Source organism: Triticum urartu, chromosome 5, assembly GCF_003073215.2.
Source record: "Triticum urartu cultivar G1812 chromosome 5, Tu2.1, whole genome shotgun sequence".
Lineage (NCBI taxonomy): Eukaryota > Viridiplantae > Streptophyta > Magnoliopsida > Poales > Poaceae > Triticum > Triticum urartu.
Window position 1 is genome coordinate 639,792,141 of NC_053026.1, and position 72,089 is coordinate 639,864,229.

At 47.1% G+C, this 72,089-nt stretch overlaps 2 protein-coding genes and 2 pseudogenes across 2 annotated transcripts in view; 2 read left to right on the forward strand and 2 right to left on the reverse strand.

Annotated features, from left to right (window-relative positions):
- Positions 1 to 16,326: 16,326 nt before the first annotated feature.
- Positions 16,327 to 18,938, forward strand: LOC125506423 (CASP-like protein 5B3). Its single transcript, XM_048671239.1, has 3 exons — positions 16,327 to 16,730; positions 17,905 to 18,037; positions 18,377 to 18,938. The coding sequence occupies exons 1-3, from the start codon at positions 16,600 to 16,602 to the stop codon at positions 18,578 to 18,580; spliced, it is 468 nt and encodes a 155-aa protein (XP_048527196.1). The 5' UTR covers positions 16,327 to 16,599; the 3' UTR covers positions 18,581 to 18,938.
- Positions 18,939 to 19,902: 964 nt separating this feature from the next.
- LOC125507595 lies at positions 19,903 to 42,221 on the reverse strand (annotated as a pseudogene).
- Positions 42,222 to 64,500: 22,279 nt separating this feature from the next.
- LOC125506424 lies at positions 64,501 to 67,958 on the forward strand (annotated as a pseudogene).
- A 2,613-nt stretch (positions 67,959 to 70,571) lies between these two features.
- LOC125511486 (pyridoxine/pyridoxamine 5'-phosphate oxidase 2-like) overlaps positions 70,572 to 72,089 on the reverse strand; it is a 2,011-nt gene continuing 493 nt past the window's right edge. Inside the window, exons 4-7 of the mRNA XM_048676870.1 lie at positions 71,972 to 72,004; positions 71,792 to 71,887; positions 71,241 to 71,408; positions 70,572 to 71,082 (exon numbers count right to left, since the gene is read on the reverse strand). Coding sequence (XP_048532827.1) covers positions 70,981 to 71,082; positions 71,241 to 71,408; positions 71,792 to 71,887; positions 71,972 to 72,004 — 399 coding nt within the window. The 3' untranslated portion in view covers positions 70,572 to 70,980. The remainder of the gene's footprint in view (positions 71,083 to 71,240; positions 71,409 to 71,791; positions 71,888 to 71,971; positions 72,005 to 72,089) is intronic.

Below are 72,089 nucleotides of genomic sequence, written 5' to 3' on the forward strand. Positions count from 1 at the left end.
TGTGGCACTGCCGTTTAGGTCATATCGGTGTAAAGCGCATGAAGAAACTCCATACTGATGGACTTTTGGAACCACTTGATTATGAATCACTTGGTACTTGTGAACCGTGCCTCATGGGCAAGATGACTAAAACGCCATTCTCCGGTACTATGGAGAGAACAACAGATTTGTTGGAAATCATACATACAGATGTATGTGGTCCAATGAATGTTGAAGCTCGTGGCGGATATCGTTATTTTCTCACCTTCACAGATGATTTAAGCAGGTATGGGTATATCTACTTAATGAAACATAAGTCTGAAACATTTGAAAAGTTCAAAGAATTTCAGAGTGAAGTTGAAAATCATCATAACAAGAAAATAAAGTTTCTACGATCTGATCGTGGAGGAGAATATTTGAGTTACGAGTTTGGTTTACATTTGAAACAATGCGGAATAGTTTCGCAACTCACGCCACCCGGAACACCACAGCGTAATGGTGTGTCCGAACGTCGTAATCGTACATTACTTGATATGGTGCGATCTATGATGTCTCTTACAGATTTACCGATATCGTTTTGGGGTTATGCTTTAGAGACTGTCGCATTCACGTTAAATAGGGCACCATCAAAATCTGTTGAGACGACGCCTTATGAACTATGGTTTAGCAAGAAACCAATGTTGTCGTTTCTGAAAGTTTGGGGCTGCGATGCTTATGTGAAAAAGCTTCAACCTGATAAGCTCGAACCCAAATAGGAGAAATGTGTCTTCATAGGATACCCGAAGGAGACTGTTGGGTACACCTTCTATCACAGATCCGAAGGCAAGGCATTTGTTGCTAAGAATGGATCCTTTTTAGAGAAGGAGTTTCTCTCGAAAGAAGTGAGTGGGAGGAAAGTAGAACTTGATGAGGTAACTGTACCTGCTCCCTTATTGGAAAGTAGTACATCACAGAAACCGGTTTCTGTGACACCTACACCAATTAGTGAGGAAGCTAATGATGATGATCATGAAACTTCAGAACAAGTTACTACTAAACCTCGTAGATCAACCAGAGTAAGATCCACATCAGAGTGGTACGGTAATCCTATTCTGGAAGTCATGCTACTAGATCATGATGAACCTACGAACTATGAAGAAGCAATGGTGACCCAGATTCCGCAAAATGGCTTGAAGCCATGAAATGTGAGATGGGATCCATGTATGAGAACAAAGTGTGGACTTTGGTTGACTTGCCCAATGATCGGCAAGCAATTGAAAATAAATGGATCTTCAAGAAGAAGACTGATGCTGACGGTAATTTTACTGTCTACAAAGCTCGACTTGTCGCAAAAGGTTTTTGACAAGTTCAAGGGATTGACTACGATGAGACCTTCTCACCCATAGCGATGCTTAAGTCTGTCCGAATCATGTTAGCAATTGCCGCATTTTATGATTATGAAATTTGGCAGATGGATGTCAAAACTGCATTCCTGAATGGATTTCTGGAAGAAGAGTTGTATATGATGCAGCCGGAAGGTTTTGTCGATCCAAAGGGAGCTAACAAAGTGTGCAAGCTCCAGCGATCCATTTATGGACTGGTGCAAGCATCTCGGAGTTGGAATAAACGCTTTGATAGTGTGATCAAAGCATTTGGTTTTGTACAGACTTTTGGAGAAGCCTGTATTTACAAGAAAGTGAGTGGGGGCTCTGTAGCATTTCTGATATTATATGTGGATGACATATTGCTAATCAGAAATGATATAGAATTTCTGGATAGCATAAAGGGATACTTGAATAAGAGTTTTTCAATGAAAGACCTCGGTGAAGTTGCTTGCATATTGGGCATTAAGATCTATAGAGATAGATCAAGACGCTTAATTGGACTTTCACAAAGCACATACCTTGACAAAGTTTTGAATAAGTTCAAAATGGATCAAGCAAAGAAAGGATTCTTGCCTGTGTTACAAGGTGTGAAGTTGAGTAAGACTCAATGCCTGACCACTGCAGAAGATAGAGAGAAAATGAAAGATGTTCCCTATGCTTCAGCCATAGGCTCTATCATGTATGCAATGCTGTGTACAAGACCTGATGTGTGCCTTGCTATAAGTCTAGCAGGGAGGTACCAAAGTAATCCAGGAGTGGATCACTGCATAGCGGTCAAGAACATCCTGAAATACCTGAAAAGGACTAAGGATATGTTTCTCGTATATGGAGGTGACAAAGAGCTCATCGTAAATGGTTACGTTGATGCAAGATTTGACACTGATCTGGACGATTCTAAATCACAAACCGGATATGTATTTACATTAAACGGTGGAGCTGTCAGTTGGTGCAGTTCTAAACAAAGTGTCATGGCGGGATCTACATGTGAAGCGGAATACATAGCTACTTTGGAAGCAGCAAACGAAGGAGTCTGGATGAAGGAGTTCATATCCGATCTAGGTGTCATACCTAGTGCATCGGGTCCAATGAAAATCTTTTGTGACAATACTGGTGCAATTGCCTTGGCAAAGGAATCCAGATTTCACAAGAGAACCAAGAACATTAAGAGACGCTTCAATTCCATCCGGGATCTAGTCCAGGTGGGAGACATAGAGATTTGCAAGATACATACGGATCTGAATGTAGCAGACCCATTGACTAAGCCTCTTCCACGAGCAAAACATGATCAGCACCAAGGCTCCATGGGTGTTAGAATCATTACTGTGTAATCTAGATTATTGACTCTAGTGCAAGTGGGAGACTAAAGGAAATATGCCCTAGAGGCAATAATAAAGTTATTATTTATTTCCTTATATCATGATAAATGTTTATTATTCATGCTAGAATTGTATTAACCGGAAACGTAATACTTGTGTGAATACATAGACAAAAAAAGTGTCACTAGTATGCCTCTACTTGACTAGCTCGTTAATCGAAGATGGTTATGTTTCCTAACCATAGACCTGAGTTGTCATTTGATTAACGGGATCACATCATTAGGAGAATGATGTGACTGACATGACCCATTCCATTAGCTTAGCACCTGATCGTTTAGTATGTTGCTATCGCTTTCTTCATGACTTATACATGTTCCTATGACTATGAGATTATGCAACTCCCGTTTACCGGAGGAACACTTTGTGTGCTACCAAACGTCACAATGTAACTGGGTGATTATAAAGGTGCTCTATAGGTGTCTCCAAAGGTACATGTTGGGTTGGCGTATTTCGAGATTAGGATTTGTCACTCCGATTGTCGGAGAGGTATCTCTAGGCCCTCTCGGTAATGAACATCACTTAAGCCTTGCAAGAAATGCAACTAATAAGTTAGTTGCAACATGATGTATTACGGAACAAGTAAAGAGACTTGCCGGTAACGATATTGAACTAGGTATTGAGATACCGACGATCGAATCTCGGGCAAGTAACATACCGATGACAAAGGGAACAACGTATGTTGTTGTTGGGGAACGTAGCAGAAATACAAAAAATTTCTACGCATCACCAAGATCAATCTATGGAGTAATCTAGCAACGAGGGAAGGAGAGTGCATCTACATACCCTTGTAGATCGCTAAGCGGAAGCGTTCAAGTGAACGGGGTTGATGGAGTCGTACTCGTCGTGATCCAAATCACCGATGATCCTAGTGCCGAACGGACGGCACCTCCGCGTTCAACACACGTACAGCCCGGTGACGTCTCCTACGCCTTGATCCAGCAAGGGGAGAAGGAGAGATTGGGGAAGACTCCATCCAGCAGCAGCACGACGGCGTGGTGGTGGTGGAGGAGGGCGGGACTCCAGCAGGGCTTCGCCAAGCACTACGAGAGACGAGGAGGAAGAGGGGTAGGGTTGCGCCAACGGGGAGAGCAAATCACACGTGTTGGGCAGCCCCATACCTCACGTATATATAGGGAGAGGGGAGGGGCTGCGCCCCCACCTAGGGTTCCCTCCCTAGGGGTGGCGGCAGCCCCCAGATCCCATCTGGGAGGCGGCCAAGGGGGAGAGAGAGGGGGCGCACCTAGGGTGGGCCTTAGGGCCCATCTGCGCCTAGGGTTTGCCCCCTCTCCTCTTGAGGACTCCTTGGGCCTTGGTGGGAGGCGCCCCAGCCCACATAGGGGCTGGTCCCTTCCCACTTATGGCCCACGCAAGCCTCTGGGGCTGCTGGCCCCTCCCGGTGGACCCCCGGACCCCTCCGGTGGTCCCGGTACACTATCGGTGATGCCCGGAACACTTCCGGTGGCCAAAACCATACTTCCTATATATCAATCTTTACCTCCGGACCATTCCGGAACTCCTTGTGACGTCCGGGATCTCATCCGGGACTCCGAACAACATTCGGTAACCGCGTACATACTTTCCCTATAACCCTAGCGTCATCGAACCTTAAGTGTGTAGACCCTACGGGTTCGGGAACCATGCAGACATGACCGAGACAACTCTCCGGCCAATAACCAACAGCGGGATCTGGATACCCATGTTGGCTCCCACATGTTCCACGATGATCTCATCGGATGAACCACGATGTCAAGGATTCAATCAATCCCGTATACAGTTCCCTTTGTCTATCGGTACGATACTTGCCCGAGATTCGATCGTCGGTATCCCGATACCTTGTTCAATCTCTTTACCGGAAAGTCTCTTTACTCGTTCCGTAACACATCATCCCTTGATCAACTCCTTGATCACATTGTGCACATTATGATGATGTCCTACCGAGTAGGCCCAGAGACACCTCTCTGTTTACACGGAGTGACAAATCCCAGTATCGATTCGTGCCAGCCCAACAGACACTTTCGGAGATACCTGTAGTGTACCTTTATAGCCACCCAGTTACGTTGTGACGTTTGGCACACCCAAAGCACTCCTACGGTATCCGGGAGTTGCACAATCTCATGGTCTAAGGAAATGACACTTGACATTAGAAAAGCTTTAGCATACGAACTACACGATCTTTGTGCTAGGCTTAGGATTGGGTCTTGTCCATCACATCATTCTCCTAATGATGTGATCCCGTTATCAACAACATCCAATGTCCATGGTCAGGAAACCGTAACCATCTATTGATCAATGAGCTAGTCAACTAGAGGCTTACTAGGGACATGGTGTTGTCTATGTATCCGCACATGTATCTGAGTTTCCTATCAATACATTTCTAGCATGGATAATAAACGATTATCATGAACAATGAAATATAATAATAATAACTAATTTATTATAGCCTCTAGGGCATATTTCCAACAGTCTCCCACTTGCACTAGAGTCAATAATCTAGTTCACATCGCCATGTGATTAACACTCACAGGTCACATCGCCATGTGACCAACATCCAAGAGTCTACTAGACTCAATGATCTAGTTCACATCACTATGTGATAAACACTCAAAGAGTTCTGGGTTTGATCATGTTATGCTTGTGAGAGAGGTTGTAGTCAACGGGTCTTGCCATATTCAGATCCCTATGTATTTCACAAAACTTTATGTCATATCATAGATGCTGCTACCACGTCCCAGTTGGAGCTATTCCAAATTATTGCTCCATTATACGTATCCGGTATCTCTACTCAGAGCTATCCAGATAGGTGTTAAGCTTGCATCGACATAACTCTTTACGTCGTACTCTTTATCACCTCCATAACCGAGACACATTTCCTTATACCTCTAAGGATAATTTTGACCGCTTTCTGGTGATCTACTCCTAGATCACCTTTGTACCCTCTTGCCAGACATGTGGCAAGGCACACATTAGGTGCGGTACTCAGCATGGCATACCGTATAGAGCCTATGACAAGAGCATAGGGGACGACCTCCGTCCTTCCTCTTTCTTCTGCCGTGGCCAAGCTTTGAGTCTTACTCAACTTCACACCTTACAACTCAGGTAAGAACCCCTTCTTTGACTGATCTATTTTGAACTCCTTCAAAAACATGTCAAGGTGTGCATTCTTTGAAAGTATCATCAGGTGTCTTGATCTATCTCTATAGGTCTTGATGCCCAATATGTAAGCAGCTTTATCCAGGTCTTCCTTTGAAAAACACTCTTCAAACAACCATTTATGCTTTCCAGAAATTCTACATTATTTCGGATCTACAATATGTCATCCACATATACTTATCAGAAATGTTGTAGTGCTCCCACTCACTTTCTTGTAAATACAAGTTTCTAGCAAACATTGTATAAACCTAAAAGCTTTGATCACTCCATCAAAACATATATTCCGATTCCGAGATGCTTGCTCTAGTCCATAGAAGGATTGCTAGAGCCAGCATACCTTTTAGCATCCTTAGGATCGACAAAACTTTGATTGTATCACATACAACTCTTTCTTACGAAAACTGGTAAGAAAACTTGCTTTGACATCCATCTGTTAGATTTCATAATCGAAAAATACAGCTAATGCTAACATGATTCCGACGGACTTAAGAATCGCTACGGGTGAGAAATTCTCATCGTAGTCAACTCCTTGAACTTGTGAAAAGACTCTTTCCCACAAGTCGAGCTTCATAGACGGTAACATTACCGCCCATGTCCGTCTTCTTCTTAAAGATCCATTTATCTCAATGGCTTGCCGATCATTGGGCAACTCCACCAAAGTCCATACTTTGTTCTGATATATGGATCCTATCTCGGATTTCATGGCTTCTAACCATTTGTCGGAATACGGGCCCACCATCGCTTCTCCATAGATCGTAGGTTCATTGTTGTCTAAGACAGGATTACCGTACCACTTAGGAGTAGTACATATCCTTGTCGACCTACGAGGTTCGATAGCAACTTGATCCGAAGCTTCATGATAACTATCATTAACTTCATATGCAACAGACGTAGGTGCCATAGAAAACATCTTTTTGTGTTGCATCATTCTCTGGTTGAAATAAAGGTTCGACAACCTCATCAAGTTCTATCTTCCTCCCACTCAATTCTTTCGAGAGAAACTCCTTCTCGAGAAAGGACCCGTTCTTAGCGACAAACAATTTGCCCTCGGATCTGAGATATAAGGTATACCCAACTGTCACCTTTGGGTATCCTATGAAGATGTGTTTTTCCGCTTTGGGTTCGAGCTTCTTCGGCTGAAGCCTTAAGTATCGCAGCCCCAAACATTAAGAAACGACAACTTTGGTTTCTTGCCAAACCAATGTTCATACGACGTCGTCTCAACGGACTTAGATGGTGTCCTATCTAAAGTGAATGCAGTTGTCTCTAACGCATAACCTCAAAATGAAAACGGTAGATTGGTATGAGACATCATAGATCGCACCATATCTCATAGGGTTCGATTATGACGTCCGAACACACCATTACCCTGTGTTGTTCCAGGTGTCTTCAACTGTGAAACAATTCCATAATGTCTTAAGTGATTGCCAAACTCATAACTCAGAAAATCCCCTTTTTATCAGATCGTAGGAACATGATCTTATTGTTATGATGATTCTTAACTTCACTCTGAAATCGCTTGAACTTTTCAAACGTTTCAGACTTGTGCTTCATTAAGTAGATATACCTATATCTACTCAAATCGTCAGTGAAGATGAGAAAATAGCGATATCCACTGCACGCTTCAATTCTCATTGGATCACACGCATCAGCATGCATGATCTCCAACAAGTCACTTGCCCGTTTCATTGTACCTAAAAACGGGGTCTTAGTCATCCTGCCCATGAGGCATGGCTCGCATGTGTCAAGCGATTCAAAATCAAGTGACTCCAAACATCCATCGACATGGAGTTTCTTCATGCATATTACGCCAATATGACTTAAGCAGCAGTGCCACGAGAAAGTGGTACTATCATTATTAACTCTACATCTTTTGGCGTGAACATGTGTATTACCACGACCGAGATTCAATGAACCATTCACATATGGTGCATGACCATGAAAGGTATCATTCATGTAAAATAGAATAACCATTATTCTCTAACTTAAATGAATGACCATATTGCAATGAACATGATCTAATCATATTCATGCTCAACGTAGACACCTGATAACATGTATCTAGGTTCAATACTAATCCCGAAGGCAGATGGAGCGTGCGATGGTGATCTCATCAACTTTGGAAATACACACATCGTCACCTCGCCCTTAGCCAGTCTCCGTTTAATCCGTAGCTTTTGCTTCAAGTCACCAGTAATAGCAACTGAACCGGTATCCAATACCCAGGTGCTACCAGGAGTACTAGCGAGGTACACATTAATAACACGTATATACTTTGTTGAAGTTGCCAGCCTTCTTATCTACCATGCATTTGGGGTAATTCCGCTACCAGTGACCGTTCCCCTTACAATAGAAGCACTTAGTCTCGGGATTGGGTTCAACCTTGGGTTCCTTCACTGGAGCGGCAACTGATTTGCCATCCATGAAGTTTCCCTTCTAGCCCTTGCCCTTCTTGAAACCAGTGGTCTTGTTAAACCATCAACACTTGATGCTCCTTCTTGATTTCTACCTTTTGCGGTCTTAAGCACCGCGAACAGCTCCGGGATCAACTCCATCCCTTGCATGTCATAGTTCATCACGAAGATCTAGTAGCTTAGTGATAGTGGCTAGAGAACTCTATCGATCACTATCTTATCTGGAAGTTTAACTCCCACTTGATTTAAGTGATTGTAGCACCCAGACATTCTGAGCACATGCTCACTAGCTGAGCTATTCTCCTCCATCTTGTTGGCAAAAGAACTTGTCAGAGGTCTCACACCTCTCAACACGGGCATGAGCCTGAAATCCCAATTTCAGCTCTTGGAACATCTCATATGTTCTATGGCATTCAAGACGTCATTGGAATCCCGATTCTAAGCCGTAAAGTATGGTGCACTAAACTATCAAGTAGTCATCAGGATGTGTCTGTTAGGTGTTCACAACATCCATAGACGACGTTGTAGGGGTTTGCATATCAAGCGGTGCATCAAAGACGTAAGCCTTCTGTGTAGCAGTGAGGACACTCCTCGGACTACGGACCTAGTCCGCATCATTTCTTACAATATCTTTCAGCTTAATCTTTCTCTAGGAACGTATTGAAACAGGGAGCTACAACGTGAGCTATTTATCTACAACATATTTGCGAAGACAATTCAGACTATGTTCATGATAATTGATTTCATCTAATGAACTCCCACTCAGATAGACATCCCTCTAGTCATCTAAGTGAAACATGATCCGAGTCAACTAGGCCGTGTCTGATCATCACGTGAGACGGACTAGTCAACATCGGTGAACATCTTCATGTTGATCGTATCTTCTATACGACTCATGCTCGACCTTTCGGTCTTCCGTGTTCCGAGGCCATGTCTGTACATGCTAGGCTCGTCAAGTCAACCTAAGTGTTTTTGCTGTGTAAATCTGGCTTACACCCGTTGTATTCGAACATTAGAATCTATCACACCCAATCATCACGTGGTGCTTCGAAACGACGAACCTTCGCAACGGTGCACAGTTAGGGGGAACACTTTTCTTGAAATTTTAGTGAGGGATCATCTTATTTAAGCTACCGTCGTTCTAAGCAAATAAGATGTAAAACATGATAAACATCACATGCAATCAAATAGTGACATGATATGGCCAATATCATTTTGCTCCTTTTGATCTCCATCTTCGGGGCTCAATGATCATCGTTGTCACCGGCATGACACCATGATCTCCATCATCATGATCTCCATCATCGTGTCTCCATGAAGTTGTCACGTCATATATTACTTCTACTACTACAGCTAACGGTTCGCAATAAAGTAAAGTAATTACATGACGTTTATGTTGACACGCAGGTCATAAATAAATTAAGACAACTCCTATGGCTCCTGCCGGTTGTCATACTCATCGACATGCAAGTCATGATTTCTGTTACAAGAACATGATCAATCTCATACATCACATATATCATTCATCACATCCTTTTGGCCATATCACATCACAAAACACTTGCTGCAAAAACAAGTTAAGCGTCCTCTAATTGTTGTTGCAAGTTTTTACGTGGCTGCTATAGGTTTCTAGCAAGAACGTTTCTTACCTACGCCAAAACCACAACATGAATTGCCAATTTCTATTTACCCTTCATAAGGACCCTGTTCATCGAATCCGATCCGACTAAAGTGGGAGAGACAGACACCCGCCAGCCACCTTATGCAACTAGTGCATGTCAGTCGGTGGAACCGGTCTCAAAGCGTATGTGTAAGGTTGGTCCGGGCCGCTTCATCCCACGATGCCGCCGAATCAAGATAAGACTAGTAACGGCATGCAATTGACAATGTCGACGCCCACAACTACTTTGTGTTCTACTCGTGCATAGTAACTACGCATAGACCTAGCTCATGATGCCACTATTGGGGAATGTAGCAGAAATTCAAAAAAAATTCTACGCATCACCAAGATCAATCTATGGAGTAATCTAGCAACGAGGGAAGGAGAGTGCATCTACATACCCTTGTAGATCGCTAAGCGGAAGCGTTCAAGTGAACGGGGTTGATGGAGTCGTACTCGTCGTGATCCAAATCACCGATGATCCTAGTGCCGAACGGACGGCACCTCCGTGTTCAACACACGTACAGCCCGGTGACGTCTCCTACGCCTTGATCCAGCAAGGGGAGAAGGAGAGGTTGGGGAAGACTCCATCCAGCAGCAGCACGACGGCGTGGTGGTGGTGGAGGAGCGCGGGACTCCAGCAGGGCTTCGCCAAGCACTACGAGAGACGAGGAGGAAGAGGGGTAGGGCTGCGCCAACGGGGAGAGCAAATCACACGTGTTGGGCAGCCCCATACCTCACGTATATATAGGGGGAGGGGAGGGGCTGCGCCCCCACCTAGGGTTCCCTCCCTAGGGATGGAGGCAGCCCCCAGATCCCATCTGGGAGGCGGCCAAGGGGGAGAGAGAGGGGGGCGCACCTAGGGTGGGCCTTAGGGCCCATCTGCGCCTAGGGTTTGCCCCCTCTCCTCTTGAGGACGCCTTGGGCCTTGGTGGGAGGAGCCCCAGCCCACATAGGGGCTGGTCCCTTCCCACTTATGGCCCACGCAAGCCTCCGGGGCTGGTGGCCCCTCCCGGTGGACCCCCAGACCCCTCTGGTGGTCCCGGTACACTATCGGTGATGCCCGGAACACTTCCGGTGGCCAAAACCATACTTCCTATATATCAATCTTTACCTCCGGACCATTCCGGAACTCCTCGTGACATCCGGAATCTCATCCGGGACTCCAAACAACATTCGGTAACTGCGTACATACTTTCCCTATAACCCTAGCGTCATCGAACCTTAAGTGTGTAGACCCTACGGGTTCGGGAACCATGCAGACATGACCGAGACAACTCTCCGGCCAATAACCAACAGCGGAATCTGGATACCCATGTTGGCTCCCACATGTTCCACGATGATCTCATCGGATGAACCACGATGTCAAGGATTCAATCAATCCCATATACAATTCCCTTTGTCTATCGGTACGATACTTGCCCGAGATTCGATTGTCGGTATCCCGATACCTTGTTCAATCTCGTTACCGGCAAGTCTCTTTACTCGTTCCGTAACACATCATCCCTTGATCAACTCATTGATCACATTGTGCACATTATGATGATGTCCTACCGAGTGGGCCCAGAGACACCTCTCCGTTTACACGGAGTGACATATCCCAGTATCGATTCGTGCCAACCCAACAGACACTTTCGGAGATACCTGTAGTGTACCTTTATAGCCACCCAGTTACGTTGTGACGTTTGGCACACCCAAAGCACTCCTACGGTATCCGGGAGTTGCACAATCTCATGGTCTAAGGAAATGACACTTGAAATTAGAAAAGCTTTAGCATTCGAACTACACGATCTTTGTGCTAGGCTTAGGATTGGGTCTTGTCCATCATATCATTCTCCTAATGATGTGATCCCGTTATCAACGACATCCAATGTCCATGGTCAGGAAACCGTAACCATCTATTGATCAACGAGCTAGTCAACTAGAGGCTTACTAGGGACATGGTGTTGTCTATGTATCCACACATGTATCTGAGTTTCCTATCAATACATGTCTAGCATGGATAATAAACGATTATCATGAACAATGAAATATAATAATAATAACTAATTTATTATTCCCTCTAGGGCATATTTCCAACAGTTTTTATGCGGTCTGACCGATAAAGATCTTCGTAGAATATGTAGGAGCCAATATGAGCATCCAGGTTCCGCTATTGGTTATTGACCGGAGACGTGTCTCGGTCATGTCTACATTGTTCTCGAACCCGTAGGGTCCGCACGCTTAACGTTACGATGACAGTTTCATTATGAGTTTATATATTTTGATGTACCGAAGGTTGTTCGGAGTCCTGGATGTGATCACGGACTTGACGAGGAGTCTCGAAATGGTCGAGACATAAAGATCGATATATTGGACGACTATATTTGGACACGGGAAAGGTTTCGAGTGAGATTGGGACAATACCGGATCACCGGGAGGTTATCGGAACCCCCCGGTAGGTATATGGGCCTTATTGGGCCTTAGTGGAAAGGAGGGGAAAGGAGCAAGGGAGGGGGCACCCCCCCCAAGCCCAATCCGAATTGGGAAGGGGGTCGCCCCCCCCCCCTTTCCTTCCTCCCTCCTTCCTCTTCCATCCCTCTCCTACTCCTAATAGGAAAAAGGGGAGTCCTACTCCCGGTGGGAGTTGGACTCCCCCCCCCCTTGGGTGCGCCATCCTCCTTGGCTGGCTCCCTCCTCCACTCCTTTATATACGGGGGCAGGAGGCACCCCAGAGACACAACAATTGATCATTGATCTCTTAGCCGTGTGAGGTGCCCCCCTCCACCATAATCCTCGATAATATTGTAGCGGTGCTGAGGCGAAGCCCTGCGACGGTAGAACATCAAGATCGTCACCATGCCGTTGTGCTGACGGAACTCATCCCCGACACTTTGCTAGATCGGAGTCCAGGGATCGTCATCGAGCTGAACGTGTGCAATAACTCAGAGGTGCCGTAGTTTCGGTGCCTGATCAGTCGGGCCGTGAAGATGTATGACTACATCAACCGCGTTGTTATAATGCTTCCGCTTCTGGTCTACGAGGGTACGTAGAAAACACTCTCCCCTCCCGTTGATGTTCATCACCATGATCTTGCGTGTGCGTAGGAATTTTTTTGAAATTACTATGTTCCCCAACAGTAACATAGCCAAACAACGTTTTGCTAGGACAAGGTGGGTTAGAGGTTTGGCTTAGCAATATGGGAGGCATGATAAGCAAGTGGTAGGTATCGCAGCATAGGCATAGCAAAAGAGCAAGCATCTAGCAAGCAAAGATAGAAGTGATTTCGAGGGTATGGTCATCTTGCCTGCGATCCCGCAAGGAAGAAGAACGAGTCCATGAAGAAGACAAACGGATGAAGTCGAACGGATCCTCACAAACGTGACGTTATCGGAACTAACCCGAAGAGGAAACACCGGAAAGAAGCAAACAACATAGTAAACAACCATCACATAAGCATGGCATAATGCGCAAACAAGTATGATGCATGTCCGGTTTAAATATGCATGGCATGGCAAAGTGCAACAAACAACACTACAAATTAAGTGGAGCTCAATATACAACGAGTTGCATATTGACGGAACACCACATCAATTATTTAGTTCACTCCCGGTTATGTACCCAACCAAATTAAATGTTCTTAACATGTCAAGGGGTGAGGCAAAAGAAAACTACCTATCTAGGCAAGTTTAAATGAGGCCGGAACAACAAACAACAAGTCCGGAAAATCCTCATGTGTGTATTTATGGATTTGGTACTATTCTGCCCTAAACACAATTTTAGAGTTATTAAACATGCAAATTGAGGCCACCATGTTAAACTAGGCATTTTTCCACCCCATTACATATAAAGTTTATTAAAAACCGAGCTACGGTTATTAAGTTATGAATTAAAGCATTTTAACATGGCATAGGAGCAAAATTAACCAAACAGCATTTTAAGCATTTTAAACATGGATGAAAGTGGCATATTATTAAACTAGACAAAATTTTAAGCAACTTTCATATATAAAACATTTCAATCCGATGCACGGTTGTGGAATTATTAAATGCATGATCAACAAGGGCTTTTCTGTAAAACTGGACGGCTCTGGATAAAAAGATAAATCGCTGATCTGAAAAAAAAATACACTGGGCCGAATCTAGTGCACTGCTGGGCTGAACAGAGAGGAGGGGCTGAGGGAGCTGCTCCTAGCGGGCCTTGGGCCGGGGAAGCAGGCCAGCAGGAGCGGCCCGACGGGGGATGGAGCTGGGCCTCTCCAGATTGAGGCGAGGCGCTGGCGGATCGGGGCTGGACGAGGCCGCTGCAGAGGGTCAATGAAGAGAGCAGAGGCGTTATCCTCCTCTTCTCGACAGGAAGACGAGCAGCGGCGGCATGGGACTTGGCGGCCAGGAACGGGACAAGGCAGCACGGCACGCCGGCGCTGAGGACTCCGGCGAGTGGCAGGATGGGGAGGGGTCAACGCGGGAGCTCGGTGCCGTTCGGATCCAAGAACGAGAGGTCTTCGGGTCCTGTTTCCTGCCGGATCGAAGCGGAGGCAGCGGGGTGGCGGTCATGGCGCCTACGCGGGCGATGGCGAGGAGCTTCGAAACGACGAAGAGGCTGCGGGGCACCATGAGGATGGGCGCGGGGACCTTGGGACCCAGCGTCCGTGGCAGAGGAGTTCCAAGGGCGGCGGCGGCATTCGGTTCCTGTGAGAGAGAGAGAGAGAGAGAGAGAGGTGAGAGGATGGAGTAGAGGCAGGGAAGGAGAAGGAAAAGAGCAGGGGAGGAGCGGCGACGGGGTCGGCCTGCGGGTCATTGGTGGCGCGCTCGGGCTCAAATGCGACGAGGAGGAGGCAGGGAGCAGGGGGCTTTGGTTGGTGTGGTGGTGAAAGCGAGGAGGGGCTTTTGAATCGGGGAGGAACCCGAGGAGGAAGAGACAGGATGAGTGGCGGCGGCTCAATGGGACAAAGCTCCTAAATTTTAGGGTTTGGTCTAGGGGTTGGACTATATATAGCAATTAGATTTTTGGGTAGCGGCTAATCCGTCCCTCCGATCATAATCGCACGATCGCGAATAAAATAGTTAGGGAGTCCAAATAAGAAAACGGAGACGTTTTGTATATGTTTGGGGATGATCCGAACACAACGGTGGCGACAGTCCGGGTCGGGTTCGGGACAACTTTCGGACGCGCGCGAGGAGGGCCGCGGGCTGACGAGAGAGGTTAGGTTGGGTCTGGAGGATTGTGAAGAGCGGGTTGGTCTGAGAGAAGAGGGGAGAGATGCAGCCCGGTACGGTTTCCGGAGACCGAAAACGTCCGACGTTAGACCGGCTATACTGCCGCTATAGTTATCCGTTGGGGCATCAAACGATCTCCGAATGCGATGAAACTTGACAGGCGGTCTATCTACACTATAATAAGACCACACGTCAACTCTCATCCCATTCTGAGAATATTTTCCGGCCACTTATAAAATATTATTTCGGACATGCCGCGGGCGCGTGCAAGTGTGGTTGGGCTCAGAACGGACAACGGAGAGAACTCGGAGAACCTGGACGAATGCAAGTTTTAAAACATGATGATGCAATGCACATGATGACATGATAAGATGCAACACGCAAGCAAATGACATGACAACGTCAGCGAATAACTGGAAGACACCTGGCACATCGGTCTCGGGGCGTTACAGAGAGGGGAAAAGAGAAATAAGGGAGAAAGGAAGGAGATGGAGGGCGCATCGGTGCTGGTCACCGGTGGCGAGGTGCTCCGTCACGGTGGCATGGAGGCGAGGGGGAAGACGGGCGAGCTCCTGGACGCCAGCGACGCGAGGAGGCGGACTCGTTGGGCGCCATGGAGGAGGAGATGTGCTTGGGCAGGAGCACCATGGGAGATCCTATGAAGAAAGGGGGGGGGGGGGGGGGGGATGGGAGACTGAGGGAGAGAGGAGGGATCCGGCCGAGGATATGAGGACTTCACCTACCTCGTACTTAGGAATAGCGAGGGGTAAAAACCCACGCTACTAGTAAGTAGCAGTAGTAAGGGGTAAGGTTGCCCGTGACGACACTATTAGGGAAAAGCTCGACCAGTGCGGCCGCGGAGGTGGCGTAGGCTGACAGCACGACTGGGGCAGGGGGCGATGGCGGGGAGCTCATGGAAGGCCCGACAACTGAGCGCAGGAGTAGCAGGGGGAGGCGAGAGGTGTGTGAGATTTTTACTTCGTGCCAGAGTGGTTGAGTAAAACTAAGGAAGGGATAAGAGTCAGAGTATAAATTTTACTTTTTTACGGCGGATTATGGATCTGTTAGGTGCGCGTTAGAGGAGTAAAACCAATTTTTTACTCCTTTAGCGCTGGATAGGGATTCCGTTAGAAATGCCGTTGGGTTAATGTATCGATGCAGGGCTCACATGGCTCTACTCCACCGTAGCCAAAACCGGCAAAGCACGATATTTCTTCAACATAGGTTCACCTCTCCCATCTCATCTCACACAAGCCAGTTGCAGGTAAGAGATCCTGCCCGGTTCCTGCTGATAGCCATCACCTTTCCCATCCCACGCGACACTTAGCAAGTGCTACAGCTACAGATTCTGCCCGGCCGGCTAGCCAGGACTCCTCTCCATCGATCGGTTTCTTCACCTCACACCTCTCCGCAGAGCAGAGCAGAGCAGAGCCGAGCCCAGGAAGAGGCAGGGGTTCGATGAAGCGCATAGTGGGGAGCCCAGGGACATGGAGCGGCATGGCGCTGCGTCTGTCGCAGTGCTTCTTCGCCGCCGCATCTTCCCTCGCCATGTGTTCCGCTTTCGGCTTCTCCAACTACAGCGCCTACTTGTAATTTCATTCTCCCGCAGATGCTTCCTCTGTTCTTTCTTCCCCCTTTGTGTGTTTTCTTGCAAATTCATTTTGGGTCTTTCAAGGTTTTGGTTAAGTTGCGTGAGTTCTTCTCTTTCTTTCAAGAGTAATTTTGGGGAGTTTCATACACAAAAGGCTAGATGGCATCCCCGTCGAATACTATACATTTTCCTTTAGCGTCATGACATGGATTGACTTCTTAACTATATCTGCTAATCAGTCCATCATGTATACACAAGTAGGAGGCCTCGTTTTGGTAAACGTATTTATCCAGTCGGCCACCCACTTCATTAGGTGATTAGGTGATTTCCTAGTTCAAGTTCTAAGTACTAAATATATGGCCTCACCGGTACAAACGAAATGACACTTCATTAGGTGATTTCCTAATTCAAGTTCGAAGAGTGTTTATGTAGTAGTAGAGTTCGTTCCATTACAAATTTCATACCTGTTTGCAGCACTAGAAACTCGACATTGTACATATTTATATTCAGTCGTCGATAGTCTGGAGAGTTTACATGAACTTAAGTATTCTTTTCCCTAACAAGAGTATCCTCTACTAATGTTTTCTGTGAATGACTAGATACAGTACTTGTCTAATATGTGCGCTGCAGCATTTTAGTTTTCCAGTGAATCCTGATTGTCAGTGTCAAATCTCTTGTTGCCGTCCAATATTCAAGTTGAATATTCCCAAAGATTATATGTCACACAGCCCAACTTCTAGGCATGTGCACTTGTTGAGAACTTACACAAGTTAGGAAATATGCAGGTTAGGCTATCCTACCAATTGACCTGTCCCTAGAATCTTTCCGAGTTAACATTCACTTGGCACGATCTAGTCAGGGACCAGTCTGTATCATCCAAAACTCACAACGAAGCCTCGTGTTTCATTCAATACCTACTCCCATGGTAAAAGAATTTATGAGGATTGTGCAAGTTAGGTTCTGTGTCAGCATGTGACATGTCTTGACTGTTGTACGAGTGTGCCGGTGTGCGCCAATGATGTATCTTTTTCATATCAAGTTCATATCATTGTGATTATGAACTGCATAAAGTCTTAAATGTCTTGATTACTCCCACAATTGCTTGGGCAGGAGGTTAAGTTTGTTTTGTTGATATCAACTAACGAGTATATTATGGTCTCTCTTTATTTCAGCTACATGAATCTAGTGTTGATCCTGCAGCTTTTGTGGAGTTTGTACTTGGCTTGTCAGGATATATTTTCTCTGAGGAATAACAGGGATCTTCATGCCCCGGATTTTCTATTGTTCTTTGTTATCATTGATTGGGTAAGTCATGCACTTTATCACTTCTATTGTCCATGCAGCTATGCCTGAATTATCTGAAGGCATGCACTGAAACAACTGAACCCAGTTTTTTTATCAATGCCAATTAGTTCTTACGAAAAATGAAATTCAGGAAAACCGCACCCAGATGTTTTTCGTTTTGCCTTCCTTTATGAGAATATAAGACAGCCTTAAAGAGACTCTTTATCACAGGTGCTCGATCAAACTTTGCCAAAAAATTGTCCATTTGAGCAAGACATTTTAACAACTGTTATGCTTTGCATTACCTTTTGGTTGACCAGCGGTATGTCAGTGATCACATCAATTGTGAACGCATTGCAGGTCCTGGCGATTCTCATGTTCTCGGGATTCTGTGCCTCTGCCAGCGTGACGATTTTCTTCATGAAGGATATGAACTTCTGCGCGGAATACTCGCGGCTGGACTGCATTCAGTTCACGCTTTCGGTCACCCTGGCGTTCTTTACATGGTTGTTGCAAGCTGCGTCTTCTTTCTCCGGGTTCTGGCTGCTGGTTTCGTTCTTCTAGTCATCTCTCTCACATGCGCGCTCATAAGCACCATCACATTGTGCTAACTGTCGGTCAGGAGGGTAAATCAGTTGCAATGTGCTCGGGCACGCAACATTCGTCACTTGTTAGTACATAGATTGTCTGTTTGATAGCTTATATGTAGTTCAGGTGAGGTGGAACAGTTACTATTTAGATGATGCGGGACCATGCATTAATAGGAAGAGTAATATATGGGGATAAGTCGCGATCGACTGTACCTGGAAAATTGCTCTGGTTACTGATCCTGTGACTTGTGACGGGACTGCGCCATGGATTTTATATCTCCTCAACTACAACAAAATGTGTTAAACACATTTTCAGAAGGAATTTCAGTTTAGTCCTTGCTCTGCTCTGTTGTTTCAACCTGGATAGGCTAACAGCAAGCCACACATAACAAGACAGCGGCAATGCATTCATATCGAAGTTCATGATTCAGGATTTTCTTGAGATTCTCAAGAAAAGTATTATGCGTGAGCCGAACCTTGGCTCGACCGCTGTGTCATCTTACGGCACATATTTCCGCTACGTAGAAAATGTGCCAAGTGCAAAATATTAATGTCGGTCAGGCAAAAATTCATTCCCGTGGACAAAAAAGATGCGCCCACACATCCAGAAACAACCGTCGGGCCACGACGATACATAGAATCACCTCAGAAGCAAGCTGATCTTCTTCAATCTTCACGAATCTTCACCTGGAAAGGCATCCACTTCGGCCGGCTTGCACATCTTGGGATCTCCAAGACAAAAGTGTATGACTCTGCAGTTACTATCTGATGTAGTGGTTTAAACCTCTGTTTTTTTTTCCTTTTGCTGTGTCTACCTGCATGATTTGTTGCTCTAGCCCTGTGTGGCATTCATGGCGGCAGTTCTTTGCATCCTTAGTCTGTAATCACTTTATTTTGTTCTGCTGTCATGTCGGAAAAATGGTGGTTTCTTTAACATAAAGAGGAAGCTCATTGTTTCAGAAACAGAACACATCCAGACACATAGCGTCAGCAAAAGCTGGGAGATTGGATCCTAAAGAAAAACGGTATCTTCATAAGAAAATGCTCGGAGAAATGAAAAACTGTCGTGATATTTCCCATCATGAAAATCAAATCTGCTCAATTAAGTCCATAGAAAGAGTAAATATGTTATAACTGTTAACTGAGCACATGAATAAAATAAACAGGTATGGCAAAACCATTATCCATCATCGAGCAACAATATTTTTGGCCAAGTATCTTAATCTTAAGACAAACATAACCATTTGTTTTCCACTCAGCAACCATAGAATAAGTCATTCATCAGGCAATGGAGACTTATGAGCTCTTCCGTGATGCCTTACCCATGAATGCAAGCTCTGCTCAAAATTTTCATGAGAAGTGTTAACTAACGAAAGTAATAGCAAATGTCTTGCCAAATAATTTGCTAAAGCACGATAAGTACACATACCTGGGGCCATGTAACCAACTGTCCTTCGCATACTCACTGAGACCATGGAGTTTTCATCGCCTAGAAGTAACTTTGCAATGCCAAAGTCGGCAACATGCACTGTCATGTCCTCATCGAAGAGCACATTGCTAGGCTTCAGGTCACAGTGTAGAACAACTTCACAGTGATGGTGGTGCAGGTATTCCATCGCTCAGACACGCCAAGCATAATGTATAATCTCTTGATGAACCCTAGTGGCTCCTTATTTTTAGTGTGCAGGTGTGCCTCCAAGCTACCATTGGGCATGTACTGAAGCAGCAATGCTCTGAAATCCAAGTTGGAACAAGTATTCAATATCCGTATCAAGTTACCGAAAAAGGCTTTCGCCCCGCTTTATAAATAAAGCAAACCACCAATCACAAAGTTAACAAAGTCTCACGAACACACCACACACACGCACCCAAGGCCATCGCTGGCACGGTCCAACACAACGATCAACACACAGACAAAAAGACCCAAGTTCCGCTGTGGGCACAGCACAACAAGCCCAGCAAAGCACAAAGCTAGACAACAAAATAATGGCGATGGCGGAGTAGACGACAATCTAGTCTGGCTCGGGGGGGGGGGGGGGGGGGGGGGGGGGGGGAAGCGGAGGAGCCATGCGGAGAGCCATCACGCAAAGCTAGGTGATGATGGAGGTGATGGCGTCTCTCTCCCTGGGGCGGCTAAGCGGCCGCCAAAGCTGCAAGTAACCAGACCATTTGAACAAAGCGTCAGTAGCACGACGAAGAGGGATGCGCTGAATCACAACCTTATTCCTAACAGTCCACAGCGTCCAGGCTAGTACCCCAATGGTCAACCACCTAATGCGGCGCACCGCGGGTGGAATTGCCTAGAGTTCGGCGAAGAGGGTGGGGAAGTTGTTGTGATCCCAGCTACCACCCACTAACTCGCGGAAACAGCTCCATAAGAACTGCGCGAACACGCAGGTGAAGAATATATGATTTGAATCATCTTCCGTCCCACAGAGCGGGCAACGTCCATCACCCGGACCATTACACTTCAGGACCTCGACGCCAGACGGGAGGCGGCCGCGGATCCATTGCCACAGGAAAATCCTAATTTTCAGGGGAAGGCGAATCTCCCAGATGAGGGTGAGTGCTTCATGGCCAGGCGAAGGGGCAATGGCCTGGTACAGGGACTTGGTGGAGAATTGTCCAGACGGCTCTAGACGCCATCTGGAAGTATCATCCTCTGAGGTAAGATCAGGTGCGTGCAATGCAATGCAGTCAAGCATCTCCTCCCAATCGGCCGTTTCAGCCAGACCAAAGGGCCGCCGGAACGCGGGCTGCCCTAAGCCAATAAGGGCTGCCGCGACCGATATGTGAGGGGCCACCGCAATGTTGAATAGGCCTGGAAAGCGGGCCGCAAGGGGAAGGTCGCCAGACCATCTATCGAACCAGAACAAGGTCGCGGTGCCTGATCCGACCTCAATCGAGGTCCCGATTCGGAGGACAGGGAGGAGCTAGATGACGGATTGCTAGAACTGGGACCCCCTAGATCGCTGGCAGAATGCAAGAGGCTGGCCTCCGAGGTATTTCTGCTGAATGATGCGAAGCCACAGGCCACCATCACCGTTGGCAATCCGCCAAAGCCACCGAGTCAGGAGGGCGATGTTCATGCGCTTGGAAGACATGATCCCGAGGCCACCCTGGTCGTGAGGCTTGCAGATTTCAGACCACCTAACCATGTGGTACTTCTGCTTGTCTCCCTCACCGGCCCAAAAGAAACGGCCCTGAACAGTGGCGATCTCGTGATGAAGCGTCTCCGGAAGGCTATAGAAGCTCATGATGAACAAGAGCAGGCTAGCGAGGGATGAGTTGATTAGCACCATATGGGCAACTTTGGATAGCCACCGGCCTTGCCAAGGCTCGATCCGGTGTTGAAGCTTCCCCACCGTGGGGCGCAGGTCAGCCACTGTGAGCCTAGAATCACTAATGGGTATCCCCAGATAGGTCGTGGGAAAGCTCCCAAGCTGGCAGTTAAGCCGATCCGCTATACTCTGGCGTTCGTCTTGGGAGTATCCTAAGACCATCACCTCGCTCTTGTCGAAGTTGATCTTGAGGCCGGACATCTGTTGGAAGCACAGCAGAAGGAACTTGAGGTTTGAGATATCACTCTCCGAGCCTTCCACCATGATGATGGTGTCATCCGCATACTGGAGAAGGGAGATCCCGTGCTCCCCAACCAAATGCGGGACTATCCCCTTAATGTGGCCAGCCGCCTTGGCCTTATCCAAGATGGTGGCCAAGGCGTCAACCACCATGTTGAACAGGAACGGGGAGAAAGGGTCGCCCTGTCGCACCCCACAAAAGGTGGGGAATAAGGGGCCGATTTCCCCATTAATGTTCATCGCAGTCCGGCCTAAGGAAACCATCTGCATCACCCTAGTCACCCACCGATCATCGAAGCCCTTTCGAAGAAGACATTCCCGAAGGAAAGCCCAACTCACCGTGTCATATGCCTTGTGGAAGTCAAGTTTCAGGAAGACAACCTTGAGGTGTTTGGAGTGAACCTCATGGAGTGCTTCATGAAACACCAGGACTCCGTCAAGGATATAACGGCCCTGGATGAAGGCTGACTGATTGGGTGAGTGATCCGGTCGGCAAAAGGGGCCGCCCTAATGGCGTACCCCTTTGCGAGGATGCGAAAGATGACGTTAATCACCGTAATTGGACGGAATTGGCGGATCTCCGATGCCCCCGCTACTTTGGGGATGAGGGTGATTACCCCAAAGTTGAGTCGGGTGAGGTCGATGGACCCGACGAAGAACTCGTCAAAGAGTGCCATTACCTCCGGTTTGATCACCTCCCAGAAGGTCTGGAAGAACTTCACAGGGAGACCATCGGGGCCCGACGCCGAGGATGGGTTCATGCCCTTAATAGCCGCCCAGACTTCCGCCTCGGAAAATGAAGCCGTGAGGGCCTCGTTGTCCGCAGGCGAAACGCACCTGTCGGTCGGCCAAATGTCTTGCGCCAGGGCAAGACCTCCCCGAGGGGAAGCAGAGAATAGGTCTCTGTAAAAGCCATCTACATGGGCCCGGATGTCCTCGGGACTCTAGAGGAGGTGTTCCCCATCCCACAAAAGGGGGATGGAGTTCCGGCGACGGCGGCCGTTCGCAATGGCCTGGAAGTAGGCGGTATTGGCGTCCCCTTTAAGGACCCAATTCTGAGTACCTCTCAGACGCCAGTATGCCTCCTCGTCTGAGTAGATGACCGTGAGCTGGTCTTCCAAGTCATATCTAAGCATCCATTCATCAGCCGAGAGGCCAGCAGAGTCACAGCCCGAAGGTCTAGAGCCTGGATTTCCTGAAGGAGAGCTTTTTTACGCTCCCGGATGTCGCGGCCAACGTTTGCACCCCAACCCTTCATGAATTGTCGTGACCGCTTGGCGCAGAAGTGCCAGTTGTCCACGGCCGAAAGGGATCGATGGGGGGCCTCACGTGCCTCGTGTTGGGGAACGTAGTAATTTCAAAAAAATTCCTACGCACACGCAAGATCATGGTGATGCACAGCAACGAGAGGGGAGAGTGTGATCTACGTACCCTTGTAGACCAACAGCGGAAGCGTTAGCACAACGCGGTTGATGTAGTCGTACGTCTTCACGGCCCGACCGATCAAGCACCGAAACTACGGCACCTCCGAGTTTTAGCACACGTTCAACTCGATGACGATCCCCGGACTCCGATCCAGCAAAGTGTCGGGGAAGAGTTCCGTCAGCACGACGGCGTGGTAACGATCTTGATGTTCTACCATCGCAGGGCTTCGCCTAAGCACCGCCACAATATTATCGAGGATTATGGTGGAAGGGGGCACCGCACACGGCTAAGAAAACGATCACGTGGATCAACTTGTGTGTCTAGGGGTGCCCCTTGCCCCCGTATATAAAGGAGCAAGGGGAGGAGGCCGGCCTGCCCTATAGGCGCGCCAAGGAGGAGTCCTCCTCCTAGTAGGAGTAGGACTCCTACTAGGAGGGGGAAGGAAGTGGGGAAGGAGAAGGAAAGGGGGGCGCCGCCCCCCCCCCCTCTCCTAGTCCAATTCGGACCAGGGGGAGGAGGCGCGCGGCCCACCCAGGCTGCCCTTCTCTTTCTCCACTAAGGCCCATATGGCCCATTACTTCTCCCGGGGGGTTCCGGTAACCCTCCGGTACTCTGGTTTTCTCCGAAATCACCCGGAACACTTCCGGTGTCCGAATATAGCCTTCCAATATATCAATCTTTATGTCTCGACCATTTCGAGACTCCTCGTTATGTCCGTGATCATATTCGGGACTCCGAACTAACTTCGGTACATCAAAACTCATAAACTCATAATATAACTGTCATCGAAACCTTAAGCGTGTGGACCCTACGGGTTCGAGAACAATGTAGACATGACCGAGACATGTCTCCGGTCAATAACCAATAGCAGAACCTGGATGCTCATATTGGCTCCTACATATTCTACGAAGATATTATCGGTCAGACCGCATAACAACATACGTTGTTCCCTTTGTCATCGGTATGTTACTTGCCCGAGATTCGATCGTCGGTATCTCAATACCTAGTTCAATCTCGTTACCGGCAAGTCTCTTTACTCGTTTTGTAATACATCATCTCGCAACTAACTCATTAGTTGCAATGCTTGCAAGGCTTATGTGATGTGCATTACCGAGAGGGCCCAGAGATACCTCTCCGACAATCAGAGTGACAAATCCTAATCTCGAAATACGCCAACCCAACATTTACCTTTGGAGACACCTGTAGAGCTCCTTTATAATCACCCAGTTACGTTGTGACGTTTGGTAGCACACAAAGTGTTCCTCCGGCAGACGGGAGTTGCATAATCTCATAGTCATAGGAACATGTATAAGTTATGAAGAAAGCAATAGCAACATACTAAACGATCGGGTGCTAAGCTAATGGAATGGGTCATGTCAATCACATCATTCTCCTAATAATGTGATCCCGTTAATCAAATGACAACACATGTCTATGGTTAGGAAACATAACCATCTTTGATTAATGAGCTAGTCAAGTAGAGGCATACTAGTGACGTTTGGTTTGTCTATGTATTCACACAAGTATTATGTTCCCGGATAATACAATTATAGCATGAATAATAAACATTTATCATGATATAAGGAAATAAAATAATAACATTATTATTGCCTCTAGGGCATATTTCCTTCAGTCTCCCACTTGCACTAGAGTCAATAATCTAGATTACACAGTAATGATTCTAACACCCATGGAGCTTTGGTGCTGATCATGTTTTGCTCGTGGAAGAGACTTAGTCAACGGGTCTGCAACATTCAGATCCGTATGTCTCTTGCAAATCTCTATGTCTCCCACCTGGACTAGATCCCGGATGGAATTGAAGCGTCTCTTGATGTGCTTGGTTCTCTTGTGAAATCTGGATTCCTTTGCCAGGGCAATTGCATCAGTATTGTCACAAAAGATTTTCATTGGACCCGATGCACTAGGTATGACACCTAGATCGGATATGAACTCCTTGATCCAGACTCCTTCGTTTGCTGCTTCCGAAGCAGCTATGTACTCCGCTTCACATGTAGATCCCACCACAACGCTTTGTTTAGAACTGCACTAACTGACAGCTCCACCGTTTAATGTAAACACGTATCCGGTTTGCGATTTAGAATCTCCGGATCAGTGTCAAAGCTTGCATCAACGTAACCATTTACTATGAGCTCTTTGTCACCTCCATATATGAGAAACGTATCCTTAGTCCTTTTCAGGTATTTCAGGATGTTCTTGACCGCTGTCCAGTGATCCACTCCTGGATTACTTTGGTACCTCCCTGCTAGACTTATAGCAAGACACACATCAGGTCTGGTACACAGCATTGCATACATGATAGAGCCTATGGCTGAAGCATAGGGAACATCTTTCATTTTCTCTCTATCATCTCAATTGGTCGGGCATTGAGTCTTACTCAATTTCACACCTTGTAACACAGGCAAGAATCCTTTCTTTGCTTGATCCATTTTAAACTTCTTCAAAATTTTGTCAAGGTATGTGCTTTGTGAAAGTCCAATTAAGCGTCTTGATCTATCTTATAGATCTTAATGCCCAATATGTAAGCAGCTTCACCGAGGTCTTTCATTGAAAAACTCTTATTCAAGTATCCCTTTATGCTATTCAGAAATTCTATATCATTTCCGATTAGTAATATGTCATCTACATATAATATTAGAAATGCTACAGAGCTCCCACTCACTTTCTTGTAAATACAGGCTTCTCCAAAAGTCTGTACAAAACCAAATGCTTTGATCACACTATCAAAGCGTTTATTCCAACTCCGAGAAGCTTGCACCAGTCCATAAATGGATCGTTGGAGCTTGCATACTTTGTTAGCTCCCTTTGGATCGACAAAACCTTCCAGTTGTATCATATACAACTCTTCTTCCAGAAATCCATTCAGGAATGCAGTTTTGACATCCATCTGCCAAATTTCATAATTATAAAATGCGGCAATTGCTAACATGATTCGGACAGACTTAAGCATCGCTACGGGTGAGAAGGTCTCATCGTAGTCAATCCCTTGAACTTGTCAAAAACCTTTTGCGACAAGTTGAGCTTTGTAGACAGTAATAGTATCGTCAGCATCAGCCTTCTTCTTGAAGATTCATTTATTCTCAATTGCTTGCCGATCATTGGGCAAGTCAACCAAAGTCCATACTTTGTTCTCATACATGGATCCCATCTTAGATTTCATGGCTTCAAGCCATTTTGCGGAATCTGGGCTCACCATCGCTTCTTCATAGTTCGTAGGTTCATCATGATCTAGTAGCATGACTTCCAGAACAGGATTACCGTACCACTCTGGTGCGGATCTTACTCTGGTTGATCTACGAGGTTCAGTAGTATCTTGTTCTGAAGTTTCATGATCATCATCATTAGCTTCCTCACTAATTGGTGTAGGTGTCACAGAAACTGGTTTCTGTGATGTACTACTTTCCAATAAGGGAGCAGGTACAGTTACCTCGTCAAGTTCTACTTTCCTCCCACTCACTTCTTTCGAGAGAAACTCCTTCTCTAGAAAGTTTCCGAATTTAGCAACAAAAGTCTTGCCTTAGGATCTGTCATAGAAGGTGTATCCAATAGTTTCCTTTGGATATCCTATGAAGACACATTTCTCCGATTTGGGTTCGAGCTTATCAGGTTGAAGCTTTTTCACATAAGCATCGCAGCCCCAAACTTTCAGAAATGACAACTTTGGTTTCATGCTAAACCACAGTTCATAAGGCGTCGTCTCAACGGATTTTGATGGTGCCCTATTTAACGTGAATGCGGCTGTCTCTAGAGCATATCCCCAAAACGATAGCGGTAAATCAGTAAGAGACATCATAGATCGCACCATATCTAGTAAAGTACGATTACGACGTTCGGACACACCATTACGCTGTGGTGTTCCGGGTGGCGTGAGTTGCGAAACTATTCCGCATTGTTTCAAATGTACACCAAACTCGTAACTCAAATATTCTCCTCCACGATCAGATCGTAGGAATTTTATTTTCTCGTTACGATGATTTTCAACTTCACTCTGAAATTCTTTGAACTTTTCAAATGTTTCAGACTTATGTTTCATTAAGTATATATACCCATATCTGCTTAAGTCATCTGTGAAGGTGAGAAAATAACGATATCCGCCACGAGCCTCAACATTCATCAGACCACATACATCTGTATGTATGATTTCCAACAAATCTGTTGCTCTCTCCATAGTACCGGAGAACGGTGTTTTTGTCATCTTACCCATAAGGCACGATTCGCAAGTACCAAGTGATTCATAATCAAGTGGTTCCAAAAGTCCATCAGTATGGAGTTTCTTCATGCACTTTACACCGATATGACCCAAACGGCAGTGCCACAAATAAGTTGCACTATCATTATCAACTCTGCATCTTTTGGCTTCAACATTATGAATATGTGTGTCACTACTATCGAGATTTAATAAGAATAGACCACTCTATAAGGGTGCATGACCATAAAAGATATTACTCATAAAAATAGAACAACCATTATTCTCGGATTTAAATGAATAACCGTCTCGCATCAAACAAGATCCAGATATAATGTTCATGCTTAACGCTGGCACCAAATAACAATTATTCAGGTCTAATACTAATCCCGAAGGTAGATGTAGAGGTAGCGTGCCGACCGCGATCACATCGACTTTGCAACCATTTCCCACGCGCATCGTCACCTCGTCCTTAGCCAATCTTCGCTTAATCCGTAGTCCCTGTTTCGAGTTGCAAATGTTAGCAACAGAACTAGTATCAAATACCCAGGTGCTACTGCGAGCATTAGTAAGGTACACATCAATAACATGTATATCACATATACCTTTGTTCACCTTGCCATCCTTCTTATCCGCCAAATACTTGGGGCAGTTCCGCTTCCAGTGACCAGTCTGCTTGCAGTAGAAGCACTCAGTTTCAGGCTTAGGTCCAGGTTTGGGTTTCTTCTCTTGAGTAGCAACTTGCTTGCTGTTCTTTTTAAAGTTCCCCTTCTTTCCTCTGCCCTTTTTCTTGAAACTAGTGGTCTTATTGACCATCAACACTTGATGCTCCTTCTTGATTTCTACCTCCGCAGCTTTCAGCATTGCGAAGAGCTCGGGAATAGTCTTATTCATCCCTTGCATATTATAGTTCATCACGAAGCTCTTGTAGCTTGGTGGCAGTGATTGGAGAATTCTGTCAATGATGCAATCATCTGGAAGATTAACTCCCAATTGAATCAAGTGATTATTATACCCAGACATTTTGAGTATATGCTCACTGACAGAACTGTTCTCCTCCATCTTGCAGTTATAGAACTTATTAGAGACTTCATATCTCTCAATCCGGGCATTTGCTTGAAATATTAACTTCAACTCCTGGAACATCTCATATGCTCCATGACGTTCAAAACGTCGCTGAAGTCTCGATTCTAAGCCGTAAAGCATGGCACACTGAACTATCGAGTAGTCATCAGCTTTGCTCTGCCAGACGTTCATAACATCTGGTGTTGCTCTAGCAGCAGGCCTGGCACCCAACGGTGCTTCCAGGACGTAATTCTTCTGTGCAGCAATGAGGATAATACTCAAGTTACGGACCCAGTCCGTGTAATTGCTACCATCATCTTTCAACTTTGCTTTCTCAAGGAACGCATTAAAATTCAACGGAACAACAGCACGGGCCATCTATCTACAATCAAACATAAACAAGCAAGATACTATCAGGTACTAAGTTCATGATAAATTTAGGTTCAATTAATCATATTACTAAAGAACTCCCACTTAGATAGACATCCCTCTAATCCTCTAAGTGATTACGTGATCCAAATCAACTAAACCATGTCCGATCATCACGTGAGATGGAGTAGTTTCATTGGTGAACATCACTATGTTGATCATATCTACTATATGATTCATGCTCGACCTTTCAGTCTCCATGTTCCGAGGCCATATCTGTATATGCTTGGCTCGTCAAGTATAACCTGAGTATTCCGCGTGTGCAACTGTTTTGCACCCGTTGTATTTGAACGTAGAGCCTATCACACCCGATCATCACGTGGTGTCTCAGCACGAAGAACTTTCTCATCGGTGCATACTCAGGGAGAACACTTCTTGATAATTAGTGAGGGATCATCTTAAAATGCTACCGTCAATCAAAGCAAGATAAGATGCATAAAAGATAAACATCACATGCAATCAATATAAGTGATATGATATGGCCATCATCATCTTGTGCTTGTGATCTTCATCTTCGAAGCACCGTCGTGATCACCATCGTCACCGGCGCGACACCTTGATCACCATCGTAGCATCGTTGTCGTCTCGCCAATCTTATGCTTCCACGACTATTGCTACCGCTTAGTGATAAAGTAAAGCATTACAGCGCAATTGCATTGCATACAATAAAGCGACAACCATATGGCTCCTGCCAGTTGCCGATAACTTGGTTACAAAACATGATCATCTCATATAATAAAATTTAGCATCATGTCTTGACCATATCACATCACAACATGCCTTGCAAAAACAAGTTAGACGTCATCTACTTTGTTGTTGCAAGTTTTACGTGGCTGCTACGGGCTTAAGCAAGAACCAATCTTACCTACGCATCAAAACCACAATGATAGTTTGTCAAGTTGGTGCTATTTTAACCTTCGCAAGGACCGGGCGTAGCCACACTCGGTTCAACTAAAGTTGGAGAAACTGACACCCTCTAGCCACCTTTGTGCAAAACACTCGGTTCAACTAACTTCGGTACATCAAAACTCATAAACTCATAATATAACTGTCATCGAAACCTTAAGCGTGCGGACCCTACGGGTTCGAGAACAATGTAGACATGACCGAGACATGTCTCCGGTCAATAACCAATAGCGGAACCTGGATGCTCATATTGGCTCCTACATATTCTACGAAGATCTTTATCGGTCAAACCGCATAACAACATACGTTGTCCCTTTGTCATCGGTATGTTACTTGCCCGAGATTCGATCGTCGGTATCTCAATACCTAGTTCAATCTCGTTACCGGCAAGTCTCTTTACTCGTTTGTAATACATCATCTCGCAACTAACTCATTAATTGCAATGCTTGCAAGGCTTATGTGATGTGCATTACCGAGAGGGCCCAGAGATACCTCTCCGACAATCGGAGTGACAAATCCTAATCTCGAAATACTCCAACCCAACATTTACCTTTGGAGACACCTGTAGAGCTCCTTTATAATCACCCAGTTACGTTGTGACGTTTGGTAGCACACAAAGTGTTCCTCCGGCAAACGGGAGTTGCATAATCTCATAGTCATAGGAACATGTATAAGTTATGAAGAAAGCAATAGCAACATACTAAACGATCGGGTGCTAAGCTAATGGAATGGGTCATGTCAATCACATCATTCTCCTAATAATGTGATCCCGTTAATCAAATAACAACACATGTCTATGGTTAGGAAACATAACCATCTTTGATTAATGAGCTAGTCAAGTAGAGGCATACTAGTAACGTTTGGTTTGTCTATGTATTCACACAAGTATTATGTTTCCGGATAATACAATTCTATCATGAATAATAAACATTTATCATTATATAAGGAAATAAAATAATAACATTATTATTGCCTCTAGGGCATATTTCCTTCACCTCGAGCCATCTCGTGCCCACGGCGGCAGAAAACCCAGGTTGGCGTAACTAGAAGGTCTCGAAGCGGAATCGGGGTGGGAGAGGAGGACGCTCATTCTCCAAAGAGAGGAGAAGGGGGACGTGGTCTGAGCCAATGCGCGTAATCGCCCAGAGCAATGCTAGGGGGAAACGAATGTCCCACTCAGGGGAAGAGATGACCCTGTCGAGGACTGATCGATTCGGCTCAACCTGACGGTTAGTCCAAGTGAACCTAGCCCCGACACGATCAAGCTCACGAAGCCCCATGTCCGCGATGTAGTCATTGAACATCTACATCCGCAGGAGGTTCACCAAGTTATTGCTCTTGTCTTCTTCTGACCTGATGAGGTTGAAATCACCTCCCACCACAACCGGAAGTTGCGCAGCCGCGACCTTCCTACTGAGCTCACCGAGGAAAGCCTCAGACCGGCGGTGGTCGGCCGGCCCATATACCGCAATAATTTCCCATTTGAAGTTCAGAGCCCGCTCAAAAATCTCCATGCTCACAGAAAACTCGCCCCGATCCATGCTGCCTACCTCAAAGGTGGCATCCTTCACCCCTACGAGGATGCCACCCGAGTGGCCCGCACTCCCACTAGAAGGGAGCCAGTGCCAAGCAAATAGGTCGGAGCTCAAGGGCTCAAGCTCCGACAGGGAAAATTCAGTACGCATGGTTTCTTGAATGGCCACAATGTCGATTCGCTCAGATCGCATGTATTCGATTAGTTGGCGGCGTCGGCCATCTTGGCCGAAACCGCGGATGTTCCAGAAGAGGGTCCGCATCACTCATCCATCGGGGGGCTGCTTGACTCCAAGACACGAGAAGCGCTCTGTGCGCGGAGGGTAGCGGTACGAGAGCGAGTGCGGCCGCGGATCTCAACTGGGGCGGCCGGCAGGCGAGGCGGAGGGTTCGGAGCCGTCCCCAAGGGGGCGTCCGAAGACGAGGAAGCGTGTGCACGGGCCTCGGCGAGGCGACCATCTAGGATTTCCCGTGCACGGATAGTCTCAATTTGAACTAGCGGGGGGCAACCTCCCCCCGAAACACAATCGCCGAGTTCACTGCCACCTTCGTGAGGTGGCCAAGCGGAGTCGACTCCAAGGCCAAAAAGGAACGAGTAGCTGAAGTGGCAGGGATGATCGGGGTACCTGGCTCGAGGTTCCGAGCAACGGCCCTGAGCTCTGCCTTCTCGGGAATAGGCAGAGCAGGGCTGCCAACCAGCCTGGCCGCCTCGATCCGAGCACTGGGGCGGGAGGAGGTCACTGGCGACGAGGTCGACCTAGCCCGCCTGGAGTAGGCCGCGGTCCGGGGGTGGAGGGGGGGCGGCCACCGGGGTGGTCACCACCACCTACAGCCCCACGGCAGCGGAGTCCAGGAGCATCAGAGACGGACCCGGAGGCGTCGGGCCGCAAGGCCGTACGGAAGCCGGAGGAGCTGGCGGCGTCGGAGCCAGATCGTCATCGAAAGGCTGGATCTCCACCCCCGCCTGCGGCTGGCTGCCGCAGGCAGCGGGGAGGAAAGTAGTGTCATCTCTAGTGCCGCTTCACCATCGGCCGGATCAGAGGGGGTCGGGTCCAGGGTGGCCACGACCACCCCCAGGGACCCCACCAACGGAGCGGGAAGCATAGGATCGGCCAAGCGGGGCGGGTCCGGGGCAGCCTTGGCGGAGAGGTTGGTGAAGACATCAAGCAGCTGACCGACGGGGGAGCGAGGTGATGAGGCGGGGAAGACTTGAAGGCTGGCGTCCGAAGCGTCGAGGCCATCATTGGGGGGCGGCGCAACGGCCGAGGAGCGGGTGCGGCCGGTCCCGCCGCCACTCCTAGCAGGGGCGGGGGGGTGGTCGTGAGGAGGACTGTCCTCGGAGTCATCGTCATCCTCCTCTGAGCCGGAGCGGTGTCCGTGACGGGGGTCGCGGTCGCTGCGCCGATCCCCCGCCCCATCTCCGCCTGGCCCACCACCCAAGAAGCTGTCGTCGGGGATGCGGGGGCGGCCAATGTGGTTGGGCGGCTCGGGGGAGATGCGGAGGTCAAAACCCTGATCGTTGAAGAACACCCGGATCGTGGCGCGAAGCTTGGATGAGTCGAGGCATTTGACCTTGACGCGAACCTCCTCCTCCTTGCGGAGGGACAGCTCGTCCATGACCACCACCTTGCCGAGGATGCGGGACATGCTCCGAATAACCCGCTCTGAACGAGCGATGTCGGGTAGGCCCCCGATGAGGATCCAAGCAGTGTCCAAGACCGCCACCGCCAGGGGGTCCCGCACCGGCACAGAGATGTCCACTACTAGGCCGTGAAGGGCTAGAGTGATGTCTCCGCTGCGGGTGCCGTAGCCGTGGCTAATGGCGTCGGGGAACACAACCGAGAACTGGCCTCCGGGGAGCATGGTGACCTGCCAATCCCATGAGCAGTGGTAGAGATGGTTGAGCTCTTCCTCTAACATCTCCGGCGAGGCGACCCCATCCTTCACGGTGACAAGCGCCAGGAGCGATGGTGAGGGGGAGGGGATGTCAGGCACCTTGACGTGGAAGAAGCCGAGGCCCTCAATCCCATGTCCGTACATCCAACACTCCTCCGGCACCGGGCGGTCGGGGCACAGGATCGTCGGGTGGTCAGGATCCGAGCAGAGGTAGCAACCCTGGGGACGAGTACAAGCGACTTGGGAGTGGCCGGAAAGGCCGCAGTTGAAGCACTTGACGAGGTCGGAGATGCGGTCATCAGGGAGAAGCGCCGTTGTGGTGGAAGCCGCCAGATCCCGAGAAGAACCAATGGCCGGGGCCGCGGCATTGGCACGCCCCAAACCCCTCTTCTTCTTGCGTTTGCCGCCCGGCCGGCCCCGACCCGCACCATTGCCCGCGGGGGGGGGGGGGGGGGAGTTCGGTTCCCCACGTGGGGGCTGGTATCAGTGAGGTTGGGCAGCGGGGGGGCGGAGGGCCTTGCCGGGCCGCGGCCTGGGAGCGGTCAAGAGACCGGGGGCGACCGGAGCGCGCAGGGGAGCGACTGGAGTCCCGCAGGCGAACCCGGGAGGGCAAGCGGCGGCGCTGGTCGCGCCACTCGGAGGTGGGAGGCGGCGAACGGGACTGGCCCCGGAGGTCCGACCGGCCGGGCGAGCGGCGAGGAGGGGACCGGCGAGCCTCGCGAGGAGGCGACCGGTAGTCACCGCGGCCAGTGAGTTACCGGCGGAGGTCGGCCTCATGACGGAGAGCGTCGGGGGAGGGGCGGGAGGAGTTATGCCGGTCGTCCACGCGGGCGTCGTCGGGCCTGCGCTCATCAGCGCGGCGTTTGGGCCGCGGGGCCGCGTCATGCCAGTCCCGGGTCATGCCGGCGGGGAGGGGGACGTCGCCGGCAGCGGGGGAGGATGGGGCGCGGGCTAGGGTTCGAACAGAGGTGGGAGGGGGCCAGATGGGGTGCCTGGGGAAACCGCTCGGCATCCAAATAGGCCGAATCGCCGGGCCGGTCGGACCGGCCCAGGAACGTGCCAAAGTGGGCTGGCCCGAAGGTGTAGCCGCACCAGGTGGGGGCCCAGCGCCAGGCCCAGGCGCCTTCTGGCCCTCAGCGGCATGGCCCAGCCAGCGGGGCGGGGCGGCAGCACCTAGGGTTTCCCCCGACGTTGCAGCCACCGTCGCGGCCGGCGCCGGCGTCAGCCTAGGTGCCACGGCGAGCCAAGGGCGGCGGAGGGGCTGGGAGGGGGAGAACCGGAGCGAGGAGAATCCAAACGCGGCTATGAACGGGCGGAAGGGGGAACGACGGCCGACCACCGAAGAAGCAGCCGCCGGCGAAGACGCGATGGGGTGCCAAGAGCGCCGAGCACTGCCCAGGTCGGACCGCCCCGCAACACCCCACGCCGGAGCGCGGTGGCGGCGAGCGGTCCTGGACCCAAGGGAGGCCCTTTTGCGCGGGGTCGGCAGAAGGGGGAGAGGAGGAGGCCGGCGAGCCGAAGGGGAGGATGGGCAGCCGTGCCGCAGCGAGGCCACCAGCCCCAGCCGAGGCGCCGCGTGGCGGGCCGGCAGGTCTCGCCGGATGATGAGGCAGCCGGCAGCGGCATCATCGTCCTCAGCCAAATCGGCCCAGCGCAGCGGCGCGACAGTCGCGGCGGGGGCGGCAACGGCCTGGGGAGGCGGAGGCAGCGAGGTCCCGACCAGGGGAGCAGGGTCGACGGAGGGCAGGGGAGCGGCACCGGCGGCCAAGGGAAGGCCGGCCGGAGGCTCGAACGGCAGCGCCAAGGCGGTGGTCGGCGCGTCGCCACCGAGGTCGCAGGAGCACGTCGCCATCATCCGTATCAAGTTGCGATGCCGAGTCATTCGCAGCACTTGACATTCAGCATCAAAGCTCCTCACGGCCTGCTTGACTTGCATGGCTGAACCATCATCCAGTTGGCCCTTGTAAACTTTGCCAAAACTTCCAGCTCCAAGTATCTTGTTGTCGTTGAAATTATCAGTGGCTCGAGCAATATCGTGGTAGGACTAGCCTATGGCTGATCACGTCAGCCATGTCCATAGAAGTCGTAGCATCTGGTTGCTTTCTATTTTTCTTTCTGTTCATTAGGTATAGGATAATTGCTATAGCTCCCAGTATTATCATGAGAACTGGAACCAAAAAACATACCAAATGTTTGTTGGATGGGAATGAAACAACTAGGCATGGCAAAAATCCTAGACGTGGGGCACCACATAACCCGGAATTTCCAATTAAAGATTGTGAATTGATGTTTCTTGAGAAAATACCTCCATCTGGTATCTCTCCTTGAAACTTATTAAAAGAAAGGTTCAAGCTAGTCAGAGAAGTAAAGTTGGCCAAATACTTTGGAATAGTGCCAGAAAGGTTATTACAGGATAGGTTCAAAACTTCTAGGTTGAGTAACCCTTTGAAAGAGGCAGGGATTGAATCTTGCAGCATGTTGTGTGATAGATCAAGGTTGCTTAACAGTCCATTTTGTGCAAATGAAGTCGGGAGGTTACCAACCAAGTAGTTAGTAGATACATCTATAATGTCTATTGCTTCCATGGAACTGAAATCGCTGGGCAATGAACCAATAAGGAAGTTGTGAGATAGACTTAATTCTCGAAGGTTACTGAGATGGAATAAGCTTTCAGGTATAGTTGACGACAGATGGTTATTTTCAAGCATTAGATGCTCTAGCATACTTAGGTTACCAACACCATCCGATATGGTACCAGAAAAATTGTTGTCTTGTAAGACTAATTGATGCAATCTTGTTAGTGCACCAATATGAGTTGGGATCAGGCCAAACATGTTATTTTGAGTTAGGTCTAGTTCCTCGAGATTCTCTAATAGTGTAACAGAATGCATGGTGCCACTTAATTGTGTTAGATGTGTATAGTTCAGTGTGTACATCCCCATTGTATAAGGGGCTTTTCTGCACTTTACCACATCTGTATATGTACTGGCCGTTGGCCCTCAGTAAAGCTTAGTTGCTGATTATCCAACATGGTATCAGATGCTAGGTTAGCCCCTTCCTCCCGCACGATGCAACTCCGTGCGCCTCGTACCTAGTCTCCGGCGGCCACTGGCCGTCTCCGGCTGTTCCCTCCTCGCTCCCCGGCCCTGCCTCGCTCCCGGTCTGTCTCGTCTTCTTCAGGCCACTGCACCGAGCACGTGCGTGGTCGCTCAAGGCCTGCCTCCTCTCCCTCTACGTCCGGCCGCCCGTTCCTCCTCTCCGTCCGGCCCCCGATCTACTAGCTTGTTCAGCCGCTGCCGCTATCCCTGTCTCGTACAGGCGCAGCCGCCCCAAGCCCATCTCCGGCTTGGCTGCATCTTCGATCGGGGGCTGCTCCCGCTCGGGGGTCTCTGCTTGGGCGTGCCTGCTTTCGCTCGGGAGCTCTGCTTGGGCTGCTCCTGCTCGGGGGATCCAGTTTCTGCGCGCCGGCTTCCCCCTCGAGCGAACTTGCCTTCTGCCCGATCCAAAATCGAGGGCGCGTGAGTCCCCTGATCCCGATCCAGTTTCTGGATCTGTTGACCAAAAAAACAGGAGCGGATTTAAGGAAAGATATCTCAGTATGTCGTCTTCGGGCTATGTGGCTGTTCCTCGCTGCTCAGTGATATTTGATGGCACCAACTATGCAGAGTTTGTGGGCTTCATGCGTATCCATAGGCGCGGTCTTCTACTATGGGGTGTTCTCTCTGGCGAGGTGACCTGTCCGCCCTGCCCTGTTGCTCCGGTGGCTCCTGTTCCGCCGGTTCTGCTAGGAACAGAAAAGGATGGAGTGGAAAGAAGACCACAACTAGCAACAGGAAGAGATGTGCACATCTCTTCCTGTTGCTAGTTGTGGTCTTCTTTCCACTCCATCCTTTTCTGTTCCTAGTGTTTCACATGTTCCTCGCCTTACCATGAATCTTTTTTCTGCTGCCCAACTCACTGATTCTGGTTGTCGTGTCATTCTTGATACTGACTCTTGCTCCATTCAGGATCGTCGCACCAAGGCTTTGGTTGGTGCTGGCCCCCGGCATCATGAGTCAGAGGGTCTTCGAGAGGTTGACTGGCTTTGTGTTCCTTCCGCTGCCACCACTTCTGCCAACTCCCATGCTCTTGCTGCCTCTTCGTCTGCGTCCTTCCAATAGTGGCATCATCGTCTTGGTCACATCTGTGGCTCTCGTTTGTCTTCTTTAGTTCGTCAGGGCCTCTTAGGGTCTGTATGTGGAGATGTCTCCTTACATTGTAATGGTTGCAGATTGGCAAACAGACTCAGTTACCTTATCCTACTAGTGAGTCTGTATCTCAGCGTCCTTTTGACTTAGTTCATTCTGATGTCTGGGGTCCTGCTCCCTTTGATTCAAAAGGTGGTCATCGCTACTATGTTTTGTTTATTGATGATTTCTCTCGCTACACTTGGCTCTACTTCATGAAATCTCGTAGCAAGGTTCTTCCGATATACAAACGATTTGCTGTCATGGTTCACACCCAGTTTTCCGCGCCCATTCGTACCTTTCGTGTTGACTCCGCTGGAGAGTATATCTCTCAGTTGTTGCGTGGTTTTCTTGGGAAACAGGGTACTCTTGCCCAGTTCTCATGTCCTGGTGCCCATGCTCAGAATGGCGTTGCCGAACGTAAGCATCGTCATTTGCTTGAGACTGCTCGTGCGCTGATGATTGCTGCTTCCCTTCCAGCCCATTTTTGGGCTGAGGCTGTCTCTGTATCCACTTATCTCGTCAACATTCAGCCATCGACTGCTCTGCAGGGTGGTATTCCTATGGAGTGCCTCACTGTACGCTCTCCTGACTACTCAGCTCTCCGTATGTTTGGATGTGTGTGATATGTTCTTCTTGCCCCCCGAGAACGCACCAAACTGACTGCTCAGTCGGTTGAGTGTGTTTTCCTTGGCTACAGTGATGAGCACAAGGGCTATCGATGTTGGGATCCCGTGGGTCGTCGCTTGCGCATCTCGCGTGATGTGACTTTTGACGAGTCTCGTTCTTACTACCCACGTCCTTCTTCCTCAAGTCTCTCTGTGGAAAACCTTTCTTTCCTTCTCCTTCCCGATACACCCTGTTATGTGCCTCCTGTGTCACCTCCTCCTCCGGCACCTCTCCTTCCTTTGCATTTACCACCGACCCCATCTTCTCCATCCTACTCCTCCACCTCTCCACCATCATCTCCAGTCAATCACCCTCTCTCACCGTTCCCTCTCCACTATACTCGTCGCCCTTGTGCTGCGGATGTCTCCCCTGACGCACCTTCCACCTCTGGTGCACCTCCCCTCACGCCTCCCCTGATACATAACCTCCGTGCTCGGCCTTGCCCCCCGCCTGATCGCTACTCTCCTGATCGGTACGGTCTCTCTGTTCTTGCTGAGCCCACTTTCTATCGGACTGTCATGACTCATCCTGAATGGCAATTTGCGATGGCCGAAGAGCTTGCTGCCCTTGAGCGCTCATGCACATGGGATTTGGTTCCTCTCCCTTCCGGTGTTCGTCCCATCACCTGCAAGTGGGTCTACAAGATTAAGACTCGCTCTGATGGTTCTCTTGAGTGCTACAAAGCTCGCCTTGTGGCCCGTGGTTTTCAGCAGGAGCAGGGATGCGATTATGATGAGACTTTCGCTCCTGTGGCCCACATGACCACTATCCGCACTCTCCTTGTTGTGGCTTCTGTTCGTCATTGGTCTATCTCTCAACTTGATGTCCGGAACGCCTTTCTCAATGGCGAGTTGCATGAGGAGGTTTATATGCAGCCACCACCGGGGTACTATGCCCCTGATGGTATGGTTTGTAGACTTCGGCGCTCCCTCTATGGTCTTAAACAGGCCTCTCGCGCCTGGTTTGAGCGCTTTGCCTCTGTGGTGACTGCCGCTGGTTTCTTGCCCGGTGATCATGATCCCGCGTTGTTTGTTCACACGTCTCCTCGTGGTCGGACTCTTCTCCTTCTCTATGTTGATGACATGATCATCACTGGTGACGACTCTGAGTACATTGCCTTTGTTAAGGCTCGCCTTCGCGACCAGTTTCTCATGACTGATCTTGGTCCACTTCGCTATTTTTTGGGGATTGAGATCTCCTCGACCTCTGATGGCTTCTACATCTCCCAAGAAAAATATATTCAGGATCTTCTTGCTCGCGCTGCTCTCGGTGATGAGCGCACTGTTGTGACTCCTATGGAGCTCAACGTTCAGCTTCGTGCCTCTGATGGTGACCCTCTTCCTAATCCCACTCGATATCGCCACCTCGTTGGCAGTCTTGTCTATCTTGCTGTTACGCGTCCTGACATCTCCTATCATGTCCACATCTTGAGTCAGTTTGTTTCTGCCCCCACCTCTGTCCACTATAGTCACCTTCTCCGTGTTCTATGATATCTTCGTGGCACGATCTCTCAGCGCCTTTTCTTTCCCCGCTCCAGCTCTCTTGAGCTCCAGGCCTATTCTGATGCTACCTGGGCTAGTGATCCCTCTGATCGACGATCGCTGTCTGCTTTCTGTGTCTTTCTTGGTGGCTCTCTTATTGCCTGGAAGACAAAGAAGCAGACTGCAGTTTCTCGCTCGAGTACAGAGGCTGAGTTGCGAGCCATGGCTATGTTGACGGCTGAGGTGATCTGGTTACGGTGGTTACTTGAGGATTTTGGTGTGTCTGCTACTACCTCCACTCCTCTACTGTCCGACAGTACCAGTGCTATCAGTATTGCGCGTGACCCGGTGAAGCATGAGCTCACCAAGCACATCGGTGTGGATGCCCACTTTGTGCATGCTGCTGTGCAGGATCAGACTCTTGCGCTTCACTATGTGCCCTCTGAGTTACAGTTGGCTGACTTCTTCACGAAGGCACAGACTCGAGCGCAGCATGGGTTTTTCCTCTCCAAACTCAGTGTTGTTGATCCACCATGAGTTTGAGGGGGGTGTTAGATGTGTATAGTTCAGTGTGTACATCCCCATTGTATAAGGGGCTTTTCTGCACTTTACCACATCTGTATATGTACTGGCGTTGGCCCTCAGTAAAGCTTAGTTGCTGATTATCCAACAAATTGGTTGCCAGGAAAAGATACTGCACTAAGATCACTTAGATTTGATATTGTTGCCGGGATCATGCCAATTAAACGGTTGAAGTCTGCAAAAAAGGAATTTAGCATTGTAGAGAGATTTCCAATGTAAGCGGGAATGCTCCCGGTGAAAGAACACATTTCTATGACGATGTTCTGGAGTTGTCTACAGTTGGAGAGAGTGGACAGGAAATCGAGTGTCCCATTGAAATGATTGCTTCCAATGTCAAGAAATTTAAGGGATCTGAGGTTGCCGAAAATTATCGGGACTAATCCAGTTAAATGGTTCGATTGTATTCCTAGCATAGACAGTCGGGATAGGTTACCGACAAAAGCCGGAAACAAACCTGTTAATTGATTATCTGACAAATGTAAATATGTGAGCTGACCCATTTCCGCTAATTCGTCCGGGATCTTTCCACTTAGATTGCAACTTGAGAGGTCAAGCCCATTTAGCAAAGTGAGATTACTGAGCTCAGCCAGAATTGAACCAACAAGGCCATTTACAGCTAAACTAAGGAGAGTGAGTTGTGCCAGTTTAGAAAACCATGCTGGGATAAAGTCCACAAAAGAGTTGTCGGATAGGGAAATTGCTTTGAGATATCTGCATGATGCAAGTCCTAATGGAATACGACCTTGAAAACTGTTGCCACCCATACGGAAATTTAGCAACATGGGCAGATTAAAGCTTTTGTTGCCAGGGATGGGTCCTGTTAAGTAGGTGTTTTTGGTGAGGACCAGAACCTGTAGTCTAGACATGTTGAATATAGTTGGAGGTACTGGACCGGATAGCTGATTCCGTTGCAACACGAAGGTTTCAAGCATGGAACATGAGGCAATACTGGGTGGTATCGGCCCTGATAGACTGTTGTCTCCAAAATTAAGATCGATTAAGTGAGGCGTGTTATTGAATAATTGCTCTGGTATCAGGCCACTTAAGTGGTTTGTCCCCATATCAATATGCCTAAGATTTTCCAAGTTTCGCAGATCATATGGTATTTGCCCAGCAAGATCGTTTTGGCTTAGACCAAGGGTCTTTATCTTTGTGAGATTCCTATAGTAGGAGGGATAATACCTGACAATCCATTACGGCTAAGATCAAGAACAACAAGACAAATCGATCTACCTATATCAGGTGGGATGAAGCCCGTGAGGTTTGTGTTGGTGAGGTTTAGAACATGAAGAAAAGAGAGGTTACCAAGATACGGGGAGATCGCTCCTTGGAGTGGTATGCCTGGCAGCACAAGGGCGGTGACACGCTGCAAACGCCGGCTGCAAGAGACACCAACCCAGTGGCAGAAGGATATACCGGTGGTCCAGTTCCTACCAAGAATACCAAGAGGGTCGGAGCATTGTGCTTTGAAGGCTAGCAGCGCAGCTAGGTCAGTGTCATTATTTCTATGGAGGAAAGGATCAGCTAACATGGTCGCTTGAAGCGAGAAGAGGAGTGTGAGTATCATGAGGGGAAATGCCATGGCCATGACAGTGGTGGCTGCTCGCCCTGTTTAAGAGCTTTGAATTTGTGGGGAGTGTTATAGAATGCTGGTATTGCTACATGTGCATGGTTTACTTATAAAGCTCTTACATGGTGTATCTTCTCAAGGAGAGGGATAATCATAATAGTCTTGACTCTTGAGTACCCCAGGCACCGATTGCAAAAGTTGGTCAGAAAAGCAAGACATTGACTCAATAAAGCTTGTTCCACCATTGATGCAAATTGATGGCTATGTTGAAACTAAAGGTACTGTTGTTGCAAGACCTTGAGTCAATAAAGCTTGTTTGACCATTGATGGCTATGTTGAACTCAACATAGCCATCAATGGTCAAACAAGCTTTATTGAGTCAAGGTCTAGGAACTTTCTTTCTTCGGTAGGAACTGGCGAGTTCTTTTCTCAGCACAAATGTTATTTTCCTAAGGATCCTAGCATTTATATTCCTAAAAGAGGATCGTAGCAACTCATTGGGAAAAGAGAGAAAGAGATGGCTGACAGGGTAAAGGAAGATAAAGAACAGTCTTCCATGACCTGCTACAACCCATACAAAAATATCTATGCATTTGCAGCACTTCTAAATCTTTTCTGTATAATTCAATCATTTGCAGCATCTGTGCTGAGAAATATATCACTTTTAAAAAAATACCTGTGTATAATTCGACCATTTAAAGACCATAATATATTTCTTTTGGGTCGACTTGGAAGTTTACAGGAATTTAGTCAGTCTCTCGAGTGGTGTTAGTCTTCTTAACTGTTTGGAAAAGCAAAATTGGTAGTCGCCGCCGGTGGATGACTGACTAAATGGTGGGTCTCCCACTCAGAGTGAGTGGAATAAATCAAAGTAGATAGATCTGTCAGGCATGTTCCACTCCAAGTGGCTGAATAAGAAAAGAAAATCCAGCAATGGTGGAGTTATTAAGGCTAAGAACATGGCTATGAACAATAAGAAATCAAGCTTACTGGTACACATAAGGTAAAAAAACACTTGTTGTAAATCACAATTCACACGTATGCTTTACAAGAAAATTGAAACTGTTCCATCTGTCCCTCCATGATTTGTCCTACGACTAACTAACCCGCAGAATCTATTCTGATATTTCTCTCTAAAGTCCCAAATATTTGAGCACTCTACATACTTGAGGTTGGGGCTTCAGCCGGATGCAAAATCTACCATTATCCAACCAAAAATGTACTGCCGCACTAAGATGGGGTGTGGCGGAGTGAAGCAAATAAATACCTCAGCGCATTTGACGCGGATCTGGAGCAAATCCCTCAAGGCCGCTCCCCCGACGCCGGTCACTGGTTGCCACTGACTGCGGCGGCGAGAGGGGAGGTGGCCGGCGGCGAGGAGTCGACTCCTTTTTTTTCAGTGGAAGGAACTTTTTTTTGAGGCAACATCACGAAGCTTTTATTAAGTCGGCACAATGTTTACAGGGACGGATGGTAAATTCCCGGGATGACCTAACCAAACATGGCGGCCACCACCGAGAGATAAAGCATGCTTCGCTAAGTTGTGAGCTTCAAAGTTTGAGCTCCTAAACTCATGACTGAAATTACAGAAATCAAAAGCTAAAGAACGTTCAACTATCTCATGAATGACTGCTCTATAGCTTGCCAAATTCTCCTTGTGTATGTCCTGCACCACCGTTTTGCAGTCCGATGCCACTTGGATGCGCCTCGCGTAGAGATCATCAGCCAGTGCAAGTGCCTCTCTAATAGCAAGTGCTTCCAAAGTCGAGGGATCCACAATGTATCTAAAAGAGAGAGTCGAGGCTCCCATAAACATACCCCTGTCGTCTCTACAGATCACCCCCACTGTCCCACCATTTCTGGTTACTGCTGCATCGGCGTTAAACTTCGCGTAACCTGATGGTGGTGCAAGCCACCGCGCTGGTCGGGCGCTGGTAGAAGGGGGCAAGGAAGGATGCCTCTTCTAGGTCACTCGTAGTTCAGCCAAATATTTTGATATGAAGCTGTTGGCAGAGTATGGTGCCTGAAATATATTCTCGTGAATTGCTTTACGCCTCGCATACCAAAGTGCCCAGAGCGTCACCACCAGGCGATCGAAAAGGTCATTCGTCAATATTTCATGTAGTGCAAATAGCCACTCCTTCGGACCATCCTCCTCGCGCTCAACCATATGCTGGACCAACTCATCCGGTGCCAAAGCCCAAACACTTGCTGCCATCGGACATGCAATGAGGGCGTGTTTCCATGTATCAGTTGCCCCACATAGCGAACAAGTGTCCTCTGTTGCCATATGACGACGTTTGAGGACCGATCCCGTGGGCATGGAATGACGGGCTAGCCGCCACACGAACACCTTCAGTTTGGATGGTACTTGCATGTGCCGGATCATGGACCACTTCTTGGTGTCTTGATGCTCATAAGATGTACCGTCCTCCTCAGCTAACCAAGCCTCCCTGCTGTGTTTTGTTTTTAGAATCATTCGGTAAGCAGAACGAATGCTGAAATTACCTTGAGGCTCTTCATGCCAGGCCCAGAAATCTCCCACGCGGCGAGTGCAAAGCGGGATCCGTAGAATCTCTTCTGCGTCAAAGTGGGTGAACACCGAACGTACCAGGTTTTCATTCCACGTTGCCGATGTTGGATCTATAAGCTGCGCCACTCTCGCCGGAGGGTTCTGAGCTAGAGAGCATATGGGACGCTTAAGACCATCGCGTGGGATCCAGTTGTGCCGCCAAATATCGGTCATCTCCCCATCACCAATTCTCCTGATGACCCCTTGCGCCAGGATGTCACGACCATCCAAAATCGCCCGCCATATCTGGGATGGGTGCGATCCTAGTTCTGCTTGAAGGAGAGAGCAGTGTGGGAAGTAAACTGCCTTGAGGATTCTGGCGCTGAGTGAGTTGCTATCTGTTAGGGTGCGCCATGCCTGCCTTGCCAGTAGGGCGAGGTTGAAAATCTCCATGTCACGGAAACCTAGGCCCCCCAAGTGCTTCGACATAGTCATTATGTCCCATGCCACCCAATTGGGCTTTCTCTTTCCATGCTTGGAACCCCACCAGAATTGTCGAATGATAGACATGATGCTGGCACACAGGCCTCGTGGTAATCTGAAGCACGCCATGGAGTAAACTGGTATAGCTTGTGCAACAGATTTGATCAAAACTTCTTTACCAGCAGCAGAAAGTAACTTCTCCATCCACCCCTTAATCTTCTCCCACACTCGGTCCCGGAGATATTTGAACATACCATTTTTAGAGTGGCCAACATCTGTAGGCATTCCTAGGTAGCGTTCACTCAAAGACTCATTCTGTACTTGCAAATTGTTCTTGACAACTTCTCTTGTCTGTACTGGGCAACCCTTGCTGAAGAAAATAGAGGATTTTTCATTGTTGATCCGTTGTCCAGAAGCAGAACAATAAGTATCAAGCAGGTTTGATACCATAGTTGAGCTCTCCCCACTTGCCTTAAATAACAACAGGCTATCATCTGCAAACAAGAGGTGGTTTACGATGGGAGCCGAGGGAGCCACCTGAATACCTGTAAGAGACGACTGAGAACTTGATTTAAGGAGGCACGAAAGGCCCTCTGCTGCAATCAAGAACAAGTAGGGGGAGATTGGATCTCCCTGCCGGATACCACGAGTGGGTATAAAAGAGTCAAGCTTCTCGCCATTAAAACAAACAGAAAAAGAGACTGAAGAGACCATGCCCATGACCACATTTATCCAATGTAGGTCAAAACCCAGTTTAGTCATGACACCTCTGAGATATGCCCACTCCAGTCTGTCATATGCCTTCATCATGTCCAGCTTCAGAGCACAAAAATTGTTTGACTTTGCTCTCGACCTTTTCATAAATTGTAAGCACTCATAAGAAGATATGGTGTTATCAGTAATAAGCCTCCCAGGGACAAAGGCGGACTGTTCTTCAGAGATTATGTCTGGCAAGATCCTCTTCAACCTGTTGGCTATCACTTTCGAGGCTATTTTATACAGAACATTGCATAGACTTATAGGTCGGAATTGAGCAAGTACTGTAGGGGTTGTTACCTTAGGAATCAATACCAATAATGTATCATTAACAGATTCTGGGCTCTCCTCGCCCCTTACTATTCTGAGCACTATATTTGTTACTTCATCACCACAAACCTCCCAATGCCTTTGGTAAAAGTGAGTAGGAAAACCATCTGGGCTTGGAGCCTTTGTCGGAAACATCTGAAATAAAGCAGTCTTGATCTCTTCCTTGGTATACGGGGCACACAAATTTGAGTCCATCTCAGCTGTCACCTTCCTCGGCACATGGTTTAGCACCGCATCCATGTTTTGGACACCTTCGGAGAGATATAAAGACTGGTAAAAATCATTAGCTAATACCTTTAGCTCTGCTGGATCGGATATCTCCACTCCCAGGGAATTCTGTAGAGCCTTTATCATATTTTTCTTGCACCGAAGACTGGCTCGAAGATGAAAGAATTTTGTGTTTTTGCCTCCTACCGAAAGCCACTCTACCCTGGCTCTCTGACGCCACATAATCTCCTCCCTGTGATACATCTCAATCAGCTTCTCATTGATTTTTAGCTCGACATGGGAAGGACCCGTTCTTGCTGGGTCGTTTTTGAGCTCCTTTAACATCTGTTTGAGTTTTTTAATTTCTTTCCTGACACTCCCGAACATATCCCGGCTCCACCGCGTCAAGTTAGTCGCCAGGTCCCGCAACTTGTGGCGTAGCGCTGCCACAGACGTGCACGGAGGGCCAGCCCCCCATCCCGAAGCTACTGTGTCAAGGAAGGTCTCGTGCGCCTCCCACATGAGCTCGTACCTGAACGATTTCTTAGTCCGCTCGTTGTTTTGTACATCCCGCTCTAAGAGTAGAGGTGCATGATCTGATGTAACCCCGGTCAAGTGCGTGACCGCAGCCAGCGGAAACCTAGCCAACCATGACGCATTTACGAGAGCTCTGTCAAGTCTGCATCTTGTATAGCTCCCTCCTGTTACTTTCTTCTCGAAGGTCCAGAAATTGCCTTTATAGTCAAGGTCAAGCAACATGCAAACATCAAGGACTTCTCGGAAGGCTTGGATCTGGGCATTGCTATGCTGGCCAACTCCTTGATGTTCATCTGGACGTAAAACTTCATTGAAATCCCCCATACAGAGCCAGGGAAGATCGCTCAAAGTACTAATATTTTTCAAAGTTGTCCATGTGTGATGCCTCATATGTGTTTGTGCCTCTCCATAAACGCATGCCATTCTCCACGTTTCTGCATCCTGTTCCTCAACAGACACATCTAGATGATACACAGAGTAACCAAGAACTTCCACCTTTATTGAGTTATTCCAAAACAAACCTATTCCACCACTCCTACCTTGACTACTAACAGCATAAGAGTTGTCAAAGCCCAAAGTTCCAGCTAACGCTTCTACCCTAGCACCTTCAATTTGAGTTTCAACAATGCATAAAAGGGTAGGGGTAAATTGCCTCACGAAATCGCGAAGTTCACGGACTGTCGCAGCTTTACCCGCACCACGACAGTTCCAACAAAAAATGTTCATTGGGCCCGGCAGCGCTCCTTGAAGGAGACAACCTTGCCAAGATCACCCTCCTTTTGCTCTTCTGCTGCTTCATGTGTTTTGGCCCTCTTCAAGACCTGTTTGCTGCTAGGACTAATGGGATCAGTGGGAGGTGGCAGCGCTAGGGCCGCCCCCTGGCCACCTGTACTCAGGAAGGAACTGGCTTCATGTTGATCTGGCCGCTGAAGTTAGCCCAGTATAGTAGGATCCCACACATTGTACGGCCCAGCGGCCTATATTCCTAGTGAACGGGGAATAGAGGCCAAACAAGTTCGTCGACCAATATATTTCGACAACAACGAGTTGCCCAAACCCTTTGCACTGCATGCGCGCCTCTACTTAGAAGTTTTTCTTCTTTTTTTGCTTCATTTATTCAAAACGTTTTATCTCTTAAATCATGTGTTCAAATCACAAACCATTCTCACTGTTTGATTTCTTGTGTCGAGATCTTCGAAACTAAATATCATGTTATATGTTTCAATGATTCTTTTACCAAAAAAACAGAAAATCGAAATGAAAAGTATGATTTTTTTCATTTCCGGGAGGCATTGTGCCACCATGTGAATCAAATTTGTGCATCTTACGGAAGAAAAAATATGCATTAATTTTTTATTTTCCGTGAGGCACGGCTATGGCTCTCATGGAAGCAAAATTGTGCCTTCACGAGAAGCAAATTTGTGACTCTTGCGAAAGAAAAAATGTGTATTCTTTTGTCGTTTCGAGAGGCATAGCTATGCCTCTGCCAAAGCAATCTTGTATCTCCACGAGAAGCAAATCTGCGCCTCTCAAGGAAGCAAAAATAACGCATTTTTTGTGTAAAAGATCGATATTTTTCCCAAACCTGAGAAAAAACCTAGTAAAAAAAATACGAAACAATCATCTAAAATCTGAACACGGATACAGAAAATTAATTTTAAAAATCCAGAGGGAGCGTTCAGCACGCGACACATGGCGATGGCTACAGCTGAAAGCGCCAAGTGGCACATTCTTAGCCCACCAAAAATAACCTTTGAGGGGCTCCCACGAGGGGTACCCCTCAATTAGTTGCTCTTGCAAGTTTCGCATAAGAAACAAAACAAAACAAAACACAAGACGCCGGTTCAAAAAAAAAGACAGACAAGACGCAGGAAACTTCAAATGTTTTCATTGATTGCATTTTTTGCTGGTAGCTTACCAAGCTGGCCGCTTGGTTGATGTTTTCACTGAGTGTATATACAAAATGTCTCTCATACAAAAAAATATACGACGTATATGAAAAGTTGATCGTGTATTAAAAAAATCAAGCATTGAAAAAATGTCAATTTGTATGAGAATATAAATTTATCATGCATATGAAAAACTATATATAAAAAATGCAACGTGTTTCAAAACAAATGTTGATCATGTACTAAAAATGTTAAAACATGTACTAAAAATGTTTTTGATATATAAAATAAATGTACAACATTAAAATAAAAGTAGACAACACAAAATATATAATTAAATAAGTTTATAATTGTTTTTAAAAGTTGACATGTGGTCAACATAAAATAAACAAATAAAAATCGGTAAATAAACAAGGAAAAACGAAAAAAATAATAAAACAAGAAAAACTAGAAAACATGAAAAATGAAAATGAAAACACAAGGAAAACCAATGCAAAAGAATGGAACGATAGTGAAAACTGAGAAATAAACAAAGAGAACTGATGAAAACAAAAAAATGAAGAAAGAAAAGAAAAGAAAAGAAATAGTGAAAACCGAGAATGGAACAAAGAAAACTAATGAAAAGAAAAGAAAAAACCAGTGAAAATCATGAAAGAACCATAGAAAATTGATTAAAAACAAAAGAAAAATCCCAGAGCATAGCAAACAACAAACACAAGCGAACTAGAATGAACTTTTTTTAGGCAAACAATGAACTACAGTGATACAAATGAGCTGCGCTAATGGACCGACCCATATGCGCGCACCCTTGAAGCGAGACAAATGCTATACTCGTAAGCGAGATATACCATTCATGATGCGGAATTAACCCTTCAAAAAAATGGATGGGGAAATAGAGAGACCTCTGTTTTTAGGCAAATAGATAGGCCTCTTAGTCAGCGCACATAGCCCACACATGGGCCGGCTCAACAACACAAGCGGCTCGCTCGTTAAGTCGCCTCCGCCCTTTTTTCGCTCGGTTAACCGGTTGACTGGTTTGACATGTTGACCGGTTAACTAGGCGAGCATTGATCATTAACTTTCTTTAAAGGTTCACACAATTGCCAAAACGTGAATTTGGAAAAGGTTCACCGAATTTGAAAAAAAATCATAAATTTGAAAAAAGTTCACATACTTGCAAAAAACGTGAATTTGTAAAAATTTCATAGAACCTGTTTTTGTTTCATGAATTTGAATAAAGTTCACAAATCTGAAAAATATTCATGAGTTTGAAAAAAGTTTGTGAAGTTGAAAATGTTCAAGAACTTTGAATAAATTGATCAATTCAAAAAGTATTACAAATTTGAAAAAAATCACAAATACGATTTTTTTTACTAATTTAAGAGAACATGAATGTTTAAAAAACATAATTTTAAAAAACACTAATTTTAAAAAATTAAAAAGTTGAAATAGAAAAACGTGTGAAGAAACAGCAGAAAGACCAAGTAGCTAGGAAAACGGGAGGTAAAAAAAACCATGCCGGAAGCTTCCAGGCGCTTCTCAAAACCGGGACAACTGAACCTCCGCTATAATACGCTTAAATGGGCTGGCCCATTGGAACAGGCGCATAGGCGCCATTGACGAACAAGGCGTTAAGCGGGGTTGAACGCGCTAAGTAGGAATCGACCAGAATAGAAGCCCCACACATTGGTCGGCCTATATTTAGATGAGACACAAGAAACTTTGTTGCATTGATAAAAGAAGAGTGCTATTTACGTCCCTATAATCAAATAGCTCAATCTGTATTACCAGGGAAAATAGCATCTCCTACTCAATTTCAGCCATCGGCTTGGCTCGTGCTGAATGAAATTCTTGTGCTTTTTAAATTCAAAAGAAAAATCATGTGCTTCTCAAGTAAAGAAACCTAGCCAGGCAATGTTTTTTTTTATCTTAAACCTGTTATGCACAGTAGGTGCTTTCATAGTTATCGGCAGAGATACAAGAAAAAAACAAATGATTTCAGACGCACATTATGCCATGGATACATAGGATGTACTCCCTCACTTCCTAAATATAAGTCTTTTTAGAGATTTGAATATGGACTACATATTAGAGTGTAAAAAGACTTATATTTAGAAACAGAGCGAGTATATAATAACACACTACAGGGTGAAAGGTACATGTGTTCAATCACTTTGATTAACCAAAAGAAGCCATGTTGATCTTCCAGCGGAAAATAGATAAGATTAAATAAACACAAAAACATATGTTAACCACCGTAATTCTTCCTTTTGAACGCTACTAGGACATGGAGTATCTGCAATTTTGACTAAAACAGACCGTCTGAAAGTGTACATTGGCTTTTCTGAGATGGTGGGGACTCCTTAGGAGGTGGTATATCAAAGTAGCAAGAACGGTAAGGGAAAGCACCCCGGAAACGAAAAATCTCACCCAAATATTGCATGCTTGAGCTGTCAAGATGATAGACCGCCACCGCGGATCTTAAATGCAGGAGAAGAGCATTTTTTGTGCGGATGGAAACCAATGATCTGGCATGATAACTTTGAAGTGCCTAGGTTATCGGCGACAACATTTTCGTCCAAGTGGATGAAGTTGTGTTAGTCCGAATTCCATGAGTGCTCAGAGCCCTCTCTACTGCCGATCGAGAGTGTCATCATCGTAATTGTTGTAATGTATGGGTAAACTATTTAGTTCTTGTCTGCTATCGGCCGGCTACCTCCCATTCTATTTTCATCCTCGCTTTTGATTTCCGAATCAAAAGTTTTATTGCGTAATAGTGTGGCGTGAGGTCGTCAGACTCATGTTCCAGCACCCACTCAAGCTGGTCATCGGTCGATTCACTCGGTACCCATATATACCAGCAGACGGTACTTGTCGAGCATCATGTAGCGAACTCCTCCTCCATAGTTGGCTAAGACAGATCCCTTAGGCAGCTCCGTGTTATCGGCAGGTGGATCATCCGGGAGCTTAACCATGCCATACATGTTCTCCGAGCAACGGAGAATCATGAGGATGTCTTCTTGTTATCTTCTATCTATGATCTTGAATTCTTGATGCGTCAACCTTTGACGTATCCTTGAAAAAAGGATGTCAATATGGCAATGCACGTAAAGTGATCCACGCCGGTATTCACCTGAGCATACCCACCTGATCCTCGCGCAGGTCGAATAGCTAGCAGAAGATTTTTCTCTTTCTTGTTTGTCCTCTATACTTTCTGCAACTTCATGCATCCTGACGTTCCCTGCTGGAAGTTCATGCAGCCGGCGAACAAGTCGCCAGCGTGATTCAGATCTTTTCCGTGTCATCTTCAGGATTCAACGACTAGGTTGGTAGCAGCACTTCCATCAGCATTGGTGAATCTGAATGAGTTTTCATAACCATATCTGCTGCCGCCCCAAGTTCCTCTAATCAGTACCTCTCCTCTTTCTTTCGACCACTTCCCATTTCATTTCATCCTTGGCTCCGCTTTTCTATTCAATCAATTTGTCATATAATCGTAACTCGTAAGGTTTGTGGTCGGCTAGCTTCATGTGCTAACATCCACTCAAGTTGGCCATCAACCGATTCTGCGAGTGCCCAAACCAAAAGATGGAACTCGTTAAGAGTCACATAGCAAATCCCTCTCTCATATATATACCGCGACTCGGCGAGGGCACGACCCGGGAGGCATGTCGACGAGCACATCCTAGGGGAAACAGAGGCCGTTGGCCTCCATCTAGGCAGCCGGGTCGCATGCACTGCGCACTTTGCAGCTAGCTAGAGCACACACTATGCAGTCCATGTGAATGAAACCAATAAAAAGACCAAAATGTGATCTAAAGATATTGTGTTTGTACAGAGATGTAGTCTCACCATTAATCTGTAATCAAAGTCCTTCAATGTCATATTTGCCAAAAATGAGGCAAATTTACTGTCGCGCATATCTTTGGGCCTAAAATTACAAGACTCTCATAACGACCAGTAATAATGTAGATTAATCTGTTGTCTAACTACTCGATCCAGTCTAGTCAATGTATTTTGTTCTGAGATTTTAATCATGCTGGAAGATTTTTATTTTTTTGACAAAGTCAGCATCTGAATCCCCTCAAAAGTAAAAGTAAGCATCTAGGATAAAAACAGATATACAGCCTGTTTCCCATACGCATCTGATTATATTTGTAATCATTGGGCTTAATTATATCCCTCCTGGCCTAGTGTAAGCATCCACCTCTTGTTGCTTTTCAATAAACCAAGAGTATCCTTCCATTTAAAACACAACCTTCACACTACTTATTTTCTCTATTTGGAAGGACACTTCAGCTTCTGCTAGAACTTATGTAGGTTGGAAGCTTTGGCTGCTCGCTTGGGATCGTAAGAGTTATGCGGGTAGAATAGTACAGTTGAGCGAGACAACCGGCTCTTATAGGTAACCTAACTCTTGTTGTATTGCTCTCCCCTTCTTAATGAATCAACACACAAAGCCCATGCGTGTTCCAGGAAAATAATATCTCCACTATGCAGAATAGAGCACAAGACATATTCTACTAAGCATTAACCATGTACCACATCTGTAATGTCGCTGATACAAAACTGTTCCCACAAATCGGTGTAGCACCAGCATATCTGCAGGGATATCCAAAATCAGGACTTTCTTTACAGGAACTTATTAGGCACTTGTGATGCTTGAAATAATGATAAATAATAGTGCTAATTCCTGAACGCACCTCGTCAGAGGGGCTAATTCTAGATCCCACTGGTTTATTTTATTTTTTTAGAACGAAGGCTCCAGAGGAGCCCGGCTATGAATTAACAAAGCCATCAACCGGCCAGGATAACAATGCAAGATTACAACCACACACCACACAAAGAAAAAGAACAGAAAAACGACGAAAGGTACAGAGGCGCCGGGGGGCAGCTCACAATGCTCACATACAACAAGCTAGAGATAAGACAAAGAGCAAATGCTTGGGGATGCCAGCGACCTCTTGCACGCACAGAGCCAAGGAGGAGGCGACAGCCGGCTCAGGAGAGGGAAACGACGACAAAACAAGGCATGCCGTTGCCAATAACTCCAGGACTTGGAGAAGACGCAGCCTACCAGATCCATCATCAAAGAAGGCCCCTGCCTCCTCGCCCGGCTCGAGGGCGCCGCACCGTTGAGTGATGGACATGTTCACCCTAGAACCTGGATGGCTGGTATCGAAGGAAGCCACAGGAGCGGAACCAGGCAATCCCCGCTTGCCGCCGTCGACTCACCTAGAGCAACCAAACGCCAAAGACCAGAGCTCTGGCACGAAAGAGGGTGAGCAGTCAGGATGAACACGCCCTCCGCCCACACCGCAACAAAGCCCACATCCCATCCTTGTTCCCAAAAACAGCGCCTTCAAGAAGGTTACGGCGCTAGAGGCATCGCCGCCGTCCAACAGAGTTGAGGCGTTAACCCGGGAGACAAGGGGGACGGGGGTGGGGAACAGGACTTGACCGACGCCTCCAGGAAGGTGAGCGACGCTCGTGGGCGTCGCCGCCGTCACAGCCGTCAAGGCTGGCAGGGTTTCCCCCGATCCTGCATCCCGGCACCCGCTCCCACCCGACGAAAACCGGAGCCCCACGACGGAGCAGGCCGGATCTGGGGGATGAGCTCGCTGGAGAGGTGCAGGAGTGGAGATGGCCAGATCTGACGCCGCCGAGGCCGACGCCGCCACAGCGCCCTGGCCCGCGTCCTCCAGTGGATTCGCCGTCCGCACGGCCGAGATCCGCCGGCCCGCGCCCGCGCCACCAGATGCCTAAAGCTGGGGCACCTCACCAGCCGGGGCCGCCGCCCCGGAACCCAGGGCCCCCCGCGAGCGAGGCGGGGCAGCGAGGGCCCCGCCGCCACCTTCATCAGCAGCGCGCGGGCTTGCCCGGCGACTGCTTCAGGCGGCGGCGAGGGAAGATCTAGGAGGGGAGGGAGACGGCGCGGCTAGGGTTTCGCCCCTCGGGCCGCCCGAGCGGGGCGACGCGAGGGAGGGGAGCGGGGTCGGTCTCAGAAAGATCACGGCACCAGAATGAGATTTTCACCCCCACTGGTTTATTTGATCACAACTAAACCACACATCGAAATTAGCTACTGAATCTGTGAAAATCAACAACCAATGCGTTGATGCACTATACACAAATTATCATTGTGCAGTATATACTTGCAGTTATGATCTAGATTTATTTATTTATTGTATCTCTCATTTCTCCGGTCTAGATCAAGGTATATACTATAGACCATGCTTTGAATCATCTCGTAAGACAAGGCTGGCTAAGTAAGCATCTAAGAAAGAAATTAAGAAAAGAAGATACACCTTCAACAATAAGCATAAATGTAAATTAGGTGGTGTTTGGTTCTCTAGTCCTAGGACTTTTTCTAGTCCCAACTAAAAAGTCCCTAGTCCCTAAAAAGTTCCTCCCTGTTTGTTTCCAGAGACTAAAAAGTTCCTAGTCCCTTCCTAGATGTTATTAAATGACCATGTTGCCCCTAGTATATAGAAAAATAATAATCAAACAACACCATGGGGTGGCAGGCCAATGGGTGCATGGAGGGGCATTGTTGAAAAAGTCCCAAAAAAACACTCCTTGAAAGTCTTTTTCATTTAGTCTCAAATGCCTAGTTTAGTCCCTAAAAAGTCCCTCCCGTTTGGTAAAAAAGTCTTTAAGAGAGACTTTTTCTAGTCCCTACATAAAAAAGTCCCTGAAAATAAACACCCCCTTAGAGCCATCATGTATATTTACAAATGACCGTGATTCAGATAAAGCACATAGCACAATATCCCCCTTATAAGGATTCCTGAAATGCTACTTATTTCTTGTTTATTGTAGACAACATGCACGGGAGCTGCCAAAAATACATTTAGATGCTAGAAAACATAATAAGGATAGGGTGAGTCTGAAACTGCATCACAGTCTTTCTAACAATGTTGGGACTTCCTCTGAGGGAGCGCATCGAAGTAGCAAGGGCGATAAGGGAAGGCACAACGGACGTTTGCAGCATTCTGTGTCAGTTGTTTAGGAAAAATGTGACCTAAGTACTGCATTCTCGAGGTGCCAAGATGATATGCCACCACACATGAGCAAAAATTTAGGAGAAGCACATCCTTGTGCGGATGTAAACCAATGATCCTGAACAAGTATCCCTCTAAGTCGGTGGTATCACTTTCGTCTAAGTCGATGAAGTTGTGCTCATCCGAGTTCCATGAGTACACGGAGCCCTCTCTGCTCCCAAGTTCTTCGGCCTCGTCATCGTTACTTTCTTCTCCAATATCATCATTCTTGTCATCTTCCTCATTACTCCTCTCCACTTCTTCGACCTTGCCTTCGTTGTATTCTTCCTCTCCAGTATCATGATCCTCATCAATTTCCTCATTACAGCTTTGTCCTGACAAGCTAATTAGTTTTTCATCCGTTTCGACCAGCTCCCATTCCATTTTCATCCTCGGTCTTGCTTTTCTCTTCAAAGATTCCATACTACGACTATGCGGTCTTAGGTCGGCCTCGTGTGCCAACGTCCACTCAAGTTGACCGTCGGTAGATTCTATCAGTGCCCATACCATAAGATGGTACTTGTTGAGGGTCACATAGCAAACCCCTCTCTCATAGCTCGCTAAAACAGATCTCTTGGGAAGGTCCCATGACTCCTTATCCTCTTCGTCATCATACGGAGCCAAATCCCCTGGCAATTGGACCATGTCGTACACCCCTTCTGAGCAACGCAAGATCAAGAGGATGCCACTGTGACAATGCACATAGAGCGATCCATGCCAGTACTCGGCTGACCATGCCAACCTTTTGAAACCACGCGGTGTGGTCACCACGTCATAGATGTGCCCTGGGGCGCAACGCCCAGGTGCAAACTTCTTGTCCTCCCATTGCCCAGTTTGTGACGAGAACACCAGCAAAGGCAGCATCTTTATTACCTTGCCATCGAGCTCACCAAACTGGCTAGCAAAACCACAGGATTCTTCCTCTTCTAAATCCCACTGCTCTTTTTCGGTGAACCAACGGTAGGGTACTTTCTTTGAAGGAAGGAGGAATACCTTGTGATACCGTGACATGGCCGGGTCGAAGGCGAGAAACATTCCCTCAACATTGCATGGCCACGGTGTCGGAGGCCTTGGCAGATGGGCAGCCCGTACTGTCGTTGGGTTGCACGCGTACATTTCATTGGCATATTCCAGGTGGTAACTATCCCGGACAAGGAAGAGGCCATTGCAGTGTTGTTGTGTGCACATGCCCCAATCGCCCCAGCTGAAAGGGCGTCGATAGCCAGGCTCATCCGACTGTGACATAGGCCGGACGAACAAGGCAGAGTCAGATGTGAATCCATAGTAGATGATGGTGTAGATGCCAGGGAACTCGCGCGGGAAGGCGTGGGGAAGGAGGAGGCTGTGGGCGTCGATGATGGTGCGCCACGCGTGGCAGACGCGCCGGGAGTCAGCGAGGGCGCGAGCTGGGAGGCGATGGAGGATCCCGAGGAGCACGTCATAGGGGAAGCAGAAACCATTGGCATCGTCATTGGCGTCCATCTCGCCGGCCACCACACACAAAATACGATGTGGGAACCAAGGGAAAGAAAACGAAAAATGCGATCTTTAGACGTTATGGTGGAGATATTTAGACGAAAAATGCAATATATAATCTCACCATTAATCTTCCCTGAAAGAAAAATATCACCATTAATTTGCTGCAATCAAAGTATATCACCTAGAAGATAGCTTCCTTGTACCTCACGGCTGCCGAACAAAATAACCAGATTTACTCCAGTATATATTGCAGTATCTAAATTCAGAAAACTACTCCTGTAACCACCAGTGAGAAACTTTAATACTTGTACAATTCCTTGTGATCTTCTATTTTGTGTGCGTGATATTATTGTGATTACAGCCATAAATGTAGATTGATTCGATGTATTTCCTGGCCTTTGAACCATTCTACAATATTAATTAAGAGTATCATGTATCACAAAGGACTGTAGTGCAGGTAAAGCACACAGCTCACTCTCTAGTGCGAGGGTGCTCTGCCAAAGATGCATTCTGACAAGCTGGAAAAGATGTTGAGGAATGAAGACAGTTCCTTGCAATGGAAAATCCCCAAATAAAATTAGTGGTAGCTAATAACACTTTTATGCTCACCCTTTATAACAAAAAGGTCGTTATGGGCTAACACTTTGGGCCATCCAATCACTGGACTCATCTCCTCCTCGGGTTCTTGTGAACATCAATCTCTGATTACTTTTCAGGTATTAAGCAACACAATAGGCGCATATGAATCTGCAATGTTTTAACCAATTTATGTATAACTGATTCTGTATTTCAAAGTAGGTGCACGCTCGCTGCAGCAGCGCCCTCCATGGGCTCGAGAGTGCCGACGCGGCGGTGCCACCGCCGCACCGCCGGCCATCTATACTTGTTTCACTTTGCTGGGCCGGATGTCGCTTCCTTTTTTTTTTAGCACAAGCCGGATGTCGCTTCCTGATGCTTTGTGAGGAGATGGGCGTGGATTAACGTCTAGAATTGCATGGCCTTCCGTGGGGCCCGGCAGGTCAGTGACAGGGAACGGAACGAGTTTACTCTCCCCGCTGCATGATTCATAAGAAATCATGTGTACCATTCCGGGCGAACGGCCTGGTTACTGAACGGTAAAAAATAAAAATCTGACCCAAGTAGGCTCCTTATATCGGTCGAAAATGCCCGGACTGATCGGCACCCCTCATATCTAGTCAAATCTGGCCGGATATGGGAAGGCCCGAGCACGTCCACGACGTCGACCAGATAGGCGGACCCTACCTCAAGTTGCACCAACCCCCCCCCCCCCCCCCCCCCCCCCCCCCCCCCCCCCCCACTACCACCACCATCACCACTGATTCTAGTTTTCCTCTCCTCTATTCTTCCTCCTTTGCACCCATCCCTACTTCTGTCGCCACCCTTGCTCCGCCGTTGTAGTGAACCCTCAGCGCCGCCTGCACCACCCCAACAGTCCGCCCATCCGTTCTCGCCACCGCGGACATTGTCACCGGCCCGGACGCCCCCGCGGAGAACATCAATGTGCTTCAACGATCTGCCGTGTGTTCAGGAGACTTTGTAATGGGAATCGCCGCCGTGGAACTACACTATCAACGTTCGTGACTACAACATAGGATACTATCTTGCCCATGGTATCTATCTTCAGTGCGCGACATTTGTGAAGACTATATCCGAACCCCAAGGCAACAAACAAAGCCAATTTGCAACAATGCAAGAGGCAGCTAGGAATGAGATGGGAATTGTAGACTTTGTGGCGGCTTATGACATGTTGTGTCATTTTGCATAATATGATTGCCAAGGGCGATGATGACGGGGTGGCCGAAACCAATGATTTTGAGATGTCGGGAGAACAAGTCCACATTCCGGAGCAACAAGATGTAGATCAGTTGTGAATTTTCTGTAGATGCATCAGAATCTTCGAGATAATCAGGTGCACGCATAGCTACTCGGTGATCTTGTGGAGCATATGTGGTCCTACGATGAAAATAAGATAAATTTTATACTTGAACTATGTATTTTCGGTACCAACATTTGTTATTTAAGTGTGACATTCACTTGTATGATGGACGTGCATGAATCTGCATGAATTTGAAAGTTCAAATTTGAGGTACATGGCTGCCGGACACGATATATGAGGGGTTGTCCGGCGCCATCCGCGAGCCAGTGGGCGTATAGAGGCCCAGATTTACCGAGTCCTGTTGTAGATGCTTCAGTAAGGTATCGTATATTCAGGTTGATAGTTTTCTTTAGAAGTTGTAAATAGTGTTATTTAGAAGTTCATAGGGTGAGAGTTCCATGGGAGAATGGGAGCCTCTTATCCTCATAATAGAAAATTGACAGAAAAAGTACAATATCAAACTTAGCTGCTGATCATGGTCATCTTGTTGCGAAGCTGTTTGTCGAAAGCTATGGTTGTACTGGGTTTTTAAAGTAAGAATCTTGAATCATTAAAAAGAGAAAATACTTTTCAGGTTAATATATGAAAATCAGACTAAAACCGTCACATAGCCCACACAAGGTAACACTGCTCAACCTGGCCACCCAAGCGAAGACCTACATGCCGCCGAGAAGAAAACGTTGTCGAGGTTGACACAAGGCGTCATCGTCGTCACCCCTCCACGAGCCAGCAATATCGAATTCATAGTCGACTTCCACCAATGAAGCCCTCGCCGCAACAGATGTCGGAGGTCATGTCGGCACATGCCAAATAGACAACCACCCTCGCTGGAGACCAGACAACTCTGAGTCAAGTGACGAACCATGCTGAAGAGAAGGGGAGAGCTTGGGCCGCACAAGCCGCCGCAGTCAAACCTTGTCGAGACCCTGCTACGCAACTCCAAAACTACAAAGACAAGGCACGGAGACCCCTCGAACACGCCGAGAGCATTGCATGAAGCCGCCATCATTGCCAAACAGGAGAGCACGCTAAATAGACCTAGCATCCCCACATCGTTGGATTGATACCTGCCCTTCCCCAATGTCATGAGCGTCCAGCCCCCGGAAGTGTGACCAAGATTGATGGTCTTAAGATGACATACCAAAGGCAGGAGCGACAATGTCGATGCCATCGCCAAACCCAACACTAGGCTTGACGATTTCACCCAAAGAAAATGATCCGAGGATGGGAGAGGTTCAAGCCTCCATGACGGGCGCCTCCAAGGAGGTGAGACAGCACCCACGGACGCTCGGCTGGCAAGAACCCGAGAGACTTTCGCCCAGAGCATTGCAACCTGCCCAAGGATGAGAGATGGGAAATGTCGGCGATTAGGGTCAGGGCCGGTCCTGAGATTTTGGGGGCCCGGGACGAGACTAAAACCCGAGGCCCTAAATGTAGTCGTCATAACAATAAAAAATAATATGCATATATATGAAATATTACCAATAACACTTAAATGTTTCCAAAATCAGTATATATATCAAGTAATTCATACATATTACCCCAAAAAATCCTAATCTATCATGTGCTAAGGATCTCTGATTCTTGCTAGTGGTAGAATTGAAGATCTTAGAGTAGAAGCCAAAAACATTGACGACATCTTTTGAATAAACCTCTGCTAATGCTAGACTTGAAGATCTTACATCAGAAGCAAAAAAACTTTGTCGACATCTTTTGAATAAACTAGTCATTTTGTATCATGTTCCTCCCCATTGCTTAATATCCTATGATAATGGGCATATGAAAAACATCTTCCTGCATCGTCGGTATGCCATTTTTTGTCGTCTCTCATAGACCCTTTCTCAACTAAGATGTCTCTTACTTTATTATCAAGATTATCCCAATTTTTTTCATAAATACCATTAATATAAACTGGTTGTTCATCATCATCACTAGCGGATTGTGCATGTGCATCTGGTGAATTACATACACATGCTTAGAGCCACTAACGTTGTTATCATTGATGTTGGTGTCGATATTTTCTTCTGGCTGATCAAATTCTGAATTGCCATTAGTTGGTTGCCCTTCCTTTATGACAACTATCGCCAACTCTCTTAGAAACAATTATGAATATTTCCGCACCGTGATTGAACTAAATCATCCACAGCTTTCTTCCTTCTCCTTTCATTACTACCGGATGGATACTTTCTTACAGATGACAAGACACAATGCTGTAAATAAATAAAACTGCATCAATGGACAACTGTTGAACAGTAACGATGTGCCGGCCATTCATCTAGCTAGGAGACTAGGAACCTTAATATGAATAGAAGATATATCTCGGATGGTCGAATCGTTGATGGACGAAGAGCAAAGCCTGGGTTCCGATGGCCCCTAGGGAATTGAAATTGGCGGTCGATCTGAATTGAGGAGGAAAATTCAATTTATTAGAAGGAAATGGAAAAGGAGCGCCGAACTCGCAGTCACGAAGAGACGAAGCCTTGGCGGCCGCTGAGAAATTGGGAATCGTTGTGTTAAATGCGTGCGTAATGGAATAGGAAGGGATCAATCTGTTCTTTTTTTCTGACATGCAGTTACTAACCAAGGTATGAATCGGAAGGGATCAGTCAGTTCCCTTTTTTCGTCGTGCGAGTACATTCCGTCGTGCTGCGTGAGGCCCAACAGTCCAGTCCATAGATATGTTGGGTCATAGCCTATATGTATACACTTTTTGGAGGGGCCCCCTCGATCTTGGGGGCCCGAGCCGGCTGCCCCCCTCCCTCAGGGCCTGATTAGGGTTAAAAGATGGTTATGTTTCTCCATTTCACAAATGGTCATATTGTTTGCTCTAGCCGGATAGACGTCATGATAAAAAAAAGAGGTCACTGTCCTTTAGCCTCTGCACAGGATAGACCAAGTACGACGCTATTGCGTACATATATGAATAACATGCATGGTAGAGGAGATGAAAGTGTGTGCTACACATTAAACTATGATTGCTATATATAGTATAGCGAATAATACCATCAGGGGACGAGAGTTGTGCTCGCATATACCATGTTGAAGCCAGGTCCTCGATCGGTCTCGTGGCTGGTGTTGGGTCACAGCAGAGCACGAGTAAAGTCTATTTTAAACTTTGAACTCGTAGAGATAGTCTGAATTAAATCCTCAACTTTGAATCCCTGAAATTGGCACCCTATATTCACCAATCCCGGTCAATTTCAACCCTAAGCCGACCCTACACTGTTTGTTGCATCGGGAAAAAGACAATCCCAGCTGGGAACAATTGTTTCTGTCACTGACTCCGCGGGCCTACATGTCATATTCATCTTCCTCACTCCATTCATCCGAGCGGTGTGCCGCTTGCCCTCAACGCCCCGATGTCGTCTTCTGTTCCTGGTGTGCATCCTGCCCCGAGAGGATGGCCAGCACAAGGATGACCATTGAACGTCGGCGAGGGCCATCCAAAGTGCCGTCGCGTCCCTCCTTAGCGCACGCATGGTGTCTACCTGGCTGCTGGACAAGCGTCCAGGAATACCCAATACGCCCCCGTACTGAGCTTATCTAATCTCCTTTGTGCTTCTATGACCTGTTGAGCTCAAGTCCCGTCGACCTCGTCATCCCCTCTGTGCGCACCTCCATGACTCGACCGAACTGTCGAGCAGTGGCGGAGCTTGGGCCAAAATTCTAGAGGGGCAATGGGCTGAGGGGGGGCTAAGTTATGAGGTCTGGCCTTATTTTCCTGTACTTATGGCCCAAATGCCTAGGGGTAGTGATGGATTTCTTCATGGGATGGGAGGGCGGTGGCCCAGGTTGCACTCCATGAAGCTTCGCCACTGCTGTCGAGCACCTGCTGTGCATACGGCTTGGCGAGCCGGAGCAGTGTGTGCCCATTGACGCCGAGGCGGACGACGGCGGAAACAACATGACTAGCAACGCAAAGACCAGCTCAGGGCAATAACGTGACGTCAACGTACGGCAGCGGCGCGCAACAGCACGCCCGGCAACCCTCGAGCACCGCTTCGCCCCGCGCATAAGAGGCGTGGAAGTTGGCGTCGTGCATGTCGGTCGGTCGGCGTCGCATGCGCTACGGAAGAACACCATGCCGGCCTCGCATTGTACGTCCGCCCACGCGCCAGTGAAGCAGTCGTAGAAGTGGACACGTTTCCGGCCAGCGGCATGATCCACAAGCTCCGACGAGCAAATACCGCTACTTCAGGCCTCAATCCGGAGGATGCACCAGTGGAGGGGTAGGAGTTCGTCTTGGTTCCAGCTGCACTCGAGGAAGATGACAGCGAGAAGTACCGTCGCGGCTCCCTGCCGAAGATGAGAAGAGAAGGGCGCCAGCAGCATGAGCTTCTCCACCGTCGCACGAAGACCGTGCGTCCGTGCCTTGCGGCCAGGTGCAGCGCCGTGTCCCCAGCTCTAGGTTGATTTAACCCGATGACATGCAAGTACAAAGCTACGCAACTACCTGATTGATCGTTTTGGCTACATGTCGTATGCAAACACAAGGAATTTTCTCAAGATAATATGAGGAGGGGATCAATCCATTTGGCTGCCTGGAAGAGAACAAGGAAGCAGACGAATCTGACTTGTGGACCCGCATCGTCAGTGAGAGTAGCCAGTGAACCCGGTCGGGATGGTTCCTTTTCTAGTGCGCCAAACAAGCCTAAGGTCAGGGTTGACCGGGATTAGAAAGTATAGGGTGTTAATTTCAGGGATTTAGAGTTCGAGGTATGATTTCGACAAGCCATACAAATTCAAGGTTTAAAATAGACTTTACTCGCAGAGCACACGGCGATCCTTGCACCAGCACCAGAAACGCCTCCGCGCCACCCGCCGTGCCCACCACCCGGAGTTGTCATCAGAAACCACCTTCCATCGGGACAGGAGACGAGCCGCAGATCAGATGCTCAGCAGCACAGCACAACGCGCACCAGCTAGGGTCCCACAAGCATGGCACAGATGCAGGCAGGCTGGAAAGACCATCCACGGCTACCACGCCCAACGCGCACGCCACGCCACTCGGGAAGATGGAGACAGCACCAACGACCAATGACCAAAGACCGGCAAGCAAGACGACTTGCTTGCCGGTTTTAGAGACGAGGCACCAGCTCCAGCTATATAAACCCTTTAGTGTATGCGAGCTAGTGCACACACGTAACCGCCACCTAGCTAGCTAGCTAGCAGTCCTCTCCTTATAGCAGGAGCAATGACAATGCTCAGCTTCTTCTTCTTCATCATCCTCTGCTCCCACGCTCTTGCTGTGTCCCCCGCTCCGGGTAGGGGTAGCGACCAACTCGCGCTCCTCTCCTTCAAGTCCGCCATTGCACCCCCGAGAGGGTTGCTGGCTTCATGGAACACCTCCACCCACCACTGCAGCTGGCCAGGAGTTGCTTGCGGGCGGCGGCACCCGGACAGGGTTGTCTCGCTGCGCATGGCCTCCTTCAACCTGTCGGGACGCATCTCGCCATTCTTGGGCAACCTCTCCTTTCTCAGGGAGCTTGACCTCGATCGGCAACAACCACCTCGCGGGTCAGATACCCCCGGAGCTCGGCCATCTTGCCAGGCTTCGGCTCCTAAGCCTGAGGGTGAATTCTCTCCAGGGAAGCATTCCTGTGGCTCTTGGAGGATGCACCAACCTCACCACGCTTGACCTAAGTAGAAACCATCTCCAAGATGAGATCCCGGGCGAGATAGGTTCCAGCTTGAAGAATCTTGTCACTTTGAACCTTTCCAGAAATGATTTGTCAGGGCATATCCCTGGCTCGCTGGTGCAATCACCATCCATCCAAACCTTGTCTATGTTTCTCAACAGATTATCTGGTAGGATACCACCTGTTTTGGGCAACCTCTCCAACCTCAAATATCTTCAAGTCGATCACAACGCCCTGTCCGGACCTATCCCGCCGTCTTTGGGCATGTTACCCAAACTATCTCGGCTCAGCATCGGCTTTAACAACTTGAGTGGAGTGATCCCCAATTCCATTTGGAACATCTCCTCTCTAACACTGCTTTCTGTCCAGGAAAATATGCTTACTGGAACAATACCTCCAAACGCATTCAGTAATTTTCACCTTCTCCAAGACATATCGTTGGATGCTAACCACTTCCATGGCCCCATCCCAGCTGCAATAGCTAATGCTTCTAATATCGCATTACTTCAGATGTCAGACAACTTTTTCAGTGGCATCGTTCCTCCGGAGGTTGGAAGCTTCCCGAATCTCTTCCGGATCAATCTCCAACAGAATTTGCTTCGCGCAAAAGAGCCCAAAGATTGGGAGTTCATAACCACGTTAACAAATTGCACACAGTTACAAGTTTTGGGGTTGGGAACCAATAAGTTTGAGGGAGTCCTCCCTGATTCACTTTCCAACCTTTCCACCTCCTTGGTGCAACTCGGCCTTCAAGAGAACAAAATATCAGGAAGCATCCCTAAAGATATAGGTAACCTCATTAACTTGCAATTTATCATTCTCTATACTAACTCTTTCACCCAAACCCTCCCCTCTTCCTTGAGTAGCCTCAAATTCCTTTCCCTACTCCAAGTATACAGAAATAAAATAAGTGGGTCTATTCCACAGAATATAGGAAATCTTACCGAACTAATTTCTTTGGACCTCAGCATGAATGCCTTCGGTGGTAGGTTACCACGCACACTTGGAAACCTAACAAACTTGTTGACACTAGATCTTTCAAGCAATAACTTTACAGGACCAATACCCAGCGGATTATTCAACATCCCAACACTATCAGAATATCTTTCTCTATCAAGTAATAACTTGGAGGGATCACTGCCTCACGAAATAGGGAATCTAAAAAATCTAGTAGAATTCCATGCAGAGTCGAACAAATTATCAGGTGAAATCCCTAGCACCATCGGTGGATGTCAACTTCTCCAGCAACTCTACCTCCAAAACAACAAATTTGAAGGTACCATCCCATCAATCCTTAGTCAGATGAAAGGTCTACAAACTCTAGACATTTCGAGCAACAATTTGTCAGGCCAGATACCTAAATCATTTGCAGACCTTACCACACTCTATTATCTCAACCTTTCATTCAATAGCCTTGCTGGGGAAGTGCCAATCACTGGTGTTTTTGCAAATTCTTCAGCAATATCAATCCAAGGAAATGGAAACCTTTGTGGCGGTGTACCTAATTTACATTTGGCCCCTTGTTCCTTGCAATTAGCAAAGAAAAAACATAAATTCCCGGTTGCGTGTATGCCTATTTCTATCATTGCAACACTGGTTGTTCTTGCCTTCCTCTACAAGCTTCTTCTTACCTGGCAAAACAAAAGACAAGCAACAATCCCGTCAACAACGTCCATGCAAGGTTACCAACTGATTTCTTATAGTCAGTTGGCGAGGGCAACAGATGGTTTCTCGGCAGGGAATTTGCTGGGTTCTGGATCATTTGGGTCTGTGTACAAAGGAGAGTTGGATGGTCATGCTGGAGAAAATTCAAACCTTGTTGCTGTCAAGGTATTAAAACTTCAAACTCCAAAGGCGCCGAAGAGTTTCACTGCCGAATGCAAAGCATTAGGAAATATGCGACACCACAATCTTCTCAAGATAGTTACAGTTTGCTCAAGCATTGATACCAGAGGGAATGAATTCAAAGCAATTGTGTATGACTTCATGCCTAATGGTAGTCTAGAAGGTTGGCTACATCTTGACACAAGTGACCAAGCAGAGCAAAAGTATTTGAATCTGCATCAAAGAGTGACAATACTACTTGATGTGGCTTATGCCTTGGACTATCTTCACTGCCATGGTCCAGCACCTGTTGTACATTGCGATGTGAAGCCAAGTAATGTGCTCCTAGATGATAATATGGTAGCCCATGTTGGAGATTTTGGTCTTGCTAAGATTCTTAACAAGGGAAGCTCATTTCTCGAGCAGTCCACGAGCTCAATGGGATTTCGAGGGACAATTGGTTATGCTGCCCCAGGTTAGCCCACCTCTTCTATGTTTACTCTACCTATTCTGTGCCTAGTTATATAAAGTTTTAAAAACGAATGTAAATATAGAACTCTATGCATCATAAAAACTCTACTTATTCGAACTTGTTATTGTCACAGAGTATGGTGTTGGAAACCCCGTGTCCAAGCATGGAGATATTTACAGTTATGGCATTCTTGTGTTGGAAACAGCCACTGGAAAGAGGCCCACCGATAGCAAATTCAGACAAGGATTGAGCCTTCGTGAGTATGTTGAGCTTGGTCTATGTGATAGTATGATGGAGGTTGTGGACATGCGGCTATCATTGGATCTTGAGTATGGGCTCCAAACTGTGAATGCTTCTGCATACAAGAGAACGATTGATTGCCTTGTTTCGCTACTTAAACTCGGAATTTCCTGCTCTCAGGAATTACCGTCAAGTAGAATGCCAACCGGAGATATCGTCAAGGAACTTCATGCCATGAAAGAATCTCTCTCGAGGGAGTAGTGAATATGAAGACAGAAACCATGCTAATGCTAACTGGAATGTTTTATGTGAGAATGATATGTGCATCGATATTGTTGGGCATATTTTAGTTTGGAATTGATTCCTGCATTGGTACTTCAAACAGTTAACATGGAAGTACAACCAATTTTACGCTTCAATTGCAGCTATTTCCTAATGTTTGCATCAGAGTACGGTCTCTACTATGTTTCAGTTAGAATCGCAACAGCTGAGTTCATAAGAGCAAGTACAATAAGGTGACATAAGCAGGCTATAAGGACTAGAATATTATATCTTTGCTTAGTTGAAGGAGAGAGAAGAGGAGAGAGGAGAGAAGCGGACTCTTGGTTAGTAGCCGGCTCTAGCACGAGACCCAAGACGCTTTATGAGGTTGTAAGGTGGGCCAACTACTAATGAAGTAGTACACATATATAATTTACTATTGTACATGCCGGCTACAAGGTTGGCTGTAGATGACATGCCAACTCCTTATAGCCGATTGCTGGCTATATTATTAACCATGCTCTAAGTCCCCATTGCATGATTAGTGATGGGTATGGGTTTAGTACAACTCGTGTTAATATTGTCCATTATTTTACCAGTTACTATTTTTTCCGTGTGGCGCGTCTTTGTTTGGTCAGTGGAAAACAATTTGTTATGTTCAGAACAGAATTACGATACTCTGTCGAGAATATTGTAAACCGATGATGGTTAATAGTTTTGTCAAACCTGTTTATTTTGCTCATGAGCACAGATAAAACAGATTTACTTTTATATGGACTGAGTTGAACCTGCTTTTGCAAAAACTATCCATGGTAATTTGCAGGTTAGTCCAAGGTTTATGCTAGTCCACCCATCTTAAACCAAAGCTGTGTAACCCTCAAGGCTCTACTGAAAGCTTCAGGATTAGGAATACTAAGGCCCTCAAGGCTCTACTGAAAGCTTCAGGATTAGGAATACTAAGGCCTCCAAATTCAGTCGGGGAGCAAACTTTGTTCCAATTTACAAGATATTTACCACTTGACACTTTATCAGAGCTAGCCCAAAGAGAAGATCTTCAAAGCTTGTTCATCTGAGCATCAGCTCACTTGGATAGGTTGGTGGCCATCATCTGAAAAGAGGGGATTGCAGAGAGAACACGTCGAACCAACACCACTTTGCTTGCTTTGCCCATGACACCCTTATAACTTGGCAAAGTTGTCGAGGATAGCTTGATAGTCATTATTTCTGTGGTGGTGAACGGACAGGCGACATGCCAAGGTAGGTACAGGGAAATGAGGATATGGTGCGCAGGAGATTGTCCAGGGTGGCTGTCAGGTCGATCCCATTGCACTGGATTGGGATGATTCTGGTCTTGGAGAGGTTGGTGCAAACAGCAGTAGACTGACCGAAGATGCGAAGGATTGGAGAACTTCGGTTTGTATCTGCAGGTGTGGGCTTGATGAAGTTGGCAACTTCATCGGTTAGAGAGAAGATTTGTGCAGAATGTTTAGAGCTCCCAATGGGGCTAGGCCGCCACTTCCATGAGCTTCATCAAACAGTCTTTCTAAGCAGTTCATGATCACGACGAAAAGCAGTCCTCGGCGGTGCTGAACTGAGCTACAGAGGTTACCATTAATAGTCCTGCAATCCAGTTTCTCCAGCAAAGGCTGAACCCTCTGAATTTCAAGAAGTTGGAGAAGAAACTCCCAGGAGACGAAATTGAATGCCTTTGATAATTGATATGTGTGGCTTAACAAGGAGGCTCAGGAGATTGCCCTCATGCAGAGATTTTGCAATTCCTTGCACACAGACGAGGCTACCATAGATGCAGCTTCCCTTGATGACAACATTCTGGTAGTTCTCAATTAGCAGGGGCATCAGAGGTTGCACTCTATTGGCAACAAGCTTGCCGGAACTGTGAACAAGGCTAATAGGCCTGAAGTCGGCAGGGTGGCGGGCAGCTTCAGACTTAGGAGCAGGATCACCGTGGCTGATTTGATGGCATTGGAGGCTCTGAGAGCTTATAGAATGAAATTTTTGGAGATAACACATAATATTGATCTTGATCAGAGGCCAACTAACTCTGTAAATATCATTGTAATTACAGCCAATGGGTTGAAATTTGTGCAGAGCACGCATAATTCCGATCTTGATCAGAGGCCAACTAACTAGCTGGGTCCAAAATTAGGAAAGTGATACTCCTTTAACCCCTACTGAAAAAAACATAGTAATTGCAGAATTCCATGCAATCATGCATGTTTGTGTGCGTGATACTCCCTCCGTCCGGAAATACTTGTCATCAAAATGGATAAAAGGGAATGTATCTAGACGTATTTTAGTTATAGATGCATCTTTTTTTATCCATTTTGATGACAAGTATTTTCGGATGGAGGGAGTATTATTGTAGTTACAGGAATAATTTAGATTGATTCGTCGTCCAATTATTGCATACCAGATCAAGGTGTCTACCTAGGCCTCAAAGCTTTCCATAAGAATACTGGCTAAGTAAGCGTCTCAGAAAAACCCTACAACGGTGAATATCAACATTAATTAGTGCCATGTTTATAAGTGGTTATCAGAAATCGCAGGGCTCGGCCATTAAATAAAATGTTTACAAATGACTGTAAATCAGATTCAGCACATATTCTTAACACCTCTCAATGGCTCCTGCCCAAATATATTCTGATTTTTACAAGAAAGATACTAAATGTTTACAAATGACTGTAATTCAGATTAAGCACATATTCTTAACATTTCCAGTAGAAATCCTGAATGGTACATGCCCAAATATATATTTTGAGTGTTACAAGAAAGACGCTATGTAAGAATCCCAGAAAGAAAAGAGAAACATTTAAAAGCGAACACTAATGTTAATTAGAGTCATAATGTATGTTAACAAATGACTGTTATGCAGATAAAGCACATAGCACAGCTGTTCAGACCCGGTAATCCATGGATGCTCTACCAAAAAAATACATTTTGACATGCTAGAAACTATATTGTACTCCCTCCGTTCCTAAATATAAGTCTTTTTAGACATTTCAAATGGACTACAACATACGGATGTATGTAGACATATTTTAGAGTGTAGATTCACTCACATTGGTTTGTATGTAGTCACTTGTTGGAATCTCTAAAAAGACTTATATTTGGGAACGGAGGGAGTAGAATGAAGACAGTTCCTTGCCATGGAAAATCACAAAATAAAAATAGTGGCAGCCAATAACACCTTTCTGTTCTTCCTTAACAAAAAAAGTCATTATGGGCTAACTTTTTCGGCCATCCAGTCACTGGACTCAACTCCTTCCTGGGTTCTTGTGAACATCAATCTCTGATTACTTTTCAAGTTCACATAATCAACCTGAATATGAAAACCAAGAGTATTGAGAAACACAATAGGGGCACATGAATCTGCAATACATTTAACCAATTTAAGTATAACTGATTCTGTATTTCAAAGTAGGTGAAGATACAGATACAGAAACATGAGCATGAGGCACAAGAAAGCTTTAACCTAACCTTTTCTGGATCAAGAGTCAGAAGACAGTAGGCATCAACTGGGCCAGCTGATGGATCGATATGAACATCCTTAATGTGGTCATCATTTGCGACGGGAACCCCTGGACTTTGTCCTAAGTATTGTGATCTTGACTTCACTGAACTGGCGAACCAAGCTTTCTCCCGTTGCTGTTTGGTAAAACAACCAATGTTGAGCAAAAAGATTATAAAGGAGCACCTAATATCAATGAAAGCAGCGCTGCTACATGTCGTCAAGAGAAGAAAAAACTACTTATATGTGTAATAGAAGAGTTGAGTTTGTGCAGCTTCTGAGCATCGCCAAAAGGTTTGAAAGGTGAAAGTTGTGGAGACATTAATACAAGGTCATGCATTTGCTCTTGATGAGACAAGGAAACTCCATGTGTGCAAAAACTATACAAAACTAATCTAATAGAACAGTTATATGTTCAGTTTTGTGCATAACCAAATCTTTCACTACAGTTATCCTTTCGTTTGCAAGACATCTCCACTACACAGAACAGAGCACAAGGCAGAGTCTACTCAGCTCTAACCTGGAGCTTGGCAGGATCCGGACTGGAACCATCAATCACATCTATGATACCGCTGATACGGAATTGCTCCCAGGAATCAGTGAAATACCAGCATATCTGCAAGAATCTCAAGATCAGGAAATTGGCACTTGTGCTGCTCAAAACTGTGACACGCAATTCTGCAAGTTCTTCACAACCTACCTCGCCGAGGGGCCATTCCTTGATCTCCCCAATCTGTTCGTTCGCAAATCGCACATCCAAACCAGCAAGGGAATCAGCGAGCAGCGAGAAAGAACTATGATTGTATATATAATAACAA

Excerpts from the sequence above, each read along its gene's own strand:
- LOC125506423 (XM_048671239.1), top strand. The coding sequence starts at position 16,600 with ATGAAGCGCATAGTGGGGAGCCCAGGGACATGGAGCGGCATGGCGCTG. Across the intron at positions 16,731-17,904 it reads TCCAACTACAGCGCCTACTT|CTACATGAATCTAGTGTTGA; the intron begins GTAATTTCATTC and ends TCTTTATTTCAG. Across the intron at positions 18,038-18,376 it reads TCTTTGTTATCATTGATTGG|GTCCTGGCGATTCTCATGTT; the intron begins GTAAGTCATGCA and ends AACGCATTGCAG.